Raw genomic sequence first — 72,089 nt, forward strand, 5'->3', positions numbered from 1 at the left:
GCATGACTAGGTAATTCTGATCCCCACTCTCACAGGCAGAATGGCCTCAATATAGAGTTGGTATCATTCTATTTTTATACAAACAAAAATGCGTGATGTCTCTAAGTGTCTTTTCTGGCCTCAAACTCAGCTACACCAAGGTTTCCTAACCTTTTTGTTGGGCATCGCTGGCTACAGTGGCATCAACAGGCACTACCGGTGATGGCAGCAGCCGCTATTCTGGGCTTCGTGACGTGCTACGTGCAATTTTCAAATGGCCGGAGTGGTGTTAGTTCTACATATAACCACGACGTGTATTATATTATCTGACAGCAATACATCTCTAAGGCTACGACACACACAGATTGCTGTTGTGTGCTTAAGTTAGGAGATGGGAACATACAGCAGCTGAACTAGTCTCTCAGGAGATGCCATGGATTTTAATGGATCCCTACAAGTTTCTCATGCGGGCAATGGTAGTTAACTCTCAGGCCAACATGGCACAGTTAAAAGAGTGGGGAAGGAAAAAAGCATTTGCAGAATCTTCTGAAACGAGTTATTCTTAGCAAAACTAGCTCTCTGTCTATTTGATGGACTTATGTACCTGAGGGAGGTATGTATTATATACTTATGTATTCCTGATCCTGAGAGCTACCAACCAAAATCACTGGGTAGCCAGGAGTCACAACATGCACACTGAAGAAGTACCCAGAAAGATCAGCAAGCTGGGGACATCAGTCACAGGTGAGAGATGTTTAAAACTCCTCTGGGGTTAAATATTTCAGGCCCAGGTGTCTTAGGATCTTGTGATATGCCAGTGTCATACTCTAGGATTAGCAAGAGAAAGCAATGACAATTTTAAAAGCCCTCAGAGTTTGGAGGCTCTGAATGACTTGTGTTCATCACCCTAAGGAGTCTCTGGAAGAGCAGACGACTGAACTCAGATCTCTTCAATGACAGGCATGTGTCCAAATCAACAGATCAGTTTTGCTATCTTAAGTCACCTGTTTAAAATTCTGATGTTTAGAAGAGTTCAGGTTTTAACACGCTGTCTGGGACATAGTGATGTTGTGAACCCATGGAAAAGTTGTAAACCTGCACAGGACTTTCAGTTTCATAAAACTAAACCAGCCATGGGAATGTAATGCACTACGGAAAAATGCATTATAGTTTTAGCTTGAAAACAAAAATATAACAGTTTTAGATAGAAGAAACAGTTTTAGATAGAATAAGCCAGTAAAACCTTGCCTATTTTCCACTGCTATGCCACACACATTGAGTGAACTGAGTAAAGCATTGCGTGTTAATGCTGACATCTTTAATTAGTAACTTAAACAATTTTATATAAAAATAAAATTAGATATATTTTATAAATATAAATGTTATAAATCTAAATATAAACTGTATAACTATAAATTTTATATTAAAATATATATTATAATCATATATTTTTTATATTTCTAAAGTAGAAATTGAGAATACTGCTATGGCAGAGGACGGTGAAAATCACTAACCTTAAAACTGATCTGGCACTACCCACAAAGACTCAGGTTAGCTGTATTCTCCCTTTGCTCCTGCTACCTGTTACATCCTACTGTGACCTAGATTGTAAGGCAGGTGAAGCGAGTTCTGCCTCTCTATATTGCACATATGGCCCTGATTGTAACATCTGCGTGCTACCTCTGAACAAAGACCAATTGCTTGTTGAATCTGGTTATACTAGAACTGAATATTGCCTACTCTGAATCGCATATTGTACTTGCATTGTCCAGTCTCAGGTCCCCCTGTGCTCTAGCATGTACTCAGCAGCCTGACCCAATCGATTCGCAACTCAGCATATAATTACTTCATTTTATCTTGATTTTTTTTTTTCTGACATAGTGTGCCGCTGTCTTCCCTAACATGCAGCAACACAATTGATGGTGAAATTTCTCAACCCAGTCCTTTTTGTAGCCACAGGCGTTGGTCATCTGATGGACTATGAAATCATAGCAGTGTTTCAGCTACAGTTTTCTGCTGCTTTCTTCTTACAAAATTAAAACCTTTGCCATCTGGATTGTACATTTCCCTTCTCTTCTTGACGTTTTCTTCTTCTGTCTTTCTGGAGAACTTTAAGAATAGCCTTTTTTATTTTCTTAGAAGATCTTATCACACAGTTTGGAGCTGAGTACTGTCATGCATATACAGCTGTGTAACATATTATACACCTTGACCCCATTTTTTAAACCAAAAATACGTAGCTAAATAGAAACTTGTAAATGCATATGTATAACTATTTTGCTTTGGATGCTAAATCTTGAGCCATTGTAATCTCTGGTCAACACACATATGTCAATACATTTTTTGTTAACCAACTATAGTGAATATAGTTCTCATTATCTGACGAGAATTTCAGCCACCAATTTTGACTTTGTTCTCTTCTGAACAAGTAACAGCCACAGAATGCCTGTATTGACATCATATTGCATGAAATCAAGAGGTTTAAAATGGATTTAAAATGGAAAGACTGAACACATTTGCTAGGGCAAATGGTACTGAGAAAGAATTTATTAGATTCACTTGGTATGTGGGCTGCCTGGACCTATTTTTAAGGAACACTATGAGGAGACTGTCACGTTATATTGGTTTTTTAAGTGGTTATTTCACAACAACAAGGTTTTACTCTTGAAACTGGACTGCATAATTGAGGTTATTTTCTTCTATTACTCCTCCTATTGCTTTCTAATTACCTTGCTCTATTTCCCCTTTTTCCTTCAGTTGGTCGAACCCATAAGCATCATTTATAATGACTATGCTGCTTTCACTAACTAATAAAACATTCCACTGAACTCAGGTTCATCAGCTTTATTGCCCCAAAGTTGATAATTGGTTTAGATCAGTTCAACGTAAGTGGCATAAGCAGACTCATGGCTTTGTGCAATTGCACGTCAGGTTTTCTCTTCTGTCATTAAAGAAGTGCAGAAATAAATTGCGCGTATATACTGAATGCTTCATCAGCTGCGATCTGCTTCTTGTTGTGTTGTTTCGAACAATATATTTTTTAATTTAGACTGAATAGGGAAGTAAACAAAGTCACAGTTTGCTGTGTTTGCAAGAACGCTATTAATATCCAAGCTGATATTTACATCCCTAACACAATCCATGTAATAAAGTTTCTACTAACATTATAAACACAAAAGAGGGACTCAGTGTAAATATTTAAACCACGGAGATCCTTATCGAGTCCAGGCTAGAGTATACGGAGATGGCAGCTGCTGGCAGTATTTCAAGTCTTTTAGCCAGCTTCTGACACAGGCAAGGCATGACCTAGCTCTGATGGAGAAGTCATACAGCCCATTTTTCCATCATCTGATGTCTCAGTTACTATGAGCCAGTTGAAAGGCTCGCAGCATTTTCAGACTTTCAGCTGGTTTAGCTAAGACTCTTTTAGACACAAACATCTTTCTTACAAATCTTCCTAACACATTCTTATTTTTCGGCAGCTCTCAGTTGTATTTTCATTTTTCATGGCAAGATCTTTTTGGTTGGAGTGACTGATTATTTTGGTGTAGTTTTAACAATACTTTTAGGGAAACATTTTTCAAATGGCTTATGACTCTCAATAAACAAAATGAGTCATATTAACGGATGTGGTATTGCCTGTTACCAGATGTAAGCATACTGCTATCTTGTGCTTTCCTATGCAACCTAATTGATCAGCATATGGCTGTCATCCTATTTGTTGCTCTGTTTAAGTAATGCAATCACTATGGCCACTCCAAACACACATTTGGAAGTTAAATGCAGTGGGCAAAGCTGGAAAATGTTGTAAAAGGGTAAATCATTTCAGAGGGCCTAAGAAAGTTACAAACTACATTTTAATGGAGTATTTACTGTTGTGGGGATCTCTGAAACGTCCTAACAGGAAATAAAGTAAATTGGCTACTGTCATGGATGCAAAAATACCACAAAAGGTCAATCCACTTGGACTATTTATAAAAATTGGTATGTACATACAAATCAATTTGTTTATTACCAAAGAAGAAGAGACAGCATAGAAGCAGTAATGGCCAAGAATTCTCCTTTCCTTCCCCCCCGCCTGCCTCCCTCTCCCTTGGCCTCCCAAGCCTTCTTCCCCCCCTTTCTTCTCTCCCCTTCTTCCCTGACATAAGGTTTGGGCTATTTTTTCTTCTCATTGTAGAAATATCTGGAATTATACACATAAACTCAGGTTGTCTACGAACTTGTGAAAGACAGAAACTTAACTCCCTACTAGTTCTGTGTAATTCACATGTCATTCCATGGAGTTTCTGATAAAATGAAAAAGATTATTCATAGTCATTTCAGTAAACTATTTTATCTAAAAATCCAATGTCATGTCAGTGACAATGACTACTAGGATGCACTATAGCAGGACCTACTAGCTTTTCCAGCAACTAACAGTGACTGTTGGCAAAATCTGCAGACTTTTTATAAATATTTAGTAAATAATTACTTAATGTTAACACACGCTTTTTCCATTACAAGCATTCCCATAAAGTCTACAGGTTCTGATAACTGCGAATATAATGGCTAATAATATTGGAACTAGCACCTCCTTTCTTTGTCTTAAGATAAAGTATAACTGAAGCTTTTCTGAAGTTCTATTTTTACATCATATTTCACCCAGATTAATGCATACATATGTTTTGACATATAAGTTTCTGTATGTTCTTACATCAAACAGAGCACATTTGTAAAGAAGACCAGATAAAATATGTTGATTGCTATTTTTAATTCCCAAGTATAAATACAGAATCTGTCTGAGACTCAATATAATATACTCAGGGAAAGCAAATGAGCTAGTTAGATTTAAGAGGAAAAGAAATTCACAATAGCTTATACCTGTTTAGCACTGAACATAGGATATTTATGATTCTATGATTCTATGATATTTGAAAAATGCAACTGTTTCTCAAGTACTAAGACAATTACAGAACTGAGGAATAAGTCCCACCTAGATGCTTCAATCTCTTTAGTTTTGAAATCAAAAGGACACATTTTCCCTTGAAGGCATCCCATTATGCCTTTCCGGTTTTGTGAAACTGCAAAAATACAGCTGACGTAGCTTTTATGTACCCGGTATTTGAGAATCCTGTGCTAAGAAAGGAGTGGCTTGATGCCATCTCTCTTTCTCAGGGCAGTTGCAAAGCATGCTAATGTTCTTGGTGCTGAACCAGTAACTTAAAGACTGGAACAGCCAGTGTATTACTGGAACAATTTTGACGTTCTTATGTACGCCAGAAATCACAGTGGAGAAGAAAGGAAGGATTTTGAACTTGTTTGAAAGATATCTTCTGGTTTGGCAAGAATGGATGAGGTGATTCATAAGGATTTGTACTGAAGTAATTCTGTCAAAGTGTTAAAACGCTTTAAATTACATACTAATGCCTTAAATATACTGGATAATACTGCACACGGTCATCTCACTGAAGTCAGCTGTATCCGTAGTTATCAGAATTTTCACCAAGTAAAAATAAATATCTGTCCAAGAAGCAAGGGTGTAGTGCATCGTTTGCAATGTGACATTAACTTTCATATTTTAATTAAATGAAGTGATAATGAAATGATATATGAAAAAAAATATTTTTTTTCGTGAAAGCCACACATTCATTGAGAAGATAGCACAGTGCAAACGCTAAGCTTAAACTTAATACAGGTTTTATCTTTAGATATATAGTTTACATTATTTCAGCAACCTTAATCTTGCTTCTTGCTTTGAAATCTAGTGCAGTATCTCTGTTCCAGAGAACAGAAATGGAGTCATTACGCAGAGCAGATGTTGAAGAAAAATCAACAAATTTTCCAGGGTATATTCAACTGGATGTATTTGGACAGTATTTCTGATTAAAATCTAATTGTGAACCTGCCAAATGGTTTAATCTTTTACAGTGCTGAGTACCTGGTGTGTTTTGACATTATGCATGAGCTATGCATATGTTTTCTCATCTTCAGTTTATAATGAATCTTATTAAAGCAGAACTTGTCTTCAAGAAACAGAACACTTGAATAGTATTTTACTAGTTTCTCAAATACTCTCCACTCTCCCTTCCTCACAGTACCACCAAATGAAAATACCCTCTAAAAGCCCCTTCTCCTACCTCTTCATTTATCACTTTTTCACCATTTTTTTTTAAATTAATCTCAGCTCTGGACTCATTAGATGTGATATTTAAAAGCTTTACTTTGACTTTACCACTTCTAGATCATCACACTTTCTCCACTCTATGAAAGGTATTTTCACTAAAATATCTTTGCATTTATCTTTTTCTTTTTTTTTTAACTTTCATTCTCTTTGTTTTCTCTGCTGCTTTTGATTCTGTAATGCCATCTAATGCATCTTTGTGTGTCCAAAGAAGGGCAACGAAGCTGGTGAAGGGCCTAGAGCACAAGTCTTCTGAGGAGCGGCTGAGGGAGCTGGGGTTGTTTAGTTTGGAGAAGAGGAGGCTGAGGGGAGACCTTATTGCTCTCTACAGCTACCTGAAAGGAGGTTGTAGCGAGGTGGGGGTCGGTCTCTTCTCCCAAGTAACAAGAGATAGGACAAGAGGAAATGCCCTCAAGCTGCGCCAGGGGAGGTTTAGATTGGATATTAGGAAAAAATTCTTTACTGAAAGAGTAGTCAGACACAGGAACAGGCTGCCCAGGGAAGTGGTTGAGCCTCCATCCCTGGAGGTATTTAAAAGACGGGTAGATGTGGTACTTGAGGACATGGTTGAGTGGTGGATTTGGCAGTGTTAGGTTAACGGTTGGACTCGATGATCTTAAGGGTCTTTTCCAACCTTAATGATTCTATGATTCTAATCTTTTCCTCTGATACAACGTACTTTGCTGTCTTTTTCTGCTTATCTCTGTATATATTATCACCAGTTGCCACACGACTTATGGAGCGCTGCCAGTTCCTACCCAAACTCTCTCTGACTTGTATTACTCCTGCAAGGGAACAATAAACTTTCCACACGTAGTCTTCCTAATCCTTTAGTGTCAGTCTTAAAAAATGAATTATTAAAATGGAGAAACGATTCAGGTTCAGATCCTTGTGGTATTTAAGCATCTAATTCCCACTCATTTGATCAGGGCCTATTTTTAATTTGGTACTTAATGACTTTTAAATATAAAGAATGCTTTCAATATTTATGTGACGAGGTCTATAAAAGATGTTGCAAAGTTTTTTTTTGCACACTGTGTGCAGCCTAGGCACTCCTCTGGCTGACACAGTTGCATCCCGGAGATCTTCCTTCATCGTGTTATACTGTCTTGTCCTTGCATTTTCCCTTAAGCAGCGTATCTAGGAGTTAGGGACCTAAATATCCTTGAAGCATGTGTCCCAGTGGTTCTCAGCCTTCATGCTTGTTTTGTAAATCCCTGCCCCCAGAGGGAGAGGAAAAAAAATGCAATCTAACCATCAGGAAAAGAGAGAGGAAGATGTTTTTGGAACACTGTTGGTCTATGTTTGAGTAGTCAAAAGCATGACTTCACTCTCAGGGTGACAGAAAGGGTTACAATGAGTTCATTAGTCCCATTAAATGTACTGAAATTAAGTCCTAATGTACACCTGGAATTCTTGAAAGTGCTGTTACTTGTGTAGCTGCCAGTTTTATTATTTACAGAAGGAAAAAACCTACAATTTGCTATTTGGAAACAGTAAGAACAAACAGGAACAGGTCCCAGGGGCTGTTAGGATTTTGGGGAAGAAGATGAAAGAATAGTTTGGTTTGCTGAGTCTGACAAAATTAAGGCTATAAAAGGGCTACCATTGTCCTCTTCAAAGTAAATCAGAAGTATAGATATCATGGTGAGGGAAGAATAGTTTAAAACAGAAGACAATGTTAACCAAGAGAAAATGGTCATCCCTAGATCATGAATAAATTTAGTTTGGAAATTACAGAAACATTCCTAACTATGAAAGCAGTAAGGTATTGGAGAAGCCTTTTAGCAGGAGCAATAGGGGCAAGAAACATAATTGGCTTTAAGGTAGGATTTGTTCATCTGATGAATGACGTGGTGTGACAACTCAGGTTACCAGATGACTGAATTTAGTGACAGCAGAAATACCTTTTAAAAAATGATTCATTTTGAAGTTTCCTCACATAAAATGTCACAGTGATTTGAACTTTTGATTTTTAGGAAATTAGGTTTTCTGACTGAGAACCACTATTCAATATCCACAAAATTCTAACCACGTCCATATTCATGAACCGGTGTGCTGTATCATCTAGTTACCGGCTTTAACAAGAGTCTGTGAACACAACATTTCATGGTTCAAGCACTGTATGCTAGCCCTGGAAAATAACTCAAAGTACACCGCTAAGTCCACAAAGTCTATCAAGACCACTCTTTCTCAGGTTCCATATTTTTTAAAGATAATTATGTTGTACTGTAAAGCTTCAACTATCATTTAGACTATTTTTCTGCGTGCACCTACTTTGTATTTACTGAGACAGAGACTCCATATCCTGTGTGTGCTCCTACTTCATATTTGCTGAGATAGAGACTCCATATCCAAAGAGACAGATAAATAGAATTACATAGTGATGGTAGACAAGTTTTGGAGGGAGAAATGTCTAAGTTGCTTGATTGTTGAGAGGTTAGAAAGCTGTTCTTCATCTGCCTCCTTGAGCCACTAAGGTGTCCTGGTCACGAACAGAGCTAGCATGGCTGAGTTACAATGCTTGGGGGGTTTCAGCAGGCTGGGGAAAGATGAACTGCAGAATCAGAAGCTCCATCCTTGTCAAATGTCCATTTAGGAGGTTTTATCAAAATTTCTTTATCTAAAAATAAATTTAAATAAAAGCTTATCTAAATTAGAATAAGTATTTTATTCTAAATATGTTGGTGTTGTCCAGCTTCTATGTGATCAAAACAACAGAAAAGCTTGAAAATGTGCCTCTCTGAACCGCAAATTGAATCCTTGTTCTAAAGCAAGAAGATGAAATCACACAGAACTTAAATTTGTGATACTGCTTGGAGTATATGAGCCACTTCCCCCAGATTGCACAATTACGTATTTTAGTATATGTGGTAAGACAATTTGATTGATACATGCTAGCACAAGGAAACATTGTTCTGTATCAAAATGCTGGCCACAATAACTGTTCCAGCATCAGAGAACCGTGTAGTCCGACTTTCAGTCTAATGCAGATGGGGCCAAAGGGTCATTTGAGAATTAGTCCAAATGAACCGGGCAATTTTGTGGCACTTTGAAAATAAAGTGCAGAAAACAAAGTATGATTTATATTTCAAAAAGAAAGAACATGCAACTCTTATGCTGCCTCATATTGCATTAGGAATTGATCACAGTCCGCTACTTTTTATATGGTAATTCTAGTTTTTGAAACATTTATTAGTAAAGTGAATCTTCATAAGCAGACAGTATTCCTCTTTGGTGATGTTTAGATTTTCCATTAAAAGCAATTAGTTCACTGCAAATAGGTAAACAAGTACCCTCCAGTGACTACCTAACAAAACTGAAACTACTCTAAGATACTGCATTAGAAAAAAACTTCTGGTACGGAAGGTACATTTGCAGCCAGAAATGAAAATGGATGGGGTTCGATCAGACGTATTAAAAAAAGAAAGTTTCAAGGATCACTTGATGAGTATGGATGCTCCTCCCACACCAAGCAATGCGTACCCACCTCGTTTAAATAAGTGTCTGTCTACACAGAGCGAGCCACCAGGTGACACAACCGGTGGCTTCACACGTCACAAGAACTTACTGATATAAGCATCAGATAAGGATTTAAATAGTCATATCTTTGTGTTCTTTATATATGTGTTGCTTCAGAGAGAAATCACCTGCAAACTTCTTGAATGGTAAGCGTAATATAGTTTTCATGTAGCTCAGATTCTGTCGCTCAAATTTTTGTTGGGCCTGTTTTTTCTTTTGCTTTCAGGGAGCTTTCTGCGTTAAAAATACAAGGTAGAATATTTGGAATTCATATTTAAATGTAAATTTGACATAATTTCAGCTAATTGAAGAACTGTGTAATACATATCTTAGTGAATTTTAATAAAATCTACTTTTTCCAAGCAGGAAAATGCAAGTAATATACAAATAATATGACATCCTTTCATGTTCAGTATGACTTTACATTTCTTTTTATTGGCAAAACTTTTTCACAACCTAGTTTTTCTTTTGGCCACCAGACTTTTTTTTTCCCCAGTAGATCCATATGAAAAAGCATTCTAAGTATTGCACGTTCTTTACTAGTAGATGTTGACTCTATTTCTAAGTAATGTTTGTAAAAATGAAAGATTTAATTATATTTGCTTAGACCAAAATAGACTATTATTACAGAGGGTCTGGTCATAGTTTCATATCTACTAAATATGAAATAGAAAATATATTTCAAACAAATACCCATATCTAGTCCACCTAAGAAGCATGCAGAACTTAATCTTAGTTAGTGAAACATGATGTCTGAATGACTTTGATATGACGGCCATCCTTCAGTTAGGACAGGAATGTCCAGGACTTGGGGAAATGAAGAGTCAGCAAGTCTTAAACACTAGCTAAAATATGCAATACTATGCTAAAAGTAATTTCATTAAGATATTTTGGCCTTTTTCTGCTTTCCTGAATTACATTTGTTTAAGCTGACTAATTTAAAAAGTAACTATATATTTCCACATTTCACAAATTCAGGTATGTAAGCATCATTTTCACTCAATTATATATGTAACCATTTTCAAGGTAATGTTTTCTTTCATTTTAAAATAAAAAATGTATATAGTTCATTTGCACTATATAACATATACATTTTAATAATTCTAGTTTTTAACAAGTCTTTTTTTTCCTAACCTGATAGAAATATAGTTTAATATACCAGAAGTTCTGCTTCATGATTTCAGTGCAATTGCATGGGCAACTCATTGAGAAGAAATAAAAGTGATACAGACATCTTGCAAAATAAATTATTGATATTTGAAAGAAGTGAAAACCTGAGGTGTAATCTGACATAGATAATAGGAACTGCATTTTATTTTGAAAAATTGATGGTTTGTTGCATTTATACCAGTCTGTGATGATCCATAGAAAGCATTTATTGAAGACTTCCAGTGTTGGCTGCTTCTGCGATATAGATCCAATTCTTTATTCTGAGTTACTTATACAAGAGGTTCAGGTTAACCACTGGAAAGGTAGGATCCATGTCTCTCTTAGATATTAGAAATGATCAAGTGCTTTCAGAAAATGCTTGTACATAAGAGAGTTAGAGAGTTAAGTGAATCCTCTTAGATCAAAACATGAAAGTATAGTCAGCAGAAGATAAGGGGAAAACAGACTTTGGCTGGATGATATGTACAGAAAGAAAATAACATCAGGGAAAGAGAAGAAAGAGGATTAAGCAGCCTTGAAATATAAACAGAGAAGCCAAGGAAGAAGAACAGGCAAGACAGGAGATAGTAGGAAGGATATGAGATACGGTCATAAAAATAAGTTTGAAATGCCAACATGAAGACAGCTGGAAATAATGTGCACTATTGTTTTACTAATGCTACTTTTCCATGCTTGAGGTTGCCACCCTTCATTTGCTATGCTTGCAAACTGGTGACAGGGGAAACATCCAGGAGATTTTCCATCAGTGGTTCCCCAGAACAACTATGAGCGTGAAAAAGTTTGATCATTCTGGTTTAGCGGTGAGATGCACACCACACTCTTTGAGGAAAATAGTATCAGTATGTCCCCCCTGAAAATGCTAACATGCATTTTTCCACAATTTTACCTATTTTTATGATCCTAAAGTCTAGTTCATTTCTCTCTGTTTATTTGGGTTCCCTGGCCCGCTCCCCCTCCAAGCTGAAACTTTTCTATTTCATTCTGATTTCAAGCACTTTCTGGCACAAATCATCTTTGATATAATAGTTATTTTCTACAAACATGAATAAGTATGGCTACATTCACACTCATCTAGTAATTTGTAACATATTTCCATCAGTATTTTAATCCCTTAATGATGAAAATTCTTTTGGACAGCATCTTACATTATGTCTAAAAAAGTATATCAGACATCCTACACAATAGGGAAAGTTCAAGAAAGTAAGCTTAAAATTTACTGTGTGTTTTCATTAGGAAATAATTAATGCATGGAAATATTCAACAGAATGATAATTAAAGCAGTTAGTATAGTTGTAATAAGAAATTATTCCTACTTATTTTGCCTTTCTGTTACTCTATGTGGTAAACTCAATTATATTCCTAAAGAATGTCATAAATTACTAGGACACATTCTGACAGGTTTTCCTTCATACAGTCATTTTTAAGAACTTCCATCTTTAAAGACATTTGCCAATAACAGGTAATATCTATAACCACCAGTGAGACTAGACTATACGTCTGAAAGAAAAAAAGTCATTGAAGGCTCTTTCCAGCTTTTCAGAGAAAGAGAGATTAGGAGTTTTGTGATTAAGATGTCTTTATAGAGGACAGATTTTGCTGGATAGGACATCCAGAAAAGAAAAGGATTTCTAAGTAGGCAGAGTAATGAATGAAACGCACCATCGCAATGAGGGTGCTGTTGCCTGACAGGCACGGCACCATATATACTGTGTAGGAGAAATCTGTGGATGCATGTTAGGATACCAATGGTGATGTAAACTACACAGCTGAATGAGGAAAGACCAAGTGGCACTAAGAAATAATACTTTCTGAATGTATTATTGGTCAGCAAAAAAGTGCCTAAATTATATTGCAGGTAGGATTTAGGCTTCTGAAATCTAGGAGTATCTTGCCTAAAATAAACCCTTTCCTAACCTTTACATGTACAAATATCCTGAGGCACCTGTATCTTCAACCTGATCTAGTTGAAGATGTCATTGTTCACGGCAGGGGAGTTGGACAACATGGCCTTTAAAGGTCCCTTCCAACCCAAACTATTCTATGATTCTATGTATTTCATCACTAAGATTCTCCAGTTTTTTAGAGCTGTACAACTGGAGGTGTATCTTAACAATATCCAGAACTGAAATAAACTTGTCCATAATAAGCAGTGTAATGCATATATATCACGCCTCAGTCTGATTGGACTTTAAGGACCAAAAAGCTTCTGAAGCCTGGTAATTCAGCTTTTCCTAAATTCCACAGTTAGAGGAAGCCCAGGAGTGAGGTCCCTGCTTCACAGAAGGTTGCTGGTTTTGGTCAGTGGTAGCTGAATGTAAAACCACAAAAGCAGTCCTGGAGGCAGGAACAAGAAAGTAAGTTTTCCAGTGTGGTAGGAAACCAGACTCTAGCACTTTGACCCCAACAGTCTCTGGCTGTACATTGGCACAGCTTCAACAGGAAGAGGAGAAAGAGCATCACTACCAGAAAGCAAGCTACCATCTGGTGGCCATGATTGCTTTTATTATGTAGATAGAGTATGTTTTAATCTCTTTAGTTTGAGGGAGGCGTATGATGCCTGGTATGTAAGAGGCCCTCCACTTGTTTAAAGGATAGTTGGCAAGAGATGGCTTAGCTCCCAGCTTCACAGGAGGATTACTGTCTGAAATGGGTACCTAAGTCACCCCTCATCTGTACACACTCCACTCTGAAGCATCCAACTTTTGCTACCATACACCTAAACCTTTTCTAAATCCAGCTTATATACTTGAAAGCTTTTGTCTAGGAGTTAACTTGAAGACAATAGTCGCTGCAATTAATTGCTGGGCTGTACTGGACACCTTGGGAAGTATCCTTACCAAGAATGTTCTCATGGCCTGTCACCTCCTTTACTTATTACGGTTGATATTAACCGTAAGATCAAATTATGCTTACTTTTAAAGCATAGATTGTACTCTATGGGCCTCTACTTAAATTTCTTCTTGTCCAAAGCATTAAGAGTAGGACTCAAAATCTGCAAGATATTATTTCATATCTGATTATCATTAGGAAAAAAAAAAAAAAAAAGACTCTGTGGTGTAGTGGAATGAATTATTGTTTTCTAAATCCTCTGTTTTTTAAATGAGGCGTGTAATAAACCTGTCAATAACTTAAATCCTTCTGCTGAGCATAGCAGCATGTCCCTTACCACAGCAAAATCTCAAGAAGAAAAAATGCAATGAAAGATCCATTAGACATAAGTGTAAAATATGATTTAAATTCATCTTTCTGGTTTAAAAAAACAGTACGATGTTTCTCCATGGTAAGTACAAGCATGTTTCTGAAAACTTGTAGGAGACAATGCATTCTTGCTTGTTTAGGCAGTAGCTCAGATTAATTTCTGGATGACGGTAATCAATATCTGAAGTAGCATTGTGAATTAATTTGGTTTACTGAATTAAGCTGACAGCACAAAACCCTAAATATCATTTTACACATCATAATTTGTATAACACTGTTGCCAAATAAGTTGGTTCCAAAGCAAAAAACCATACAGCACATCCTTTTCTTTACTGATATTTGCTTGAATTTACAGATCCTAGGCCTGCAAAATTAACAAAATTGCAGTACTGTATTACTAAGGCTACAGGACTGGAATGGTGCATATTTACTGTATATACAATTTAATTATTAAACAATCATATTTTTAATGAAATGCTGCTCTATGATTACCTTTAGTGAATTCTGCTTGTACTAATGGATCCACTATTCTACCATTAGCAAGAGCATGTTTGAAACAAAATGGTATAAATGTATTTTAATCCACTCTTGGGAAAAACAGCTGTAAGAAAGGTTACTCTTTGACTACTTATGTGAATTAGTTCCTTATGTCAAATGATTATGCAGAAATAAAAGCTGTGGTCAGCCCACTTAAAATTCCATTTGATTCCTCCTGGGAACGGAAAACCTTTGTATTACTTTTCATGCTCTGAACATTCTTCTAAACATTTACTAGAAGACTGAAAACTAACAGTAATTTTAAAAGAAGAGGACAGTATTATCAGATTCAAGAAAATAAGTAAAACTATGGTTGTTCAAGGATCATGACTTCTGTTGTTTCACAGCATTACTCTGACTGCAATTTAGGGGATTTTAAGAAAAAAATGAATGATAGATTTACTAAAGCTTACCAATGTTTCAGTGATACCTCTATTTCCAGGTAATGATTCTTGCAGAAAATAGCATTTATTCTCTTTATACTATATCTAGACTGTTATTTGTTGAGTTTAATTTCTCATGAAGAGGACTATGGGCAACAGAAAAGTCAAGGCCAGACAGGGAATTCAAAGGGACCTCACCACGGGAAGGCGAACAATCTCACCAACTGGAGCTGCTCCTAATGGAAGTACCAGGAAAGGGGTTTAGAAATACAGAGGACTCCTCCAGTGTCTTAATCCTAAGTCTCATAATTAGAATCTCTGCAGGCACTAATGGCTAGCTTTCTTGAGTATAGCTTTCTTGCTATAGCATAAGTAACCATATTTTTTGGTCACAGTTAATGATGACATAACAATAAAAATGTATCTTAATGCGCTGCTCTTGAACGTATGCAATACCTATGGCTACGGCAGAATGTAGGCTGAAGAAACTATTTTTGTTCCATTTTTTAGTGTTTCCTGATAATTAATAAGATCAAAGGTCTACACCACAAGCACTTAAAACCACTCAGTCTTAGGACTACTTAGTCTTATGATCTTAAGACTACATAGTTAAGGTTGTGTAACTTAAGCAACTTATTATAAATGATTCTGGAGTTACAGGCTCTAGGATCAAAACAACAAACACAGTGTTCATAGAGGGAAGTCTGGTGTTACACATGCCAGTGAAGCCTCTGAAGGAATTGGCAAGCATAGAGATACAAATGATGCCAGTGACATGCGGATTTCAGAAAGTTCTTCAACAAGGTTCCTCCTCATAATCTGTTAACAAAACTAAACTGTCATAGGACAGGCGGAAAGGATTTCCTGAATCTCTTTAAGGGTTAAAAAATATGGAATAGGAATACATCTTCGCAAAGCAGGGAGGTTCCTTAGGACCCCTTAAAGTCAGCGTTGGGATCAATTGTGCAAAGATATTCTGGTGATCTGAAAGGTGCTATTGAGTTTTTCAGAATGATGAAAAATGCAGATAATTGTGGGAGATTCCACAACATTTGGTGATACAGTAATGAAATGTCAGATGAAATTCAATGTTGAATAAACACTAGGTGGGTACACAGAGGAAACATAACTGTAACCACCCTCATATGAGTGAGTATAGCACGAGTGCCATTTATTTATACTATCACCACTCAGAAAAGGGATTGTGGTGGAGCTGCAAAAATTCTCAGGAAACTTAGCTCAGTGGCATTCAAAAAAAAAGCAAATACCTTTGTGAGCATTTAGGAGAGGAATGAAGAAAAAAATGAACAATTAGTTAGTACTATTGCTCGAGTATACCTTGACTTCAGCATGTAGGTCTTGCTATCCCATTTCAAAAGGAACATAGAAAAGATGCAGAGTAGCATGATGAGGATGTTCAGAGATACAAAATGGCACCACTAAGAAGGAAAACCATATGAACCAAGCCCCATCAGCGAGCAAAGAGCTGGAAGAACTTTGTGAAATTATGAGAACTAACAGGGATAAAAAAAATGGGGAACAACTCTTCATTTCTCAAAATAAAAACACTAGGCAGCACTAAGTGAAGCTAGCAGTAAAAGAAAGCATTTTGCACAAACGTGTAATGAAATTATGGCACTTAGTGCCACAGCACGTTGTGGCATGGCCAGTATAAAAAACGTTCAGAAAGGGCATGAGTGAAGTAATGGAGAATTGCCAGTTGATGGCTATTAAACAGGCTGGACTGGATGCGATACCTGGTTCTGGCAGTCCTTAAGCTGCCGATTGCCATAAACCACGAATATACAGGCAAAAAGTCATCCCGTATGCTTCCTATTGCTTTTCCTAAGTGTTTGCCCTGGCCGCTACCTCACCTTTGGTAGGACTGTTCTTATCACATTAAGTAAACTGTTAGTTCTCCGACTTACCAATGTTTCCGTTAAAGACTCAGCAAGAATGACTCCGTTAAAGTTGCTTTAGTAATTAACCCTTTGAAACACTTTGTGCTGCTTCTTTCTATACTCTTCTCATAGCTTTCCTACGCTGCTCCAAATTTGCCGGTAGAACAAGTTCTACAAGAAAATTTTATGACTGCAAAGTAAATGCTGAGAAGTTAATGGTAGAAAACTCAACTAACTATTTTAAAGTTGCGAGGCCGGTGTAGACCAGCCCCCTTGCCACCGCAGCAGCACAGCCCGGCCGCCCCAGGGCAGCTAGCGCGGGCCGGGCAGCTTTTCTCCTCACAGGTTGCACCATGGGCGCTGGGAAGAGTCTGACTCTGCTGCTCCTGTTTTGCCTCGCATTTATTTATTTTAATCTTTGCACATCGCAGTTCTTTCACGTACAGATGCACGCATCTCCAGGGACCCCTGTCACTGTCAGATACCCAACCAGGGAATAAAAAAAAAACCCACCGCAAGCCCAACGGGGATCGTTCAGCCCTCTCCCGCGGCTAACGCTGCCAGCGGCGGCTCCGGCCGCCGCAGCTCCCCGGCCGGCCGCGGGGACAGCCGCCGCGGTGCCCACCCAGCACTAGCGTAGGTCGGTGGCCCCTGAGGGGACCGCCCGGGACCTGCTTTTCGGCGGGGGGAGCCGCCCGGCGGGGAGCCGCTCGCCCTGCGGGGGGCAGCGGCGGGAGCGCCCCCGCCCGTTTCCCCGCCTCCTGCCGCCGCCGCTTCGGCAGGGTGGCCGGGCGCGGCCCCGGCACCGGCCGTCACTCGGTCTTTCGCCTCGCAGGTCTCCGGAGCGGGCGCTGCTCGGAGCCGGGCGGGCGGGCGCCATGAAGCGCTCTCTGCTGCGGCTCTGCCAGTCGCGGGAGAAGGCGGCCGCCTCCAGCTCCTACCAGGGCGTCGTCTGCGAGGCGGATGCCGCCTCCGTCGCCTCGCAGGATGTCTTCAAGGTGCGTGCGGAGGGGTGCGGAGGAGGTGGGGGTCCCGAGGGCTGGGTGGCGGGTGTGAGTGTGAGAGGACAGCCTCGGAGGCACCGGGGCTGGCGTGGGACAAGGTGGTACCCCAGAGTGTGCCGGGGCTCGCGTGGGGGCGTTGGGACAAGAAGGGGTGAAGGTGGAGGGTGAGGTCGGTGAGGGTGAGGTGGGGGCTCTGGAGGCAGCTGTGCGGGCTTGGCGTTGGTTACGTCCCAGAGACCCTTTCCTCCAGGAGGCCCTTTCGTCAGCAGAGCCGTGAGGGAAGAGCTATGAGAGGTGGAAGTCAGGCTGGGAGCTGCCCTGGCCATGGGGCGTGAAAGACACAGGAGACTGTGGCGTTGCGTGGCCAAGTCTGGAGCGGGGCGAGCGGGAACGCAGGAGGGGAGCAGGCGAAGGAGGATGCGGGGTGGCAGGGGCGGGTGGTGGGTGGCAGGCGGCTGCCACGGGGCTCGCATCCCCCCTGGGGCACGGCTCCCCCGAAAGAGTCTCCCTGTTAGAGGGAGGTCCAGAGGTCGTGATGGGAATGAGTAGACCATCTAGCAAAAATGTCCTGAAAGGAAAGTTTAAAATCACTGGAACTGTTATGAAGGGAAAGGGAACCAGCGGCACAACCTACAAATGCAAAATTGCTGCCGGGAAGGATATAACCTCTTCCCTTTTCCATAGAGAGCAGGATAAGAAGTGACGTATTTATGTTGCTGCTAGGGTCACCTAGACTGAACGTTAGGGAAGCCTTTTTTAATGGTAAGAATAATTCAGCAGAGGAAGAGGTTGCTTATGGGACGAATGACTTGGGTAACTTTGGAGATTTTTAAGAGTAGGTTAAACAAGTTTGACAAAGTATGTGGATGGGTTTAAAGACCTCTTGAGATCATTTCCCGACTTGTTTTCTGTATGCTAGCTGTAGTCCTGAGCAACACCTCTTGAGCATAACACAGCTTGTCACTCTGGTGGGTGATTTGCCACCACAGAGCTGTTCAGGAAAAGTGCAAAGGAGGTGCTGTTGTTTAAAACAGCTTGCTTGGCTGTTTTGAACCAACCGAAGCACTGAGAACACCTAACTGATTTCTTCCTTTCCCATTTTGTTAAGGAAACACTGGAGTATTGGCTGAAAAATCTTACTTTTGTTGATAGAAATTATCATCGTGCCACATTTCAGCCACATTTTGTCTTACATTGACAAAAAATTCCAATGTAAAGAGCGGTACAATGTAGTCTAAATCAATAGAAAGATTTGAAATTCATTACAATTAAAATTAAGTTAGAATATTAGAAGGAATAGAGGATACTGGGCTCTATAACAAGATTTTGTTAAATAGCTTTTTGATGTGTATAAAATGTATAGATATTTGTGCATGTAATTGACCTCTTATTTTTATGACAGCTGATTAATCTTAAATACCCTTTCCACAATGATACCACCTGTTTTCTATTAGCTTTTTCTAATTGCACTTTTGAAGCAGATGCTGCCCCTGTATTTGGCCCCGGTATTCTAAATCTTTAAACAGATTTGTAACATTATTCACATGAGTAACCTCACTGAGGTCAATGGGACTATTAAGCTGAAGGAAGTTAAACACGTGCTTAAGTGTATGAATGGGCTGCCCTGTAATGTATATTTGCTTAATGACAGCAAAAATTGTTGCGTCTTTGGGGCTCAGGGGATCCTGGAGAGCAAAATTTTCTTTTTCATTTGCAGCTGAGGAGGGAACAGTGATTTTAGGGGATTTCCTTTATATACCCTTTGCTTGATTACACATCTTTGGGAAGGTTTGCATTGCTTTTAATATGCATTTTTCTCTTTTTTTTTTCCTCTCAACTTTATTGAATTGTTTTTCTTTTTTATTCTCTTTTAATTTTTTAATAACTGGTTTTTAAATTCCTGTCCATTCTACTGCAATCATTTTTTTCTATCACTTTTCTTCATGTACAAATATGGGTTTTGAACTAAATATTGGGAGAACATCATAAAGTAAGAATCAGCAGGGTTTCCATAGTGGGCTTTTATTGCAAAGCACAGTACCAGGGAGGTGTCAAGGTGTCAGAGGGCTGAGCTGTCGGAGGGGGTTTTATTGTATTATGCTGTGAAGATGCTGGGTTGTTTCAGACTGAGATAGTAGCCTATGGGATGCTCTTGGGATACTGCTGAAATTAAAGAGTTTATTCGTTGCTCTGACATAAGGAACATCACAGAAACCCAACAGCTGAACTTGAAAGGCCAGGACATAATATCAGTCCTGTAGAAAGATCTAGAAAAGGAATTTATCAAGATTATTAATTTTTCTTCTCTGTTGAATTCATTTGATGTGGCCACAGCTGGAGAGAGTATAAAACAGTAAGTAATTAATTTGCTTGTTTGAGATTTTCCATGGTAGAGGGAGGATCTGGAGCTCACTACAGAGTACAAAATAATGTATTCAAGATAATTTCCATTTTTTAAAATTTTGCACTGTTTCTCATCTGGGTTTGATTTTGCAATCCATCAAATCAATCTGAGTTTCACTGTTGACTCAATCTGATCAGGATTTGTGTACTTCTGTATGAAACTAAACAGTTGGGAGAAAATTATTGAGTGGTAACACACCCACAGTAACACACTATAGCATTGCTAACATCTTGCCTATTAGGAGAATAAGGAAATGAAAAAATTTGTGTACAAAACAGGTGATTTCAGATGGAAGTGCCTGTAGGCTACGGAGCTTCATTAAGAAGAATCGTTCTGGGCTTACCAAAGTGGATGAATTAAATGCCACCCCACTGCATCATGCTGCAGAAGGAGGTCAAATAGAATTAATGCAGTTGATCATAGATGATTCTTCCTGTGAAGGTAACACATGTTTTATGAACTATTTTATTTAACAGAATAAAGAAGTTCAATAATCAAAGTGTTTCTTACCCAGCTGAAGCAGAACTGGTATGTGTCATCCACATTTATAGATTGAAATACAGTTCAAACTGTCTCCCACAGTTTGCAGTGTCTCGGGCGTGTTTTGGGTCGCCCTTGTTATGTTAGGACTGTTTACTCTCTAATGCAGTGAATCGATACATCGTATTTTGTTTGGGGCTCAGATTTACAGTCTTCAGATATGAAAAAGAAAACTGCAGTGACGTACAGTAGGCCTGACTTTTTGTCTTCCTTATTTATGTTATGTGTCTTTTGTTACATTTATAATACTGGAAATGTAAAAGACAATTTGCTTTCTCATACTTATCATTCAAGTTGTCATCACAACTTGTTTATGTAATAGTGGGGGAAAATAAACATTTGATGAGATAGGTCATCTAAAGAAATTTAGGGAAGAAGTGGTAAGTAGGAGAACACGGGGCCTCGAATGATGGAAAAACACTCTGTGTAAAAGGTGTTGTTTAGCAGTTATTAATAAGCATTGTGAACTACATAGGACTCCACTGACAGACTGTGGGCTACTGAGCAAATATACAATGGCCCTGAAAAGCTCATTTTTTCACCCAATGATGGCCAATCTAAATTTAGATTATTCTGGCTGAAACAGATTCTTTTTATTTTCAGTATATAATTTTTGTCTTAATTTTTTAGAATATTTGTTGAAGTTTATTTGCAATTTTGAAGCTCAAAATACATGTGTAGAACAGACCAGTTTTATAACTGGCGTGAATTGATTTACTTCTGTGTTCGTAAGTGAATCAGAATAGATACGGTCTTTAATCTTCTTACCATTTGCAAGCACTTATCTATTATCTCTTATTTTAGTTATTCACACTCACTTGTTCCGTGCAGCCTCTAAAGCAGTAGCTGCAAAGCCAAATAAGATAGGAAAGAGAAGAGACAAGGAAAGAGGGAAATCAAGTAACTCTTGGGGGGAGAAAAAAGGTATATAATAATGGGCAAAAAACAGACAAGTGTTTCACCCCTCCCAGCTCTCTAACCAATATTCAGCTGAATATTTAATCAATTTAACACAATGCACTGTGTGACATGCAATCTTTCCCTTTTTCTCTTCAAAGAAATGCAGTAGCACAGACCTAAACCTCCACTGAGGACTTTTTTTTTTTTTCAGTGCGATCAGAACATTTGATGGTTTTGCTTTGGTTTTGGTTTGGTTTTGTTTTCTCTCTTTTGACCTAGCGTTAAATGTGATGGATTCTTCTGGAAATACCCCACTGCACTGGGCCACGAAGAAAAACCAGGTTGAAAGTGTTAGTTTGCTCCTCAGCAGAGGAGCCAATCCAAACATTCTCAACTCCAATATGATGGCACCTTTGCATATGGCCGTGCAGTCCCTGCATAATGAAATTGTTAAGGTAAGTCTAAAATCCACATAAATATACAGAGTTAATAAGTAGCTCAACAGCAACTGCGTGCAGAACACTGAGACCTTGTTTATATATGCTATATCTCCTCAGATGCTGTTTAGTGGGCAGGATGTGTAACATTTGATGCCTGTAGAAAAGTTTGTGTCTTCTTAGCACAGCAAGTAAACAGGAACTTACTTATTTATATAAATACTGATGTTTGTGCTAGGGTAGTAGTCATTATGTTTCATGGAGAATTCCATTTGGAATTCCAATTGCATTTGGATAGAATTTTAGAATTTGTAGAGTTCTTGAATTTACTAGGTGAATACAACCTTAACACCACATCACTTGCTTTTCCCTTTAAAATTGTCTCTTTTTCTAGTTCATCCAAACAAAAGAAAGAAAAACATATTCCTGTATTCAAGACTTAAAATCCTTTAGAGATTTTCAGTGCTAAAATATTTCAATTTCCTCACATCTTTTACAAAATCTGTATTTATTATGAATTAAGAACAATAAAATCTGAAATACAATGACATTTTTAAAATGGGCTTTGTATCAAGTTCTGGGTTTGGGTTGTTTTACAGCTCTGCTCTTGACTAAATATGTTCTCTCATTTTTTCCCCACTCTGTTGTTTATTCAAGCTAATTATTCTTTGGTTTCTATCATCAAATTGCCTGAGAGTGTTTAAATGTGCCAGTTTCTCCAGTACAGAAAAATTCATTGGAATTACTGCAAGACAAGTAAATAAATATGTAGATAGGGGAATAAATATGTGGTGCAGTATGGTCATTATCATTTCCAGATCCTTTGCCTCTCAAAAAAAGCTGGAAGCAGTCATAGAGGTACTTGGTGATACTGATAGCTCAGTGTTAGCTGTTAACATAGGGACTGAAGCAGGAATTCAGGACTGGAAGCGTCCCTGTTGTCATCAAGTCCCGTCTCCCTTGGTCTTATACAATTGTCCAATAGATGCCTAATCAAGCAGCACCTACAACATTGCAACTTTCCAGGGAATACAGAATATTACACGACATTACAACAAACTTCAGTTGAAAATCCCCATCTGCAATTTGCTACAGAAAAGATTTTCTCCCAGTATTGGGAAAATTGTTAAATAAAACTTTAAGATACTCTGCAGCTATGTGCAGTGTTTATCCTAGTTACCCAGCTGTCTGCTGTAAAGAATTTTACTTTTCTTTGTCTGTTCTCGCCTGCGCTTTTCACCTGCATATTTTTACATTCTTTCTCATTTTGTCCCTCCTCTGCCTATGCATTGTGGGCTGTTCGCATGCAAAAAGAATAAGAAGTTGCAAGAGTGCTATGAGTGATAAACAACAAAAGTAACGGAATAGGCCTTTGTGGTTGTATTTGGCATATGGTTGACTGAATGTTTTCTTAAACATTTAGATTTTAGTCCAGCATAGCAGTACAGATGTTAATTTGGAAGGTGAAGCAGGGAACACACCTATAATTGTAGCATGTTACAAGGATAATCCTGAAGCACTGACACTCCTGGTAGGTATAATTATCTATCATCTTTTGACGTGATTCTTGATGCAGTGTTATTCTATTCCTGTGTTCTGTCCCTGTTCGATGGAGGAAAGTTAATCACGGACCTAATATTCAAGTTACTTTGCATAGGTTACTAACAAACGTCAATCTGTTAAGAGCATATATAAATATATCTGAGTGGCAAACAGAAAAAACTTAAACTAATTTTGAAGGTCTTCAGGACACAAAATGAAGCACATGTATGTATAGATGTATGGATATAACATGCAAAAGGCATTTGTATATAAACTTCACAATGCATAACAGCATAAAAAAATGAGACAGCTACCCAGGAGACTATACCTGTAATAGTACGTTCTTTAGTCAGAATTTTCTGTATGTCATTAAGCTATATCCAGGCATTATTTTTCAGATTGAAAATGGAGGGAAAATATGTAAACCAAACAAAACAGGATGTATGCCGATCCATGCAGCTGCATTTTCGGGTGCAAAAACATGTATGGAAATTCTTTTAAAAAAAGGTAAATAAGGTGTTCCCAAGCAGTCAATGAGATTTATTGCTTATAGTAGCATTACCGATTTACTGCTTTAATTCTCAAAGAACTGTGCAAGCAAGCGCTTATAACTGTGACTGAACTTACAAGAAGTTAATGCAATTATTCTTATGGGCAATTCATGCTGGTAACTTTTGTAGAATTGCAGCAGCAGCTTAACTGTTTTCCTAAATGTGTGCCCATACATTGTTTAATGATAGATGTGAAAGGTTCATATTTTGAGGGGGAGAATATTATTCCACAGTTAATATATTTGTTTTGAAAGCCTTGATAGTTTATGTTGTCTTTCTCGCTCAAAAAATTTCCATTTATTTTCATTTCTTAGGTGAAGAATTGGGTCACTCTGCTAAAACCCACATCAATTTTACCAATAATGGAAAGTGCAGTCCACTTCATTTGGCAGTTCAAAGTGGGGACCTTGAAATGATTAAAATGTGCATTGAATTTGGAGCCCAAATTGATCTAAAACAGGTAAAACTTCGAATGGAGTGAAATATAATTTTAATAAAATCTAGATATCTCTAAATCTCTAAGTGGTATGAAAAAAAGATGAGCAGATGATCATTGTTCATTGTCTCTTCCAATGCAAAACCTAGGGAGCAGCAAATGAAAACAAGTCTCTAGTTCAAATCAGGCAAAATGGCAGGTTTCTTCACACAAGTTACATAGGATGTTGTGGCTATGAAAAGTTTGCATGGATTCAAAATGCATTTGGGCAGACCCATACAAGAAAAATCAGTCCTCAGCTACTGAATACAATGACATCCCCTCTGGCTCAGGAAGTCCTTGAGTCATAAACAGATGGAGTCTGGGAGAGCACTCTGGAGAATGGTACGGCCTTCTTCACAAACTGTTTACTATGCACCTGCTATCGTCCGTTCTCAGAAATGCGATCTTTGATCTGACCCTTTCTCATCATTCCTTTTTATCCTCAGCCTTTGCCCTGCCTTTACAGTATCTTCGTTGTAAGCAAGCACAAATTTGTGATACGCCTGCTGCTACCATGATGCTGTGGGTGTAAGGGCCTGTGCCCAGCTTCATGATGAATAAACATTTCTGAAGATACCTATCATTAATCAAATTGTTTGCAAGGCTCAAATCAACTCATGAGAGCAAAGATAAATATGGTTTAGCCTTCTTTTATTGATTTGATCCTTTTAACACACAGCTTTTGAATGAGATGATTTATGCTGCTGATTTTGTGATGAATAAGACTGCTTGAGAATGCTTATGGTATTGTGGAAAAGCCCATTCCAATGCACTCACTGAAATGTTCCTGTTCTAAAAAGGAGAAAGTAAAAATCCTCAGGCATGTATCAAAGCTAGTTTGTCCCATCTAGCTAAATGAAATCCTGTTTTGGCAAATTTTGTTCTAATCATTTATTTATTACTTAATAATTTTATGACTGTCTAGCTTATAATAGTACAATAACATATTAGACCAAGTTATTTTTAGCGTGCAGAAAATTTCATTTAAGAACAACATCTAAGGAAGATTCCATTTAAGGAAGTCAAAAACTTTTTAAAATAATGCATTTTCTGTAATGTATAGGCACATTTGTTTGCTTATTCATTTGTACTGGTCTGCCTGTGGGTTTCTGTAGTTTTCCTTTGCTTCATCTCTTGTATTAAAGGGTGTTGTGTGTATCTGTTTATTAATTCAACTACAAAAGATTGTTAAGAGTGTAATTATCTCATATCTTAGGGACTTGGCACGGAATAATAAGAAGCTTTGTAATGATCCTTTAAAACTATCATCTCTTTAGTCTTTTCTGGTCTTTAAGATATCTTCAGAGTTCCACTACTTTAGTTAAAGACTAGTTTCATTACTTGCCTAGAAATTTAGGTATTTAGGATTTATGAATCCTGGGCTAGATCACTGGTGTGTTTAATAGGTTGGAGCTTAGGTTGTTGAGGTTTAAATATTTAAATGGTTTTTTATTTTCCCATTTACAGAATGAAAAATGCACGGCACTTCATTTTGCTGCCACTCAAGGAGCAACTGAGATTGTAAAGTTAATGATGTCATCCTATGCTGGTGAGGAATCCATTATTGATGCTGTAGATGGGAATAAGGAAACATTGCTTCACAGGTAGGAGGCTGCTCTGCCAGACTTCACTGTAAATTGTGACCCATGATATTCTTAGTTATTCTCAGCATCCAATTATAGTTTATATAGTATATTTTGGAACATACTTCCACATGGGTTGGAACTTCTCCGTGGGATGGGGGATGGTTTTAATACAATATGAAAGAGTCAGTAATTTGGTCAGAATATTGAAGATTTTGGTGCTGATATGAAAATCAAACCAGTTCTAGTTACCTTGATGCCATGTCAAGGAATGGTCACTAACACTTTGTATTGAAAATTTACTCCAGTAAAGTAGTAGGTGAACAAGTTTATGGCATTATTAACAGCTTTTGAGGCTGTGGAACAAATGCCCTCATTTAATGGGGTTATGTTCTCCAGAAAATGAATGAAAAATAATATAAACAGTTTAAAGAATTTTTTTCTTTTTTTCCCTAAAAAATTATCTTATACCTGATCAACTACAAGTAGATGTTGGTACACTTCTCTATGACTACAAAGTTGCAGATGGCACTTGTGTATGTAATAATCCTGTAGACCTCCGGTCTTTCACAGTCCGTTTGAAACCAGAGCACTAGACTGTGGAGAAGTTTGCTCAGTCTTCTGTAGCAGAAGGACGCTTAGTTAAATGTGCTGGCTACCAACTCTATGGAAGATAGTATATTTCCCCATCTATACATTTGTGCAAGAAAGATAGGTCTCACTGCATTTAAGTGTAACAATTTTACGGTGTTATTCTCCAAGGAGTTTTACAAAATGAAAGAAAGAAGTCAGAAATAGAAAGAGAAAGTCAGAGATAGTAGAGATGATTGTTCTTTGGACACAATATAAAGTGGAATGATTCAAAGATAATTGAAGAAATTAAAAGGGGAGTGTGTTGTAAAGTTAAGATAAGGTTTGGGTACACTTGGAAATGCTACCGCAACAGAACACTATTGAAGACAAAGTGATGACAGAACGCCAAAGGAAATTGTGCAGACACAGTGTACTACTTAATAGATAACTGCCTGTCATATCCATGAAAATGATTGTCCTTGGAAAAAGAATGACACTCTTTTACGCCCTGTGTCTGTGAAAAAGGAAAAAAATATTGTCGAGAATCATCAGAAAGGTAGAAAATCACCCAAATCTCTCAGAATATAAATAAACTGAATAGAAACGTTAACTTATTGAGAAGTGAAGGAGCAGTGAAGCATAGTCAGGACTTGATCCATTCCCATTCCTACTGTCATGGTTCCATCTAAATATTTTATAAAATGACTTCACTGTCTCTTCAGGCACCTTGGAATTTATTTTGAGTGTGTGTGAAGCATTCAGTATTTATGCCTGGCTGGAGGGGTCTGCTGGAGATAATGGAGGCATCTACATATTTGGAACCATGACATGATTTTTAAAATACGTCTTTTGAGTATCAGTTCTAACTATAGTACATGCTGTGTTATTACCTCTTATAATGCTAAGGGAACTGTTATCTTTGAGATACAGCACAACCTTGGAACTGTCCTGTGTTGCTCATTGAGTCAAAATATTTAATAGGGGTCTGACTTTTGAATTTAGAGTGTGTGTATTAACTGTGCTATACGTCCTGCTTTGACCATTTTTTTCATATGATTCAATGTCTTATTATAGACTAAAATCTGAGAATTTTTCATGTGTATAGACAGCTTTAAAATATTTTTATTAAATTAATAAATGTCATCATGATTTATATCAGTATATTTCTTCATATTTTTTCGAGTAGACCTGCCTGCCACAGTCAGAATACATGTTTTGCTAAGTCATTTCCATTTTAACCCCACTCCAGCATTATTACACAAAATATATACCAAGTTATTTTTGATGATCGGATCAGTGAAATGGATTTGAGGCTCTAGGTCTGCCTGGAACAAATTGAGTCTGAAGTTTACAGAATTCTATATTGACCTTGTGTGGTACGGCGAAAGATCTTACATAAGAAATGACTGGTTCTGTTAAAAATCAGTGGTAAAATGCCTGTTGAACTATCAATAAGGTCTTTGTTTTCTACAGTGAGTTGTCAATGTATTAATTGAACTGAACTTGGTTTAAAAACAAAACTCCATGACAAAAATGGAAACAATTTATTAAAATGAGTTGTGTAATAAAGGTATCTCTCTGTCTCTTTATTTTAAAAGGTATTTATTTGCAAATATTAGAAAATGCAGCAAATGGAGAAAAATGCTACCCTTTGGCTTGAAACTTCATTGTCCTTTCTAATGTTACTGTATTTTTGCATTTTTCCCCACAGGACAGCATTGTTTGATCATTATGAACTGGCAGAGTATTTGATTTCGATGGTAAATATTTAATCAAGCAACATGTTTATAGAGATTATTGCTATCTATTACTACAGGTCTGCAGAGAGAAATTCATAAAGGAGAATGTGTTCTCAGGTATAGGTTATTTAGAGAAAGATTTGTATTTCATAATTCATAATTGACAGTTACACTACAGTGGTAGTTATGCCTCCATAGTAGCATCCCACAACTACAGAGGATGAAAACTTGCAGTTTTATTTCTATTTTACTTACTCAGAAAGCTTTCATAAACATGTTTTACTAGATATGACAAACTGGTTCACTCATCCTCACTTTTAGGATAAGAAATATGAAATAAATTCTAAACATGCATTGAATTTAATCTGATTTTTCCGGAAAGAAATCCTTTCTTTGAAGTATGTACATATGATTGTTCTGGGATCATACAGCCATGTATTGAAGTTTGTGGACGATCTAGAAATATTTTTTACTCTGTGTAGTTCGGTTATTTTTCTTCACTGAATCATTATGAGGGAGAAAGAGAAGAAATGTAACCGAGGGTGCTACTGGCTATGCTCCAAGTGTCCATTTATACCAATTAAACTAAGGCTCATATAACCATTATACGCCCCACTCTGAGGAAATTTTCAGAAGTCAGCAGACTTCTTTTCCATTTTATGTATGTTTAGGTTTTTTACTTAATTTCATGACAACTATATTAAGAAAAATTCTTCTTTACATTTGGTTTTGCTTTTCTCAGAAACTCTATTATAGGGATTGGATTTAGTCAGAGCTAGATGTGCTTATTTTTAATTCAAATGTGAAATGATGAGGTTTGACTGCTTAAACTTATCTGAAAACACAACCTATCTACAGAAGTTATTATTACCTGATAAATACAGGCACAAGCTTTTCCATGTGGAGGCTTGTGTGCACAAAGTATTAGAGGGAATATCTTTAACACTGCATTTGCTAAGAACAAACATTTATTCCTTGAGTATCATTTTGTCTATTTTGGCCTCTTTCATAGAATCTGTACTGAGGGTTTGTTTGGCTTTCCATATAAAGTATGACAGTTTTGAAATTTTAGGACTATTTTCATTTGCTCTGTCTGGGAATGGATCAAAATATGCCAGTTGGGGTTAGTGGGATGCAGCATGTACAACCTGTGCTGCCTGCTTTCTTGGACCCCTGGCAAGATCACTAGGTATCCCCTATGCTGTGGTGTACACAAGGGTGAAAAAGAAACGTGGAGCAATGTTACTGCTCAAAAAGGAATAGCAAATTCCAGTTCAGAAGGGCTTTCTGGTTTTAATAAAGAACAAAATTTATTTATTTTATACATTAAATATCCACATTTCATGCACATTAACTTACAATGATTACTTCCTTTATCTTATTTTTGGTACTTTCTGTGACTGAAAATAAAAGCTGTTGTAAACAGATACAGTGTTGCAACTAGCTCTTCTAGACAGAAAAGGTAAGATTAGCTATGCTAAAAAGAATTGTCCAGGCATACAATGTATGCTATTTACATTTAAATTGCACTGACTTTTTTGTAAGTTGTAGGTCAATGTGCTACACAAAAATCAGAGAAACAAACTCTACAGATATTTCTTGCAGAGCTTTTCATTATTTTGCATTTGGCCTCAACATAACATGGCAATGAGTACATGCTCTTGTTTTTGTGAGATGTACAGCTATGGTTTGACATAACTGAAGGCTAACCGAAGCCTTAAAAAAAGGCAAAAGGCAGAAACTTAGATCACTATTCCCAACTTCTAAATGTTACAAAACTTTATAGCTTTAAAGAAATGCTACTTACAAATTGGTTTGCAAATTAAGCATTTTAAGCACAATGACTTTAAAAATAATGTCAAAGTGGCCATTGTCACATTTGGCAGTTAGGTGCACAGTATCTGGTTTGTGCATGCACATGGCGTGATTGTATTTACAAGTTATGTACACAACTATAAAAAAGAATAAAGACATGAAAATCAGAAATTTCTCGTGATTTAAGTAGTATCTTAGCAATTTCCCTGCATCTTTTAGTGTTTGGGTTTTTTTTCCTTGTGTACTGAACAATTTAGCATTGAGGTGTCTGGTACTTCTTGAGTTTACTTCATTAATTTTATTGAAACGTGCTTATTCAAAGTAAATAAGCAGTTATTTTACACATTTTTTTTCTTCTTGTTTTGAACTTCCTTTTTCCCCTTTTGCTTCTTTTGTCTTCACTAAAAGTCTTCACTAAAAGAAAAATGAAAGATTAAGTTGGTATTTTGATTGATAATTGATATTTACAAAATTTGCATAATATTTGTTTTTATATTAACATCTATTTAATTCATCTATATTAATGTATAAATGCAAAAGTAAAAGGAGTTCAGAAACTAAATTTACAAACTCTTAATTCAGCTGTATCGTAAATGTGGTAAATATATGTGGCAATATGTAAGTTACTCCTTATTGCGATAAATAATGATGAATGCTGCTGAATTCATTTTGCTGAAGGCTGAACAATGATGTTAGCTGGAGGGAAGGTGATTAAAGGCTGCATTATTAACTGGAAATTTCTGCCCTGTATTCACTGAAATGAATGAGCCACTTGGATAAAAAAGGTCTGTTTCTTTGATGAATAAGAACATTTTTAAGAGGCTGTCTGACCTTGTAGAAAGGTAACAGGGGAAAGGATCCTGCATGTGTTACTCTCAAACATTTCATCAACATACATTGGAAGCTTCCTGTTCTCTGTGGTAAAGTAATCACTGTACATTTATTAAAGGTTTCTTATTACTACATTACAGGTTTTACCATCTTAGAAAGTAAATATTGCTCGTGATTATGATTAATTCTCTCTTGAATTAGCATTGGACCCAAAGATGATTCAAGTTAATGGAAAAACCCCCATTGATTTTTTTTTCAATGATCTTTGGATATTATATGAAATAAAATAGATTTTTTTGTGTACTTTGTTCAACTCATCCAATTTGACTTGCAACTCAATATCTAGAAAAATTATATCTAAAACATCATAAAATATACATGCATCTCATTGGTTCATTTACTCGTATCTTCCTACTCGCTTGTCGGGATTTTTTAGATAGATATGTTTATGTTCATAGTATTTTGCTGATATCATCATAGTGATACTGTGACCATAGTGACCATACTGTCCTGGCAATATGCGTCTTGTGCAAAAATAGACAAAATGGCAAAACTGGGCTTTTGCCAGAATATCTCATTCCAGTCCTTGTGCTTCCCCTAAGGAGAAAGGACGTATCAAAAACCTTGAGTTTGGAGAATAAAAATGTGTCCACTGTTGATACAGCTACTTTCAAGTCAAAATTAACTTGGCTCATATAGCTTATGATGAAGAATAGAAAATTAAGATAGATCAAGCTATACAGATCAAACTACACTAATCTCTGGATGCATTACTTCTTGAACAGTAATATAACGTAGAGGTTCAGAACGGTCTTGTTCTGGTAATTGTTTGATAGGTAAGATGACATCATTCAAAAGGGCTGCAATTTTTGTATTTTTGCAGAGCTTCAATCCCAGTATTTTCAAGTTAGAATTATGTATTTTGAGTATTTAAATGAAATGGGAAGGTACCCTAAAACAACAGATCATAAGTTGTGAGTTCAGTATACCTAGAAATAGGCCACTATTATTTAGGCATCTAAATTTATATAGATAGATAACTGGGCTGTGGCTGAGAGTTTGAAAACAGTAGTTTCATATAGAGATGTAACGTGTTTATTGAATTTACTTATCTGGAGCATCTGGAGTTACTAAGAATGCCTGTAATTCTGCTATGCTTATAAAGGGCAGCACCATTTAAAAAATTCATTTCTTCATTATTCATGATAAACTTGAAATTCTTTATTTCAGGGGGCTAATATTGATAGTGTTGACATAGAAGGTCGATCCCCGCTTCTGTTGGCCACTTCCTGTGCATCATGGAAAATCGTGAATTTACTGCTCTCAAAAGGTAAAAAGGAATATACACATTATATGCTTGCTTTGAGCAGGCTTCATACGTGTTAAAACTCTTGTGTCTAACTTTCCTCTCCATTTCAATTCAGTACTTCAACATACAGTCCGGTAGCAGCTGGGCTAAACAGCTGCACAGTGCTGGTATCCCCTGAGATAAAGGAAGAGTTAGTGTGACGATTTCACCCTTTTTAATACAGAATGAACAGGCTGTAGAAAAGTGTGTATGCCATGTGTCATGCTTCTCAAGGTAGAGGTGGCACTGTATTCCCTGTATTCCTTAGCAGTTTACAAAGTAAGCAGAACTGTGGAATAAATACACCACTTATACAGAGTCAATCTTTAAATGTTAAAGCCCATATTTCAAGCGTTACCTGTGATTTTATGTAATCGCAGTCACCTTGAAAATGTTTGACCTGTATCTCTCAATTGCTACACTTTTGGTGCAAGCTTATTATTGTTACTGTATTTCCTCTTGTTAATAGTAATATAGCTGATTTTGTTAATAAGCTCTGTAATAAGTTTTGAAGCTGTAACGATTCCACCTTTAAAGGATTAGAAGAGATGATCACCTACATCTTTAAATTACCTCTTGATCTGTGGGTGCTCAGTATCTCTGAATATAAGGGCCCCACATAAATCTTAGTGCTGCAATGAAATACAAAATGTATACACACATGAGATAACGATGAAATCTGAGTGTCAGTAGGGGCATTTTTGTAAATAGAATTATATGTTATAATGTTGACTTGAAATAATACTTGTTATTTCGTAGATTTATAAACACATTTGTTCAATGTTTATTCCGTTGTCTTAAACATCATCAATTAGTGCCAGGGGCCAGCAGTTTTGAAGTTGCTGGTATTTATTTCCGTATTTATCTAGGAGCAAATGTATCATTAAAAGATCATCTTGGTCGGAATTTCTTGCATTTGACGGTATTGCAGCCTGGAGGATTACAGCATCTGAATGAGAAATTTCTGCAGGTACAGTAAGCATCAATTTGTGTCTCTCTGCTACCTTTACTAGAAAATGTAACGAAAAAAGCAACTACCATTTTGTTTTGGAATGTTTGTAAAAGTTTGTGGTACTTGTTAAGTTGCCCAGTGTCACAGAAAATAGTTTGAAGAGGTACATATCTCTCATGAAAACATTTCAAAGCCAATAATACAGTTTTTTTATTGCCAGGCAAAGGAATAACATAATCCCATAAATTATTTTGCTGTTGGGGGATTGAATAGCTCAAGAGGTAGGCAATAAAATATAGAACTTTTCACTTCTGTTTTCCCAGCTTGCATGCAGTAAAGCTAGGGAATGTGCTCATATTCAGTCAAGCTCTAGAACTTGAATAACTTACAGCATATTCTGCAGGAGCTTTCTCTGGACTGGACTGTAATGAAGTCTTGGATTTAGTTTTAAAAAGGATTTCAAACATTGATTTGTATTTGGCTCTGCTGAGGTGGAGCACTCATATTGCTAGAGCCCAAGCTTGCTTGAAAGAGTTAAATTTGCTAGCCTCCAGAGCTCCAGAAACAAGCTTTTAAATGTGAATCGAGTATAACTGATCTTACATCTGCTGAAATCTGTAAACAATTTTGATTAGTAATGCAGAATGGATTTAACCTCCCTTGTCAGCAGATGTAGAGAATCAGTTTTAAACCAGAGTGATAATTCTCAGTTCTCTGCATTGACTTTCTAATTATTGATCATACTAATAATTCAGACAAAGGAGTGGAGCAGACTGGGGAAGGAAATTTTTAGTTGCTTTAAGAAAGTCTGTACATAGGATAGTGTTAGACAAAGTATGGAGGAAAAACAGGGAATGAAGATGAGAAAGAGAAATGGGGGAAATAAAATTATACTGAATAAACCAGTGAAGTGATGGTTCTTGACAGCCAGAAGTTTTGCTACTGAATACAGACTATAGAATAGCCTTACGTTCTGTACAAGCCTTCTGCTGACAGCAATGAGTATTATGGTTGAATGGCAGCAAAGAAGAATCTCCTGTATTGTACTGTGGATGGATTGCAGTAAGGGTGGAGAGTGGCAAACTGCTGTGTTCTTCGAAGAGTAGTTGTTTGAAAAAATGGTGACCCACAAATCAGCAGACATTAAATGCTCATTGTTGCTTAATTTACTTTTCCTAAAATGTCTTTCTTATTTTTAGATACTGCTTTAAAGTATTAATGCTATTGTTACAAGCTATTAGAAACTGTGGAGCATTAGTGATATAAATGTAATTCTGTGCTTTTGGGGTCTTTTTGGGGGGTAACAGATGGAACACATTAAAAATCTTGTAGTGGATGAAGATAACGAAGGATGCACTCCATTGCATTATGCATGCAGACAAGGTGTGGCCCTCTCTGTAAATAATTTACTTAGCCTCAATGTTTCCATCTACTCTAAGAGCAGGGACAAGAAGTCACCGTTACACTTTGCTGCCAGGTTAGTAGTGCAGTCTAGGCAATGGAATCAATGCCGTTTTTTCCATCTGTGTTTTTTTGACATTAGTTTCTATGCTTATCTTTCAAAGCTATGGGCGCATCAATACATGTCAACGACTTATAAGAGATATGAAAGATACAAGACTTTTGAATGAAGGTGATAAAAAGGGAATGACTCCCCTTCATTTGGCAGCCCAGAATGGTCATGAGAAGGTAGTTCAGTTTCTTCTGAAGAGAGGGGCCCTTTTTCTGTGGTAAGTATACAGATTTCCATTCATTAAGGCAAAAAAGAACTATCACCCTACATTTTATGTCCATCTGCCGGGAAGCTAATACAATATAAATATAAATACAATATATGAAAATATTTAATATATTAATATATACAAATATAAATATACAATATAAGAGCATATCTATAAAATATTTGTAAAACTAAGCTGATTGTGCCTTGCTTCAGCCTGACACATAGAATCATGGCTAGCTGTAAAGCAAGGCTTCTAATGCTGGGGAAGCGGAAGTTTCTCTAAATCCAACCGAGAAAAGAGTATTGAACCTTTTGATGGAAAAAATATTGTTTTGGAAATATTATAATCACATCAGCTTCACTTACAGGCTTGAGTAGGGGTTCTTAGGATTGGTGGTTCACAAGCAACTTGCCTTGCACTCTTAAGTCCCAATTTCAGGTCAAAGATCCTCAGATCATTAGCAGCTCCACAAAAGCTTCCAGGCTCACACCTGTAAAGCCAGGAGCCAAAGCTACCAAAAGTTCAGAGTCCTGTTTCCAAAGTACGGTCTAGAGCTTTAACTTCCATGTCCTGTGCTTCCAAGTCCACTGCAGCTACACCTTGGAGCTAGGGGCCTAAGCATTCTGAGGAGATCCTTTAGCAAACAGACCTGTCATACGTTCATTATTTCTGACTGCGGAGGACCCACTAAATGGACTACTGTCAAACGCTTTATTTCCAGTGTCCTTAGCCGGACTAGTACACCTATTCCGTAACATGGCCATGATCTATGCCACGTCTGTTGCCAAGTATTAGTAAGAGAATATTGCAAGCTTTTGTGTCATTTTCAAGGGACATATAAGAAAATGGGCACAATCCAGATATACAGAGAAACAGAGAGAAGAAAAGAGAGAGGGAGACCCAAATACTATTATTGAGTTGAACCTTTTCCTTCCGAATGATGCATTGATAATCACATAATAGTTGACAGAAGGCATGGACATCTCTGCAGTAGTCATGCCAAAGAAAAGAGGTTGGAGTCAAAGGAAGAGGCATTTACATTTACTTTAAATTTATAAAAAGTTTTCCATTTATAATTACTAATTTTATACCGCTACATGTAAGTGATTATAAAGGCTGGACAGCCCTGCACCATGCTGCCTTCGGAGGATACACTCGCACAATGCAGATCATTTTGGATACTAACGTGAAGTGTACTGACAGAGTGGATGAAGAAGGGGTATGTGTTCACATAGCATTATTTGTTTCTTGTCTGCTATTACTCCTAGACCAAACGTCCGTGGTATGCTATTAGTAGTTTTCCACTGTGCATTACATGTGTAATACTTCATTTCCTGTGGCAGATTTAATGTCTTTGTATTTCACCACTGTTAAAGTTTATTGGTTAGGTTAATATATGATTGCTGAAATTGTTATCCAATTCTCATAAGTGGGAGACAAAAAAATGCAAATAGCCTAATAGAAAACATAAAATACTGAGTATGTTAGACATGTCCCTCTTGCCCCCTTTACATCGCAGGAGTATTTTAACAATGTAGTACAAACACTGGTAATTTAAATTTAAAGAGCTTATACAGATTTAAAAAAAACCAATATCAACTGTAGCTCATTAACATATTGTTTGAAATCCATCTGTTCTGCGCAGCAATGTCAGACAGGTACAGCTCCTATCTTGCTCTGAAGTTTGGACAAATGCAGTATCTGTTGGGTCAAGATAGAATCCATTTCCTGGATTGGAGACCTCTTTTATAAACCTACCTAACAGTTCCCATTCAGAAAACATAGGGTGGTCATTTTTAAAGAACTGTTCAGTTTCCAACACAGAAGGTGTTGCTAATTTCTCTGAGAACTGGTGTTGAAAACGTTTAGAATTATTAGATTAGGAACAAATCTTGCCTAGAAATTAATGAGAAGCCAATGCTTAGTTCTTAATTTCCCTCAGAAAAATCTGGGTGAGTTGGGAAGGTTTTCAAAAGTCAGTTTCAGTGTGACTTGATTCCTAAACCACTCATTGCTTTACTTTTATGAAAATATCAAAGAAAAAAATGTTCCTCTTATAAAACTGTGTCTCCAGATTTTCTTGCAGATTTGTTTGTATGAGCACATCTGGATATAACTGGATGCTTCTCTTCCTGATTATCAAAATGCAGGTGTTCTCTATCTGTAGGTATCTACAGATAGATCATTTCTACCTATTCGTGACTTGCAGTTTGTTACTTACAAAACTAAAAGATATTAATGAATTGGCCTTTCTTACCTACAGCTGAGTTTCCTCTCAGATTTAGCACTACTGTAGCTGTATACATAGAATAAAGAACTTGTCTATAATTTCTATCAGAATCTCTGTGACAGTATTCTACTTTTTAATGTTCCTGGTAAAAGTATTCAGGATTTGCAACTGAGAATAGCATGTGGCTCTTCAGTGTGGGAAAGGACTGAAATATGTACTTTTTTTTTTAAATGATTCTCATGGATGCATTGCTGTACTACTTTTCTGCACAGAACACAGCTTTGCACCTGGCTGCAAGAGAAGGACATGCAAAAGCAGTAAGGTTACTTCTTGACTATGGTGCAAAAATTCTGTTCAACAAAGCAGTAGCTTCTTTTTTCCATGAAGCAATACACAACAGGAGAAAAGATGTAGTGTCTGCTGTCATTTTGCACAAAAGGTAAGGTACACAGAAAATGATTTCTCAATTTATTTTTTGTGGTGTTTTCTTTTGTTTTTTTTTTTAACTGAGATTAAGTTCTGAAAACCTGTAGTTTAATAAGTAAGACTGAGTGCATATTTTAAAATTCCAGAGATTATATTGTGTTCTCGTGAGAGCAAATAACAAATGACGTAATTGTAATGGAAATCAGATATGTGGCATGTTGTTTTCCATATTAGATTGAGTATTCAGATTCTGTTAAAAAAAAAACAAGACCAACAGGTAGAAGCCATTAGAAATAAGTAATCCTTCCTCTGTCTTCCCTCTTCTTACATTCATAATTTTGGCCTTTCATATAGTGCTTCAATACCTACAGAATTTTAATCAAAATGGGAGTACAACTGATACCATTCAAGAGATTTAATTTAAAATTGTTGTTTCAAATGTTGCAAATACTTAAAAATGTGGCAGTTCAACTGTAGGTTAGAATATTTTATATTGCAATATAGAGAAGCCCCACTTCAGGAATAAAAATGTTGCACCATTGCCTAATGATCACATCTCTTGGTAAGACTTGCAGGAACGCTGCCAGTATTTTACTGCATTTATTATTATTCACCTAATCTTGTAAGCCAAGATTCCAGCTTTAGGTCAAGTTTCATATTTCTTAGAAGGTCTTAGCATAGTTGAAACATTTCTGTTTAACTGATAACAGAATTAAACATGAATCATTCTTAGAGAAGCATCCAGAATGTTACTCAGTTACTCCCCAAACAGCTGATTTTCCAATTGATGGTATGTAATCTTGTTACATATTGTGATTTGCAAGATATCATAAACAAAACTCAAATAATCTAAAATCAGTTAATTTAAAAGAGAAGCAACTAATTCATTTTCCATTCTCTCAACTCATTTTTGCAGATGGGAAGAAGCTGTTGTGACATTCTCTCACTATTCTAGTGCCAATAAGTGTCCCTTGCTGGAAATGGTTGAGTATCTTCCTGATTCATTTAAAGTAAGTTTTCTGCACATATTAAAGAAATGACTGCACAAAAAAACTTAGTTATGTTGCATCATTTGCCATTGTTTTTCTAATGCTGTCTTCACTAATACATATTATTATAAAATAGAAACAATATAAATTCACAAATTGATTTAATTGTATTTTAGTGATAGTTTCAGTTTGGCCAGTTTAATTTCTTTAGTATTAGAAAAAGTTCTTAGCTTCCTGAGGTCAATGGAGTTATAAGAATATAAAAGCAATAGAAAAAGGAATATAGAAGTGATGAAAATCAGAAGAGAATTGGGTTCAAACCCTTTGAGATATTCTCACCTTCTGAACTGTTAAATGATGCTACAGAAATGCTTTTTATTAAAATAGCAAGTGACTTGGTATTTATATATTCATAAACACTTCACATTTTATACTTGTAAACTAGCATGTAGCCTTGTAAAGTGCATAGTTTCATTATTTAACTCCTACATGTAATCTCTGGAGTTTTATGTCTTCAAAACATATACCATAAAATCTGACTGAATCATCACTTCCGTTAGATGACTGCTGTATTTGAAGGTAATTTTCTTCAGGTACAAACATTATATTCTTTCTGATGAATGTTATCTGTGTCACCTTAATTCACTTTTCTGTTCATCTGCAAAGCTGGTTTTGGACAACTGCATAATTGAGTCTTCAGAGGAAAAGACGAGCCGAGACTTCTATGTAAGTGGATGAAAAAATTTTTGAAGGAAGTACATTTTACTGCATTAGGATGGAATATGTCACAATGTGCCTGGCTATATGTTAGCAGTGGTACCTTATTTGGATAATAATGCAGTTAGAAAATCATCAGCTTGGCATTTAGCTACTAATACTGGACTAAATTCTAATCCCTCTTAAATATTTTCTATAGTTGCAATTATAGTTCTATAGTTAGTAAATTGAAGTCAGCCAATATTTGAACTTGATTTATGAATAGTTCAGTAGTTATTCACCAATAACTGTATTTGAATCTGTGCTTTTAATATATATTTGGAAAAAAACTCCTCAGTATTAGGATGACTTTTTTAAAAGTCACTTCATCAAATACTAGCAATCTTCAGCTATTAGCCTCTTCTTTTTTTCTCAGCAAAGCCACTGATTTAATTCTCTTTATTGCTTCTGTGACACTGAAATGAACACATTTTTGCCTTGAAAGTTTGGGAAGTACACAATATGTATATTTTAATATATATGTCAAGTTCATATGAATAAGATACACTTGTAGATGAATATCAGATCTTAACAGAAAACACAGGTGACTGATTTTATTTTATCCTTTGGGCTGTAAATGGCTTTGAAGTTCTGTTTCTGTAATCCTCATGCTTATGCATTTTAAAAAGTATAACATAAAACTTGAGCAATCTATAGACTTTATCTTTGCTGTGTTAATTCTTGCAATCTAGCTGGGCATCAGGTTGTGGATATTTTAAAATATCAGTGATAGAAGACATTATCTATTTATGCATATCAAAAGTAGTACAACTGTCATCAATAATTCAGCGTTTCTTTTTTGTAAATTCTTGTCCAAAATCTTAAGCAGTAGATTGCTTTCACAGTGCTAAGGAGTCATGAATGTTCTGCAGTTATGTTACCTTTGAAACCGTATTGAAAACTACCTTATCAATTATTACATTGGATTGTGTCTACAGCATTAACAGAAAGCTTGCAAATTTTCTGCTACTGTACATTTTCTTTATGTTGTGTTATCAAAGCCATGTAACTTTTAGATACAAGCTTTTCTTCAAAGTCAACATTAAAACAAATTACAGTTATGAGAATGACCTTTTTAAACTGTAATATTTTAAGAAGAAATGTGTACTTTTTATTTTACAATTCAAAGTGGCTGTTTGTTTCATCATCTTACAGTCACAGAAGTGTATCTTGATGGCATATGTTCACTGGCAGAGTAACAATCAGTATACATCACTGTTCTAATTACTTTGACACAATGTATCTTTTTTCTCTCTAAAGGATAATCTTTTTAAAATTAAGCACATTATCTCAGTCTTATATTATCAGTTTGATCACACTTAAATGCTGGTGTATGTTTATTTTTCAGATTGAATATAACTTCAGATATCTTCAGTGTCCCCTGACACTTAACAAGAAATTAAAGGATGGTGAAGACATTTTCTATGAACCACTTACCACTTTAAATGTAAGTTTTTTATTTTACTCTGACATCATTCCATGCTGTCTTGCTTTAGATAAAATCAAGAAGTTTGAATTTTTCATCATAATATTTCTTCTCCAAAGCCCATGACTCTGTGTATTTAAAGTATATTGGAACGAAGTATGGGCCAAAGTTCTTATAGTCCAAGTAATAAATAACATTTCTTTTAGGTTTAGATAAAAATTCTTAGTTTATTTAAAAAACTATGAATGTTTCAAGAGAACACGCTGTACGTGCAGGTAATACATCAAAGAAAACCGTACTCCAGTCGTTGTAGTGACCATGCACTGGAATGTAAGGCTTTGAAAAAACTGACAAAACTGATTTTTTCACATGCTAATTGCAAAATACTTTCTGTGCCTAAACCAAATTTTGCTGTTCTTTCACACTGCTAGTTTGTTCTCTCATTCTTTGTAAGAAAATGTTTACAGAACAAAATTTCTGGCTTAACTTGATTACTTTCTGAGCTTCCTGTTGGCAATTAGACTTGGTATACTGTCTAATAATAAATAAGTATTATCTCATTAAATGTAACTAGAAAAGCTTGGTCATCTCACAGGTATAGTTGGCAATAGTCTGTACAGTTTCTTAAAGCTTGAAATAGATGAACGGAGCAGCAGGAGAGAAGCTGGATGCCTCAGCAGGCAGAGAAGGCAAGATAGTAATAGCTTTGGGCCAGGATGCATAAACAAAAGAACTTTGCAATATCTTACAGACATTTTACTTTTCATTAGGCTAATATTCAAGTAAAGAAGGTGGCCTAGACAGTTTTGTAAGCACTTTACTTAGCTAGATGAGATAAGTTTGGTCCTTCTGCTTTCTTGTTTTGTAGGCCATGGTACGCCACAATCGCATGGAGCTACTCAGTCATCCTGTGTGTAAAGAATATTTGCTTATGAAATGGTACGTGTATTTTAATGTACATAAAATATAATATTGCACGTCAGGATGAAGGCTATTGTGCTTGAGAGTTGTTTACTAAGATGTACATATTTATAGTGTTGACTGAAGCAAATATCTTTTCCATATAACCTCTCATAAGCATATTCAGAATATGCTGATGATTATCATCTAAAATGTAGCTTAGCATTTAGTAATGATTCTTTGATAGTTACAGCAAAGACAACCACTATCTTTGCTTCCACTTTATTGCAAAAATTTATAATAGGATTGCCCAGTTAATAAGTAAAGGAACAGTATTTCAGAACGGCCAGTGCACTTTTGTCCACATAAAGCTTGATGAATACATTCATCGCAAAGGGATGTTTTAAGAAATGTTTATTTCCTCATCTTGAAAACATTGTTGGCTGTTACATTTGGATGCATGCTCTTCTAAATTTGTAAAGTGTTGTAACTTTAACATTCTTAATTTCAAGGATGGCCTATGGGTTTCGAGCACATCTGATGAATTTAGGCATATATTCTCTCGGTCTCATCCCACTGACTCTTCTGGTCACTCACATACAGCCAGGAAGACCTTTGAATGGAACAGAGATCTATGAAGCAAGACCATTAGAATATGAGGTACTGAATTTTCTTACTGGTTACAATATGTTTAGGATTTTCATAGCAAAAAGGTATGATTATTTAAATTTTTTCTAGAATTATTTATGATTTAGCAACTCTAAGGAGTAGAATTGATGTATATTTTTAAACATTCAGCAGCAACTTCTGTAGATAATTTTCAGTTCTCATTTCTTATTTTTAACCTTTTCTGAAAGTTTTACTTCTGGTACATAGTTACTTCAGTTTCTTTCCTGAAGTGAATATTTCTTTAATATTGAAGAAATAAATTAAATAATAAATTAATGTGTATTTAATTATGAAAAGACAGAAAACAGTGGATTCTTTAGCTTTCTATGTCCTTTTAATTTTCAACCAAAATAACTGGATATTGCACATTTAAAATTTGGCATAGAAAGAGTAGTCAATAACAAAGTGCTTTTGGATATTCAAATACATCTTTCTTTGCCCATATTATGTATTACTTTCCCTTTCAGGCACTAGGCTCATAAACTATAAGGCTAAGACAGAACAATTTTTGCCAGTCTGTATATAGGTATCTCATGTACAACAGTAGTGAAAAACCTAACAGCAGAATTCAGTCACATATGGATGGAAAACTCTGGGAAAGGTTTTTAAGTGTATTGGATGTTTCCTATAATCCCTGTAAATAAATTTAAAAGAAGAAAAAAAGAAAAAATTGTGCTGTGCTAAAATGTGAATGATATACCCCCATTTTCGAATTATCATATCTCAAAATGAAAAACTTGATTAGGTAGCAAAGTACATATGCATCACACTGACTTTTGAATATTTGTCTCTCAGTCACAGCTGTGATAGGTGTGAGGCTACTCTAGTAATTTATGAATATTGATCTCATTCATGGTATGCATTGGATGGAAATGATGCTTTAGTTGGGGCCATAAGGAAAGCAAGCAAGGATGAACCCTGTCTCAGGATAAGCCTGTCCTCTGTAGATACTTTGGGGTTGTTAAGAGACAAAGCTCAAGATTTTTTTCAGAGGCTGGAACTGGAATAATTAGGACATCATAGTGAACTGACGAAGTTAGACTTGCCAGGTCCACGGCTACAGGAGAATGAGACTTTAGAAAAGAAGGACATCGGTGCAACTGGTTGATGTCCTTTTTGTAAGTGTTTCCTTCCCGCCGTTAAAACTAAGCAGTATTCTGTCTTTTAAGAAGGCTGTGTTGTCCCTAACCTGAACATTGTACTAGACTTCCAGAGAAGGAACTGCAAGTTCTGCTGTTTATTGAACTTGTGAGTACAACTCATACATGGTGTTACGCTCCTGTGTCCATGTGAAGGGCAGGAGAGTCACAGAGCTCTGTCTCCACAACGTGAAGTCATATATTCTGAGAAGACATACCTGTGTCATTAGCCCTAAAACAGTAACATACTGGTGTTAAGGGAGACAAGTTTTGTTGTGTGGTGAACTTTTCAAAGGATCCATTTCAAGTAAGTGATTTTATCACTAAAACCAAGGATTTTGGCAAGAAAAAAAAAAGAGGCAAGAAAATATTTTACAGTTCTTTTGGGAGACAAAAGACATAAAACTGAAATAGGAACTCAAAAAGGATACGCTAGTAGAAATATGAAATAAAATTAACTCAAGGGATATAAAAGGTTCATGAGGATATATGAAAAAGTCTGGAGAATCACATACCCAGCCCAGTACATGCGGGATTCTCAAAGATTCAGAAGCCAGAACTAGGAGAACTGGAAGAATTCATGCTCCACTAACTAATCTTCCTGGTGGAAGACAGCAGAATGGCAGGAGCTGCATACAGCAGACAGAGGAATGACTCAGGCTGACCCACGTCCTTGAATCATCAGAGCATGGGTGGAAGAAGCATAGTTAGAAGAGGGAGTCCTCTCCTTCAATGAGGAATGATGCCAGCTGATGGAGAAGCAGTGCAATGAACAGGAGCCGTGAAGGTGCTGCCTGAAAGACTAGAGCAACAGCAGTATATATGAAATGTCGTGCACTGGAGGAGACAGTGTCCTAATGACCCAGTAACGGGAATGGAGTGGGGAATGCCAGCTCTGTAGGGAGCACAGTGTTACAGAACATGGTGCTATACTCTTAACCCAGGTTAAAGAGGGACATGCTGATGTGTATTGCAGCACGACTGAAAAGTGAGTGCCATGAATTTGTGGTCTGCCTATGAGTTAATGAACCCCTCAGGTGGGGAATTAGCTCTACAAGTTGAAAGATTAAATTCACTGTTGTTATCTATGCCAAAAGAAGGCTTTTCACAATAAAGTTGTCTTTGCCTATACTGGTTGTAAAGGGAGACATCAAAGGGAGCAGCCACATAAGGATGCCAGGACTTCCCATTTGTCCAAAGACTTCTATTGCCATTCTGGATACTGCAATATGATAGTGAAGTTATGGACAACAGAATTTGTCTGTGTGTTCACCCAGTGGCAAAACATACTGAAAATATGGCATAAACACTGCACTTCCAGTTCCCAAACTCAAGTAGTAGTAATAAGGAAGCTGCACAGCAATTATTTATCATGGGAATGCTCAAACTTTCATACGTGGTTTGAATTGCTTAAACACAAGATCCATGACATGGATTTCACAATAAATATTTGTAAAACACAATTTAGATAGTAATAAGTTTATTTGAAGCAAGCTAACAAAGTTTCTTGGCAATATAATGTATAAGTAGTAGGTAGAGCTGAAATGAATGTTCATTTAATAATTTCTAATTTGTTTTGTGCTCTGATTTTTGTTTCAGAATTCATACTTCACAAGGGTGTGTATGTGTTTAGTTTTAATTATGAGTTTACTGGGAATCTGCAAAGAAATATTTCAGCTCATTCAGCAGGTAAATACATAGAGAAATAACATTAATCAGACAGTGTGCTTGCATAGCAGTTTGTGTGATATTGAAGTAAATCTGATTTTTCCCTAATTAAAAGGGACATACCAATTTATATAAGATTAAAAGTGAGAAGAGGATTTAAATAGTGTCTTGAATTCAGTCCTCTAATGATGCATGGCTTGTAAATATGTATATGTCTCTCTTAAATCCTAGAAATTGAAATATTTGTTGGATTACTCCAATCTTCTGGACTGGACAATTTATACTACAAGCATAATTTTTGTGTCTTCTTTATTTATTAATACACCAGCTCATTTGCAGTGGGAATGTGGAGCAATTGCTGTTTACTTGTCTTGGATGAACTTCTTGCTTTACCTTCAACGGTAAAAGTTGTTTACATGCTTTACAATAAAATACTTTTAATATTTTCAGATATTTTATATATCCTAAACCGTGACTGATCAAGCATGATAGCCCTATTTTTTATTTTTATTTTTCTCAAGCTATACAAGTTTCCACATTAGGACCATAGGAATTTTTTAACCTAATGAACTATAAGGTAGTTTTCAGTGTTTTTCATGTAGAGGATCACAGCCTGTGTTATGGCAACTAAAGAAATAGGATGTATTTTAATGTTAAGTAAGCAAAGCCACCGCATATGTCTTTTTAAAAACATGTTTCATTATACTGCACAGGCGTTCACTTAAAAAAAAAAAAGGATATGAATTACAAGAGGCAAAAGGAAGTCTGTTTTTATAAGTAATACCTGGGAGAAGGTAAATTCTATCATTTTACAGATTAAATGACACGCCCCACTTTTCTACACCGTAGCGTCCTGTAAAAAAATTATAGGATGAAATTATTTCTTTAGTTGACATTAGGTCTATTTATTGCCATTAATGATCTTAATGCTGTCACCGGTACAATAGTGTCCAAGAGTTATGGACCACAGGAGAGCTGGGTGGAGGGAAAAATAGTGCCGGTGTAGTGCTTAAGACTAATAAATTAAACATGTTTGTGCCTGAGCAGGACTGCCTTGCACAAAGATGAGGTGTGGCTGATCAGCAAAAAAGTTGTGATTTGGAGCTGTTCAGAAAATAAGGATGACAGTATGTGATAACACTGCATATATGCTCTTCTGATTCTTATTGTATATATGCACTAACCACCCCCATGAGGTTTGGCAGACAGAAAAACACTGTATTTGCTGATTAATTTCAGGATCAGTTTACCATTGTTGGGATGTTTAAGGAAAAGGTTTGTAAACAGAGTTAATGTCATAAAGAGAGAGTATCTTTATAGCACTGCCTCTGCCAGCAAGCCTTTTCCTCCATGTGTCGGACCTTAGATGACTAATAAATGAGCGTGTCCTCTCTGCTGTGTGCTGTGGGCAAAATGGGGGCTTAATCTAAACAGTAACAAGTAAATTCATGATTGTCCAACCTTCCTTCTTCTGCTAGATGAAATGCTTCCCTGGCCTCAATATTTTTCATTTGTATAGCAGTAGAACTTTACACATAATTTTTCTAACTCGTTCAGGCCGCCTCTTCTCAAAGCAACCTGTAGCTCCATTGACTTCAATGAAGTTTTGCCTGATAAATGCCTAATAAATAGAAGATCAGGTTTGCTTTACTTTCAGCTTGATCTTTTTCAGCCTTGCACATAATATTTCAGGGGGAAAATCCTGTGGAGGGATTTTCTCAGTTGCTACTGTTGTAGCATAAACCAGTCATCTGGTCCCTGAATCTGGCAGAGGACATAAATTCCCATGTTCAGGTTTGGAGGGAAAAGTAGTTTAATCTGCTTTATGACAATTCATGTTCTGAGATCTAGTTTTTGTTTATGCCAAGAATGGGAGAGGCTTGCTGGATGTTGTTGGAAACACAGGTGTCTTAAAATTGTGCTACTCTTTCTCTTCTGAGCAATGTGGGGTTTTTGTTTGCTTGTTTTCCATACTTCGTAGTGTCATAAAAAGCAAAATCTTTTTAAATCAGGCATGTGGCTGCTAGATGGATCATGGTGCCAGTTGTCCTTTGTTCTGGTTGCTAATTTGCTTCGACAAGCAGCAAAAAATGAGATAATTTCCTAATGTTATAATTTAGAGTGCAATAGTTGTACAATATTGTACTGTCTGTGGTTATGGAGAGAGTAAAAGTCGTCCATGAAAAATAATATCTTGAAGTACTGCTCTAGTGCATTAAAATATAAGATTATGTAGTTTAGGCCTGCTGTAAATAAGACCACTTGCATTCTTCTGGATGTGAAAGTACAACACATTCGTACCATCTCAGAATGTCTCAGAGAGGCAAAATGTCTCTTTTCCCAATGAAAATCAGGATTACTTATTGCCTTACATAAATAAATGTAAGGGACTCTAACTTCAGTATTTAATTTTACATATCTTTCCTGTTTACTTATTGCCTAGATTTGAAAACTATGGCATCTATGTTGTGATGTTCTGGGAAATTTTGAGGACTTTGATTCGGATTGCTGTCGTTTTCTTTTTCCTGATATTGGCCTTTGGACTAAGTTTCTTTGTCCTTTTGGGTTCACAGGTTAGTTGAATGGCATAGTTAATTTTATCATTATAAATATTATTTTTGACTAAAGAATCTCAAGAGATTATTTACAAATTTCATTGGTTCGGGTTTTTTCTTGATTTTGGTATTTTTCTTTTTACAGCAAACGTATAGCACACCTCTTCTTTCTGTAATGAAGACATTTGCAATGATGCTGGGAGACATTAATTACCATGATGCATTCCTTGATCCACTACTAAGCAATGAATTGCCATATCCATTCCTGAGTTACACAGTTCTCATTATATTTACCTTACTTATTCCAATCCTTCTTATGAACTTGCTAGTAAGTGAATGACTTATTAATATGCAAAAGTGGTTAAGCACAGGTTTATACACAGTTTTAGCATACAGAATTACTTTAGTGCTGATTCATGACATTTGTTCATTATTTAACGAACGGATATTTTCAGTAACATATTAAAAAGTTGCCTTTCCTTGGACTCGTTTTTCCTCCAGTTCACTGTTCTGAGTATTTTCCTACAGTTAACTCTTGCAGGGTTATCTTGTATGTCTTTAGGTAGTAACTGTGATGGAATTTGAATTGGAGCTGCAAGGTATTACTATGAGGTCTTGATAAAGAAAATTGGGGAGCAATGATTTTAAGAAGTACTTTGATAAATGCATGCCTTCTAGACTAGACATAGTCTTAATGGTTCAACCCCTTGCTGTATCATAACCTAGTACTAACAATATTTTTTTAAAAAAGCCAAAACCTAGATCTTCGTTGCACACAAAACAGCGGTGTAACAGTAGTGTTAAAACTAACTAATGAGCCTGACCTGAACAAAAAGAATCAGAAAACCTGGTAATGGTGAGAAAGGGAGAAAATATGTAATACATCTTCAGCCATGTTCCACTGATTTTAGGAAATCAGGTTTTTATATGAGCTGAGCAATAAAAATCAAACAATTCAGGTTTTTTAAGTTATTTATTGCTGCCATGATCCTATTCAATCAAGAGGTCAACATTTTTTTTAACATAACAACAGTAATGAAGAATCAAAAAAAGGGGATGTTATTCTTGACAAATCTTTGACGTAGCTCTTTAGTACCTTACTGGTAGACAGATAGTTGGCATTAAAAAAGCTTACTACATTACTTGATATGGATTTTCCAAATATGCACAAAAGGGGTATGTTTCCAAATTCAAGTGAAACAAAATAAATTTTACTTTAGAGTAATTTTGGATTTAAATGTGAATAAGAAATACAATTGAAATCACAGACTATGAAAAAATAGATAATGAAATCTTTCTTGGTATTTTCAGATTGGTTTGGCTGTTGGGGACATAGCTGAAGTACAAAAATATGCTGCACTCAAGAGGATTGCAATGCAGGTAAGTAGCATACCATAGAAGCACCAACTATAGGAAGTAGATATCATTGTTAGAACACCATTCAAGTAATTAGCTGATTTATCATCAACATCCCTAACTAACATCTTAGCATCTCTGTAAAGCAACTTGGTGAACACGGGTATCATATTCTGAATCTCAGTCACGTGAGTCATTGTCAAGGAAATGTGTAAGCAAATGCATTTTTAAGGAACTTTTGAACAGTCACTTCAATGAATTCTGAGTTATTCCAAGAATAGAATCTCAAAATGAGTAAATGCAATGTGTGAAATCGGAGAGTTGCCTTTTAAGGAGAGAATTGATGCAATGGAAAGAAGGTTAAGGTACACAGAAATCAAAAGGACAACAAACTCATTGCAGTATACTGAAGGCTCCTGCTGGTCTGTGTACTGAGGAGATACTATGCAATAACTAAGGAACTTAATGTCACATTTCTAAACGTTTTTACTTACCTTAAGATGTATAAAGACACCTAACAGAATTTCTGTTGAAATCAGAAGAGTTTAGTAACCTATATGCTTTTGAAAACAATAGACATCTTAGATATCTGTTTTCAAAGTAGCTTTTGCAAATGTAGTCCTTATGGCGTACATACCGGGGCTAGGGCAATAGCACAACTTCCTAAAATTTTCATTTTAAGAAATGATAAATTTAGCATACAGTTTTCAAAACCTTTTTTTCCTTGTGAACTGTACATCAAGCTTGACTTTCACAACTGGAAATGCGCACAGTATACACCTGTCAAATAAAGAATAAAGATTACTTCTCACAAATGTGTTCTTAGAAACTGTCTGTGCACATGCTTCCTTGAAGTTCTGCTCCAAGTCTGTGTTGTGAGAGGAGCTGACCATTCGTAACATTGATGCAGGGATTGGCTTTGCCTATGTTCCCTGCTGGCTCTGCTTTTTCTAAAAAGTTTCAGAGCCTACCTAGTGGCTGAGCATAAAGAAAAGAGGTGTGCACAGACAGAATACCCAAAAACGAGAACAGCTCAGAAATAACTTCTGGCAGTCCTGTACTTTTAATTGTGTGCTGTACTTGCTTAGTTCAAGTGTATTTGAAGAATTCTCTTTTAGAGTAACATTTCCTCCCAGGAGATATTTCTTTTGCTAGAGATACAAATGACTAAAGCAGAGGTATAAGGGCAGTTCTTGTAGCAGTTAGTGCTTTTCACCTGTTTAGGTATTTCTTTGCCAACGGAATGCTCAGGAAGGATGCAACTTCAGACAGTACTATGAAATCTTTATTAAGCATGTAACCTTATACTGTACATCCTGTTCTTTTAGATACATATGCTCAGCATTTCAGTAGCAATTTGAGAATGACTGGAAAGGTGGCATCACCTGAAAAGGCACTTATTCGTATATAACATACGTGTTTCTACCCAAGGGAAAACTTCCCACAGGCATTCCACTGCCATCTTAATCTATACTGACTCTGTCATAATCTACTAAAAGGATACAGCACAATTAAAGAGAGAAAGATCACTCTCTTTCCTATTATTATTTGGTCTTAAAACCTGTGGCTACAATAGATATTCTTGACATCTAGAATTAGTGAGACTTGACATCTAGTAATAGTGATTTAAATATAATGACATCATGGTTATTTTCACATGATAACATGTCTTTATTTTAAGAGAATATGTCTTATTCTAAATACAAAACTACGTTCAGGTTAATCTTCACACCAACTTAGAGAAGAAACTACCGTTTTGGTTCTTAAGTCGGGTGGACCAGGAATCAATCACTGTATATCCCAACAGGCCGAGATACTGTGGATTTATGGTAAGATGGTGAATCTTAGACTGAAGAATTCTTAGTAAAATGTGATATGATCAACTTCTTTTGTACACAGATTGCTAGGAACATTGCATTAATAAAACTCAATCGTTAACTGACATCAGTGGAATCGTGATTCGACCTAGACTGTCTTCAGTGAAAATGATAAATCAGTTTAAGTGCAAACTAACTTACTCAGATATAATTAGTGTTTGAATTCTCAGTGATCTCTGACTTTACTAAGAGAGACAAGCTACAGAAGTTATTCGGACAGAAAACAGAATTAGTCTCTTTTGGCATTGATTTGTTTACTTGTCATTTCAGCTGTTGTTGGTAGGCTGCATTTTCTGATTAAACAAATTTTGCAAAACAAACATTTAATATACAAAAAATAACTTCATAACAGAAACTCTTTTCAACTTTAACACTTTGTGGAGACTGTTACCATTCACTTATTTGGGATTTTTAATCTATTGCCAGAATATAATATCTGATTTCGGTTTGGTTCCATGTTTTATTTAGAGCGTGTTCCAGTATTGCTTTGGGTGTGAGGACTCTACCACAGATGCACAGAGCACTGATACAACATTAGAACTGGAAGTTCTGAAGCAGAAATACAGGTATTCGTTGTGTTATTTTACTGCTGTAAAAATAAGTAGAATGAAAAAGTGTTCTAAAGCTCCATACTGTACCTAAAAAATAAAATTCGATGTATCTAGTGTCCTTAAGTAAGCTCCCTCACTATGGTAACTTAGTATTTTATATTTTGTAATGTATTTACCTTCAAAATACTTCTGTGGTAAAGAAATATTTTTATCCCATGGTAGAGAAAGAGGACAGGCTTGTTTGCTCATTAAAGTAAACTCAAGTAATGAGGAAAATGCATTTTCATTTCAGAATGAGAGGTTTGTGTATGGAGGTTTTCAAGGGTTATTTTAAACTCACAATTGATGTAATTCCAATTGGTTTGCAAATATACACAATCTGTAATTGACTTTCCACTGGTCTGATGGTGAAACTGTTTCAGATTGTTTCCCCAAAAATGGATTGGTGTCCTGGTTCTCCTTTGAACAAATCATGTATCCCAAAGCCTCGGAAGGAATTCTCTGTACTTACTTTTCTTACTCATCTTACCAATATATCCGTAAGAATGGTTTCAGAAAAGCCTTCTGTGAATGTACAGCTAGGAAAATCTATTCTTTCTCACTATATCTCACTCTCCCCTGCTCTTTTTTCCTCTCTTTTTTTTCTTTCTCCTTTTTATTTTAATCTACTAAATTTTTGTCTTCCTGCATAGATTCTGATTAAGTATTTTTTTGCATGAAGGACTCAGCAAGAGTTGAAAGGGTGAGAACACACCCTACAGATGGAAACCATGGAATTTAACAAGTCTCTCTTCAAATCCATATATTAGGAACCAGCATAGAACATACTTTTCTTTTTTTTCCTCCCTACAGAGAGGGAAGAAAGCTATCATTTTATAAAATTATGAAATTATCTGGAATAGAATAACTTGTCACCATTTCGCTATGGAAACTTATATTTACTGCTCGGAAAATATTGGCTGAAAACTTTGTTTTACTATGTTGCCAGTATGTTTTTATTGTCAGAGTTCAAAATAAAGTTCAGTTCCTACTGAAGCTAGTGGCAATCAGTGCTGAGTGTATATATTTTTGGTTTTTGATTTGGGGTGGGATTTTTTTTTGCTTTGTTAGCTAATTGCCGCTTTATTTTAATTCTTGGGGAAAAAAAAGTCAACTATGTCTAAAGAAGTCCCAAACTGTTCTTCACAGAGAACCTTTTCAGTCACAATGTATATTTCATGCTGTAATTTTTTAAGTCTAGGCATTCTGAAAAGTGAATATTCAAAAAGCCTGCTTGGTAGTTTTATGAAGACAGTTTCTAGACACATTTGCCATTTCTTTCATTTTTTCTTAAAAGGTAACAGATATTGTGTTCTGTATGCATGATGCTAACTGATGTTAACTCTTTGCATCAATTGCATTTTGGATAGCACTTTAAAAGAGATCAGTAAGTGCCTCATCAGTATATGTTATATGCTGTTAAAGTAGTTTTGAAGTTCACTAAATGTTTGTGGATGCTTAATTGCCGTTGCAAATCTGAGCCTTTTTTCTTGCCTGACTACTTCAGTCAATAGGAAAATCTTTTGATAGAACTGTTCAGAATTTTATTTTGAGAGTGAAGTTGCTCTTACCTTAAGTATATAGTAAGTTACTTTTCTCAAGAACCAGGAATTTGTCCTTTAATCCTATTTCCTGAAACCTGGAGAAGTACCACAGCTTGAAAAATTAAATGTACTTCAGATAATATTCTTTGTTAGCGGAAGGGTGAAATTGAGGACTGTCAGGTCTTTTACATCTGTAATTTTAATGACTAAAATGTCCTTTGAAACCAAATTACAAAGCCTGCTGTATGCATATTTTTTTCTTTTCTGTTTTTTTTAGGCTTAAAGATATATCAACACTGTTGGAAAAGCAACATGACCTCATTAAATTGATTATCCAAAAAATGGAGATAGTGTCAGAGGCTGAGGATGAAGACAGCAATGATTTATTTCAACACAAGTTTAGGAAAAGGCAGTTAGAGCACAAGAATAGTAAATGGGATACAGTGTTAAAAGCTGTTAAAACAAATGTGCCTAATCCAAGCACAGAAAAGAACAATAGCTTATTCTAGACCTGGCTATGATATCATGTTGTATTATCATTTTGTTTTACTTTAGGGTCACTTCTCTTATTGTCTGTGCATAATGTTAATGTGACACATCATGTATTCAAGTATAAAAAAGGCCAGATCTGAAAAAGGGATGCAGGTGCTCAAAACAGTATTTAAGGAGGCTGAAGATGTCTACATCTAAAACTGTGATCCTAAAAGTGGCTGGCTAATCAGGAAAGTGCCTAACTCACCAGATTCCAACCTCACTGTCCTGACAGTTCCCAAGGCTTCTGTCTAGATCCGTTCCTGGATTTGGCCCTAATTCTCTTAGGTCTGTACTTAATTATGTTATTTTCTGTTACAAATATTTTTAGAATTTCCAACTTTTTAGAAATTCAAACTCTAATCATTTAGTATTCAAATGTTTTGAAAGAGCCAATGGGCTTTATGTAGCTTAAAGAAAAAGTAAGAAACTAACCTGACAGATTGCATTGGAAGTTTGCTGAGTAAGGACTGCAGGATCAGGCCTGAAAGGTAAGAAATAAAAAGATCATGAAAATGTAATGTAAGGAAAGGACTGTTGTCTTTTGTAGATAACTATGTGCAATTCTCAGAGAGATCATTTGTACTAGCATGCTTATAGCAGCGATAGAATGACATGTTAAATATTAGTCATTTACAACTTGCTGTCCTGTTACTGCTAATGTGATTTTGGCCTTCCTGATAACCTGAAAACTGACCTTGCTACTTTAATCTGCACTTTGGTTTTATTATTTATTTACTGGATATTCAGTGCATTATGTAATATACAGTAAGATACCAAATGTGGAAATAAACATGCATTAAACTGTGTTTAAGTACCTGAGTATATTTGTTTCAAAAGCAGTGCTAATAAACTAATTATGACTATATGTGGTTGTAATGCTCTGTGGTCTGCTTTTGAATTCAGACATTTTCTTTAAGAACTTAATAGACGTTAATTCTTCATGTAAAGAACAATTATGATTCCTGTTTATTTAAAAGGTAGCCACCAGAAGGTAATTCATACTGTACAGAACTTGTCCAATCTTCAGAAAACACAGGAAGATGCACTGTGGATTGGTGAGACTTGTGCCTTAAAATTGCCGTGGATGACGGGCTGTTCAGTAGGGAAAATGCTTTCTCACCCAACTGCTTTATGCCAGCTTTGAGATTTTAAATCCTTGCCTGCTAAAACAGAGATAGGAGGAGGTTATCACTGGTTTTGCCTATTCTACTACACTTGCTAAGGTGAACAGTTGCTTAATATCAAATGGCGGATGGCATCTGTAGAGATTCAGGGAGCATTTGGAGTTTGTTTCTCTTCACTAGCAAGAGTCATTGATACCTTTGAATCCTGTGGCATAAATCCACGCCAGTTGTAACTGAAGATGTTTGCTGTTAAAGCTGAAGTTCTGTTCTGAATTTGCCTCCCAGAATCTGCATAGGCATTTTGCATTTAAGTGGGCCTGTACTAGTTTAGTTAAGTAATAATTTGAGGCAGAAAATAAGCACTTGGCTACTGCATTCAAACAGGACATTGGGGGCATGGACATACGCATTGCTGTGTGACTGTGTCCACAAGCGTGCTCCTGGGTGCCCCAGAGGCGCCATCCTTAAGTCTGCCTCTGGATCCCATTCTAGCTGTGCTGTTGACATCTGCCGTGTACCATCACTCTCGCACACCCAGGTGGAGAGAAATGCGGTGCATAGATAGTGGAGCATAACCGTGTCTCCAGTTTTCTCTTGACGAGGAGAGGATGAGGAAGGTGTGCTGGTCTGCCCTGCAGGCTGCGGGAGGAGCAGCTGTGGGTTCTGCTTCAGGACCCAGTCTAGTGTGACACAGAGAAACAGGGAGAGAGAACCGGTAAGCAGAGTCAGAATCCAGGAAGTAAAATTGAAGGTAACTGTAGTTATTGAAGTTGTATTGTGGTCTCTAAACTCAAATCTATTCCTACGAATAAGCTGTTTGGATTTTCTGAGCTACTGTGCATCTGCAGCTCCCTCTGTCAGTGGAAACAGGAATTTCCACGTTCTCAGGATAAGGCCAAACTTGAAAAATGTAAACTTTTAATTCTTGAAGCCAGAAAAGTAATTTTAAGTTCCTGACAATCTGTACCATTAACACTAGATGGCAGTGAGTGATAACATTTTTGAAGAAGTAAATTGGGCCTAAATGCATAGTTTAGGTGAAGAGGAACAGCAGTATGGTTACAGCAGAAGCAAAGTAGTCAGCATTTATAGTTTTAAAGTTTAAGCCTTTCAAGCCTCTTTAAACAGAACTCTGAGACATTTATACACAGCATCCTCTCAGGAGAGGGATTTAATCTTTTCTGAGCTTTTAACTTAGAATTTGAGAAATGTTTTCCTTTTTTTTCCCGCCCCCCAGACTTTGCTTCTTTCACTCATTTAGCAGCTGTCATTATGGTGGAAAATATGGATAACCATATCCACCCTTCCCACATACACATCCAAAGCTGACCCTATCGCCATTGCATAGTTTGCCTGCATGGAGGACCATTTGATGGTGGGTGTTGAGAAATTTCCAGATCGCTAAGTGGTTTTGTTTTATTTTATTTTCTGTGACTTAGCTGTAGCAGGTTCACAGCCTGTTAAAATTCTTAGCAACAGCTCTTCCACAAGTCAGTGACTAGGCAGCTTGGACATCCAACGTGGAGCTAAACCCAGTATTGGCACATTATTAGGAAGCCAATGCACGTCATGGCATACAGAAGTGATTTTTGGTAATGCAGATGCTTCTGACAAACTCCATAGTATGTCATAATACCATTTATAAAGGTAAACTCATCCATACAATTAACTAAATTCTTCACACTTCTATAATGTAAAAGTGGTTATTAAAGTTCATCTGTCATATTTTCAACTCTCTGGATTTAAGGAAAGATTACCAAATATACATTATTTACTGGGTAGTTTGCACACAAAGAGGTAGTTGAATAGGTATTAGGATCTATGATACATTGGTTTAGGTAGTTGCTTCTGGGTTTGGTATGCATCCTCAGGCTACCGAGGCCATCGGGACAGATTGGCAGAGAAATGGTCAGTTCCACTGTGGTGACAGTAGGACTATACAAACCAAGGGTGGTAGAGAAGTTCATGGTGGTTGGGATACGGAGAGTGCCTGCAGAGCAGGACTCTCCTGCTCCTACGCAGAACCAAAATTGGCCAGTTCCTGGAAGAATACATAGAAAGTCAAAAAAGATGTTTCCTGCAGTTTAAGGTAAAGACACAGGGTTAGAGCCTGGCTTTTAAGCTTCATGAAGGAGCAGTTCTCAGCAGATATGGAAATAGCAGTGGAGAGAAAACAGTTAAACCACCTGTCTGCTAATTAATATGCAAACAAACCCCAATTTTGGTCAACAGTTTTTATACGGAAAGGCAGACTGAAGGTGTTTTATAGTAGCTAATATCATAGCATTGAATTAGTTATTTAACTGTCTGCGGAAATCATCAGACCAATTATTTAATTGCCATGTGATAGAAATATATAATAGAGTCTAAGTACAAAAAGTATAGAGCTTAAGAAACTTAATACATGTAGTATCAGTTGGAATACAAATCACGATTATGTTGGAAAAGAACTGTGTAGACTGAGGTGAAGATACTGCGCCATTTTGGCAATCTCTAGAAGCAATCCAGTTAGATACATCCAGGTATGTTAACTGGCAGTGTCATCATGTGAATTTTTAAATTCACACATAGGAATAAACATGGATAAATTCAACTGAAGTTGATTCTTTTGCTGTGAATGTGGTATCTGGAAACCATGATGGGTATATCTGTATCCAGCGTCTTCCCCCCACTGCATCTGCTGCCACTTCCAACTGTCTTCAGTGCCCACCAGGCCTCTGCAAAGCTACAAGAACAAAAATGCTAAACACAGCTGGGTAAGTAAGTCCTTCAAGCACATCAAAAATGAAGAAATTCAAATTTAGAAGGAAAAGACAGAGTTGGATTCATGTGTTCAGCTTGGGTAGGATACTCAGTGAAGGCACCACCACCTTTATTTTGTTGTCCTGAGAGCAAGGTACCTATAGGTAACAGTTTTTTATACATATTTATATTTATATAGAAGTTGTATTTTAGATAAAAGCTGGGAAGCAGAGAGTTCTTGTCATCTATAACCCTATTTTTTCCAGTGGGATCTTGCTCTCACATATCCATGGTGATGACAGGAATACAGTATTTGAGATCCTTAATATGACCGCTCCACTGCAGGAAGGAAACAGCTTTGCTTGTGGGAAATGTCAGCATCTCCTCTGGTCTATGCCACTGCTGTAGTTACAGGTGGAATCTACGTACACAGTTCCTTCTGTAAAAATAAATAACTAAAGAAAAATTCTGCATTCACGTGTTCAAGACAGATCTTGCTGGGAGTGTGATGAAGAGGAACCAAAGAATTATTTGTTCTGGTCAAAAAACAGCAGTGTTATCATTCAGCACAGGCTCATTTCTCACATTTGCTAAGACACATGGGATGTGCATCACTTAGAGAAGAAAAAGATAAAATGTGAGAATGCTGTTCATTCATCCTCCTGTTGGCCCAAAGCTGTTTTGGTTCCCATCGTGGTCAGCCTCTACCAAAAGCAGAGCAGTAATAAACTGCATCCATTGCTCTCCAGCCCAGGAACTTGTAATGCAGTTGCTAATTGTTGATATGAAATTTAACTTCTGGTGTAGAAAGAGAAATGTGCTGAGGTTTGCCTGTGGCCTTGACAGTCTGCAAGGGCATTTTATGTACTGTGAGGCCTCCCTTTGTTTATTGTCAAGTTAAGAACTCTGCTAGTGGTTTAGTCTGGTGTCTGGCCAGGAGGTGGCTTTATCTGGCCTTGCCCACAGGACATCAGCATTTCTAAAATGCTCTTGGACAAAATGGATACCTAAAAGCAAATTTGTCCTCAGAGCGATACTGCTCTATTCAGCAGAGGCACCAGCTTGGCTTGATGGAGTTGCCGAAAGGTTGGACACTGCACAAGCATACAGCTTTTAAGAAGTTGCCTCTCTGTTTCATGTAGACAGAAAGCAAACTAGCTCGCTGTCTGGAGGAAACAGAGGCAACTTCTTCAAGCTAAACAAAAATGTAGGTTACTGTATGCATGCGTTTATAGCTGACCATCTGATTGTAATATTACACCACATACTTATAATGAAAGTCTTTATTTTTACCGACATATGTACATATTACATATCATATGTATTTTATTTACTATGTGTGTCATATATACAATATATGATTACAAATATTATATATAAAAAATAGATGGCAGGTATTTCATACTTATGAGAGTGGCAATCAGTACACGGGGTCATGGTGTGCCCCCGTCCCCAGGCCGAGGCAGTCAGTGGGCAGAGGGGCACCTCTCCCCTGAACTCTGTGGGACAGGCTGGAGTCTGGCACTCCCAGGGCCCACCTGGGAGAGATGCCTCCTCTCGTTGGGTTTTAGCCGGGTTGTTGTCAATATGCAGCAAAAGACAAGACGACAGCTTGAATCTCAGACAGCACCAGTAAGTTTATAGGATGCTCTGAGCATGATTACCTCATTTGGTTTTGAAAAGACCTAGGATTAGCATTTCAAATCCATATCTGGTCTAAGTTTGGGCACTGACTATTTCTCCCTTAAGAAAGCTAGCCGATAGTCATGTAAAATGTGTACTGCTTTGTGAACAAGTGTAACAGACAGAGGAAAAGGTAGTTCTGCATTACTTCAGCCTTTAACTTCAACCCAATAAACTATCATAATTAATAGAGCTGGACTGATTTCATTTCACTACAATTTGTTCCCTTGCTAGTTACAGTAAGACTTTCTTTCTGAGCGTGTAAAAAAAACCTCAGTTATTTCATGTTTCTTCATTAGTATATAAAACTAGCCAAAAGATTTCACCACTCTCTTCATTCCTTCATCTGACTCAAATAAATGATATTTTGCTTTGAAAAGGTCTCTGTTACTCTGTAACATAAGCAAATAAGTACTGGGGGGTGTAAAAATACATGCTACAATTACATCAGGTGAGACAGGGACAGACGACCACAATCAGAAGCCTGCACCTTCAGCCTCCTGCCCACCAGACAGGCAGGGTCTTGTGGAAGGACTGACGGCGATCCAAAAGTCAGGCTGTTACAACGAAGGAAAAACAGCTGGAGAAGTGAAAGAAAGTGTTTCCCACAAAAACTTGTTACAGGAAGGTAAGGCCGAAATATGTGTTGTTAAACACTATAAAAGGATCTTAGAAAGTGAAGGTGGCTGCCTGAATACGGCTCTGCTGCCTCCAAGCCACAGCATCAGCTGTGGCCTGAAGTTGGGAAGCCTCCCACGACCTGGTGGTTCCCAGTGTCTATTCCTCCCTTATACCAAACCCAACTGTTGCTTTCCCATCTGCCTTCGCAGCAGCTGAGGTGGCTCTATGATGTCTTCTCTGCCTGAGATCAGGTGTGTGATGGATGTCACCACAGGGAGAGGTCAGGCACAGAGTGGCACAGAGGTTGCCACCCCTTGGTACCCCTTCCAGGACAGGGCACAGCTGAGGCTTCCCCCGAGGTGCACAAGCTGGGTTTCTCTGGAAAGCATGAGCAAGTGAACATGCACTGTTAAAATAACTATTTTCTTAACTGTATAATCTATACACGTGGACAAAGAGGCCAAGAAAGATGAATGTGGAGTAGTGAATGCAAGATGAGGAGGAGGAGGTGCAAATATAAAGCATATCTGACCCAACCTGGGGGCTGTAGGCAATTATGGCCAAACGTAAAAGGAGGGGAGACAATGTGAAAGGTGCTATAGAGAAGCTAGCTTAGACGGCACTTGTGATCTCTGGGTTTGGGACAGCAAAGTTATCAATGCCATAAAGCTTCTTAAGTTTGATTAGTGACAGAAAAGGCAAAGGGTGCGGGGGGAATTAAGGATGGAGCCAATAGTCCACAAGGACTGTGAGTCACCAGGGAGCTTTGTTTGTTTTCCAGCGCAGTCATAAAAGCATCGTCCGCTTCTCTGAATAAACACCACAGTGCACAAATTATTCCTGAGGAACTCATAAAACATGTATTAATGACTCTAGAGATAAACAATAGAATCCTAGCTCCAGCATGAATATTTTCTGATATAAAAGCCTGCTTTTTAATGCCTACAATCCAACTTTACAAAATAGCCTTTAAATAAAGACCAAATGATTGGTAAAGAGCTTACTCTTGAATTATGAAATCAAGTAATAATACATTTCTAGGCCTGTGGATTTCTTTCCTCTTAGGCTTTAGAAATAAAACGTCTACCTAGAGAGAAATAAGAGAGGCTGAAGAAAATAAAAATAAACATCTCTTAAGCTTGGATATTTGGTTTATTTTATAGTGTATCTAAATAGTTAGGGTCATGAAAGGTGAAATGCATCAGTGAGACTAAAGCAAAATTAAACTAGGGTTGGTCGTTCTTAGATTCGGCACCCGCAATCCTTTTATGTCATCCCAACTCCTGGTCTGCCCTAATGTATGCATTTAAACAGTGCTGCATTAGATGACAGCAGATAAAAAGAGGGAATAAATACTCCTGGTTATTCTGGCCCCAGTGATAAATCCTATTGCTTTCCATGAGATCTTAGTTTCTCTCCGGTGATCATTCCTCCGGGCATCTCAGCTGCAGGGGCTAATTCTTATTCAGTTGCACTGAACGCCACACGGCTGCGATGGGACTCGAGCCCTCACCCAGCCCAGACAACCTGCTCCGAGCCCTGCCCCATGCTCTCCAGGTCCAGCTGTTCACCTGCACCCCCACAGAGTGGGACATATTGCTGCTCTGCTGTTTTACTCAAATGGAACAAGATAACCTGAGGGTAGTTTATTTCAGATGATACTTCATTTTTTAGTTATTAGGGGTGTTTTTTGCAGTGAATCTTCCCTACTTCCCTGGCACATTTACCCTTCACATTGCTTAGGAGTTTAGAAAATGCTTGAAGGGCCTGCTGACTGCAGCCCTGGTCCCTGCCTGGGGACACATATCGGTAGTTGCACCTTACTTCAGGTATGGCATTCCCAGCCTGATAAAACTTTGGAAGTGCCTGAGATGTTCATGCAAACCTTCCAGCAAATTATGCCAGATTTCAGAGCATGTGTGGGATGTCTGAACACATCCAGAGGAGAACTGCGAGCGATGTTTTCCCATGTTACACAATCTCCCATCAAGCACATTCTTAGATGAAGGAGCAGCAAACCTGTACTTCTTTCAAAGTATGAGCAGAGTATATGGTCCCTTGGTGTTCAAAATACAGCAAGTTCCTGTTTACTGCCAGGACCTCCATGCTAGCACAGCACTTGTTTCTCAGTTTCTATCAGCAAGATCATTTTCCCAGGGAAGCAAGATACAAGGCATCCTAGCTGTGGCAGCATTAGTGTTGTCATTAGTGGCATCCATCTTATGTTAACACCCTCCTGTCCATAATTTCTGTTGGTTGGGCTTTTTCTGGGGGCAGCTGTGAGATTTGCTCAGTTTTTGTCAGTGGTAACAGAGCACAAGCTATTGCCAGGGCACCTGTGGTGGCACATGGGCATTGCGGTTCTCCCCGAGCAGTTCCCTGGCGCGCAGCAGCAGTGAGCAGGTCGTCCAGCGCGAACAGAAGACCTGGGGCTGTGAAGCACAACCGGTGCTGCAGAGGGGACCCCTGACTTCCCCAGCTCCATTTGTGGGGTGCGCTCGGCAAAGCAGCAGCTGGGAAAACCAAACAACAGGTGCTGCATCGTGAGTTATATATTCCAGGACAAAAATAACCTCCAAAAGTGGTGATGGCCCAAGTGGCTGCCCCGATCCCCTGGGAAATTTCTAGCCTGCTGCAGAAACTGAACTTTTACCTACTGTTTGGCTTTCGCTGGTTCAGTGGCCTGTGGTCTTCCTGCAATACACCCTTGGGATGTTTATAAGGAGAAGAATATGTATTACTGTGGTATTGTTATCAAAATAAGAAGATTTTTCAAGATCACCTTATACACCAGAACCAGCAAAGCAAAGCAAAGTGGTGACTGCCAAGAAACGTGTAGCAGGTGGCACAAGTACTGTAACGTGTGTGGTCTTTCCCAAATTGAAGCCATATGATGTTTCCTGAGAGGCTTTCAGAGTCTCAGAGCCTTGTGGATGCCCTTTCTGTAATGTCGCGTGTTGGCACTTGGCAGCGTTTGTAGCACAGCTCGCAGCCACGGGAGTGGATTGATGTTGTAGCTGCCCTCAAACCTGCCAGTGACTCTTCATCCCCTCCTCATATTTTGCTGTTAGGCTAATTAATAACTGCATAGAAGCAACACCATTATAACAACCATGGCAGCAAGTCCCACAGATCATTGAAAGCAAAGGAAAGATCCAGTTTTACTTCAGAGAGCTTGAAGTCAGCTTCCAGGTGTGGCTCGATGTAGGCAGCAACTTGAAGACAATTCAGGCATCATCAATACGATGGGTAGACTAAAGGAAAGCAAGTCCTGATCAAGGACGGAAGGATAGAAAACAGTAGCCTCTTCTTCATAACTCCTAAATTAATTCAGTTGTCAGTGCAGACTAAGATCTGCCTTAATTTCTTTCTCTGCTGTTCTGACTCTGACCAAGGCTCCAGGCTGCCAACAGGTCCCCCGTCTCTGCACGGAGCAGTGACACCCAACACAGAGCCTTGCTGTGTTCACAGGGAGCTTCGGATGTTAATATTCACCCACAGAAGGTTAAAGCAGGCTGCAGGGAAGCCAATTTACCCTTCCTGCAGGCGTAGCAGGGCAGGGTAAGCAGCCAGCTGATCATGGTCACCGAGTTAGTGACTGGACTGTCAGCCCTCCTCCTACCCTTGCTGCATCAGGCCGTAACACACTGGAGGGTCTTCGCCAACTGTAGAAACCAACCCGTAATAAATTGCCCTCTCTTTTGTAAAGTTAGCCTAACCACCGATCTGGCTGCTGAGGTGATGCCTGACTGGGCAAAACCTAAGCTGTCCATATCGAGCTCCCCCACCCATGCTGTTTTTGTGTGGCAATCTTCAGGGGCAGTGAAAACCAACTTGAATATTTCTCTGTCACCGTGGCTCACAACCATGGCTGGTTTTGATTTCCTAGCAGCGACTGTCTTTTTTTTTACTTTTTTTCTCCTTTTCCTATTAATAAAAAAAAAAAGTTTGCTCTCTTTATGTAAGGCTGTAAGGATTTATTTAAGGATTTTTTCCTTAAAAAAAATAAAATCATGCTGAAAAAAATACACCTTTCCATTTCTTTAGCACCCATGAGGCTGAGAGAGCTTTGTAGACACTACTTCATGGCATCTTCATGAGGCCACTGCTTTTAAGTGCTTGATACAAGCAAGGAAACATCAGCATGTGCTCATTGGATTAGTTTAATTTTTTTTTTTATAGAAGGAGTTTTTTCATCAGAAAACACTGAGTCATCAAAATACAAATCGCTCACAAGAAAATGAACATCTAAAAAAATTGAGAAATTGTGAAAACACCCTATTTTTTATTTGTTTGAAGTCAGAAGGGGCTAAACATTAGGTTTACTTGATTTTCATTTTGAAATTCGAGTGTTTTGTAAAAAAAGAAGAGAAGATAAATACTGAAAATATATCATGATGATAATATAACACAGTATATATAAATACAACACAATTTTAGTTATAGAGTTTTTAACCATCAGCTTTTTATTTTGGGTTGAGATTTTTAATTTGTTGTCTTGATCTGCCCTGTGATCTCTATTTTTAAAACCTGCAACATGTCATAGGGAGGTATATTGAGCCCACCCAGCTATAGTTGCAGACTTATCTGGGTGCTCCCAAGTTGTCCATTGGCGTGGGTGACTGCATCTCAACCCCCTGGAGCTGAAAACCCAAACATCACCATCCAGCTCCTCAGGGCAGAGCTGTGCCTGAGAAGGGGAAGGTGGAGTTGCTCAGTTTATAATCTCCTGCTAAAACAGATGAGCGAAGATCTGAAGATAGGACACAAGCCCAGCTCTCCAGAGTGCCATCTTAAGCCTTTGCTCCTCCAGCCAATGTTTTAGCATGATTGTATCAGGGAAACCAGACAGAGAAAACTCTGTTTTGTTCTTCCTGCCAGCTCTCAGTTAACCTCCGAGCCCTTTGGATTAGCAATATCGTGAAAATGTGTGTCCTCTACATTGTTTGCTGACTTCCAAGTTGCTCTATAATGCTCCTTTCTGGGAAAGAGAGCAGTGAGGACTGACTTTAGGGGAATCGCTGTTTGATGGATGTGGGAGGTTTTCGTGTTTGGAAAGAAGAGTTCCAATTTTTTTCTGATTACTTTTTTGTACACATGCCCAGAGACGTGGCTATGGGCCCACTTAGAGCTAATTAATAAATACATTTGGGGCTTTGGGTGTTTTTAAGGGAAATTTAACCCACTCTATCATCCACTACAGAGGGCGTAGCGCCGAGAGGCTCGTTAGTCACACACCTTTTTGCAGCAAAGGCAACATGGAGGAGGTGGAGCTTTCCCTTTTCATTACCAGCTCCAAGCACTGCCCCTGACGTTAATGTTAGATTCAGAGGAGAGTGCCTGCATTAGCAAATCCACTGTTAGGAGCCCATCGGTGGCTGTGCCTTGCGTGCCTTCCCCGCTTCCCTCCAGGGCTTCTCTGGCCGCCCTCTGAGCGATGCTCGCTCGCCGCTGGACGTCGGCCCCGCTCTCCCCTCTCCCCTCCCCGCCCTGCAGGCGATCGCCCCGAGGTGTGACACCCTGCCCTCTCCTGCCTTCATCAGAGAGCCTGGGGAGCTATTAAAACGCTGTTATAAATCATAGTTATTAGCCAAGTGACTCATCTTACAGCACTGAGAAGGAATCTCCCATCTCCCGAGTGCTCGGTGTCTCACACAGAGAGAGCTGGGGTGTTGATGAGCCTTTATGGTATCCTTATCTTGTATTTCCAACAGCAAAATCCGACCTGTGTTTTACTCGTGCTGTTTATATATCTAATCAAAGGGGGTCAGGAAACGTTAAAGACAGCACCAGGGCTGCCTGAGAAACATAATATTTGTCAGAGAGCATTAACTCAGCCTCTCTCTTTCAGGGAATGATAGATGAAGTGTGCCTGAAACTCTGTTTAGATTATGTGAAGTAATGCACTGGTGGTTACATTCATCCTAAGCAAATCATTTTCACTCACTTGAGCTGCCTTACAAAATTTTCCAATAACACTTTAAGCAGCCTAAAACAAAATGAAGTCTTCACGGGTCGCTCACGTGGGAGTTCCTCTCGGAGCCTGCTTGCACACAGACAGGTTCAGAGGGTTCTGTACCTAAAATAGAGGTGGGCCCCAGGCCAAAACCTGGATCAGCATCGGGAGAAAAGTTTGGGAGGTGCCAGGGCTGGTGCCCATGTCCACTGTGCAGTATTTAAGCTCGTTCAAGCAACAGAGAGCCTGACACCAAAGAAACCACAGCAGCCCTTTACGAAATGGTAGGGTGACCTTCACAGAAGCTCTGCAAAGCTTCTGTGTCCCCGCGGTCACCCAGGAAAGGACAGCTGCCCGGGGGGATCAGAGGAGGGCACCTCTGCTCCTGCTGGGAGCTGCTCCCTTGCCCGGCCAGCATTGTGCCCAGGCAGTGGTCAGCATGGGGGACATCTCTCAGGCCCCTCAATTTGGGGGTCATGAGGGTTGTGGGCCTGCCGGTCCCCCAGCTCCACAAGTTCTTGGGAAAGAGGAATGAGCCATATGCTGAGCCTTTTCTTCCCCAGGCGAGCGCAGCACAGTAATAACACAGGGAGCCCGGGCCAGGCCACGGGCCAGCAAAAGGGGCTCTGGACCGACCTGAGCCAGCCTCAAGACCTGTTCCTGCCGCTCCACGAAGTGTAAGTGAAAGGGTTGCTCTAACAGAGAAGACTTCAACTTCAGCGTATCTCTACTGAAGCCCAGGGAATCTTACCAGAGATAATCATGGCTTGCTCAATTTAATAATTATACAGGGATATATTTCATCTGCACTCAGTGCCAATTCTAAGCTGAAGTGAACATATTTGCTTAAGTTTAATGTTTTTTTAGGGAGGAGTACTATAATTTTCAGGGGAAGAATGCAATTAGATGAAGCCTAACAATGTTTCTGCTAGGCAGCATATTTTTAAAGGGTTTTGCCTTTATCTTTTTTTAAAAGGAACCTTTGTTGACATCAGCTTCTGCTTTCACACGCGGTGTGGCCTCAGCAATTAGGAGTTCTGGGGATTAAGTAAAAAGTCACGTTTAAAACTTTTCAGAAAATACTTTGAACAAGAGGGGGAAACCACTTAAGTCAGCTGCTTCTGTGCGTGTCTTTTTGTGCTATGAAATATGACTTCAAAGAAAACCCTTCTATTTCCATTTCAAGGTCTTTTTGTAAGGCAAGGAAGATAGGCAACCGGCACTGGAATGCTGCCTCTGGGAGATTTATTGGAAGTCTTGAAGGGCTCAGTAGACTGGGAAGGTAATTTTTGTATCCTACTGCACTCAAGACTGATTTAATTTTGTGTCAGTTCTGGAACTGCAACCAGCATATGAGCTGTGAGTTTATAAATTGCTCCTCTGAGTGCCTGACCTTGCAGGGGAGGGGAAACAAGAAGGAGTTAGAAGATAAAGAGATCTTGCACAGCCGATCAGATGCATTTCACTGGGTTAGTGGACCTCTTGCTTGCTCCTCATTTCACCTTCAAGCACTCTCGCTTTGAGAGGATGCCCGTCTCCTTGCCAGCCTTCATTCCACAAGGGTGTCACCGTCCATCAGGGTACGTCTGAAATTTGGATCAGATATTTTTGAACAGAGGACACAGCTACTGCAATAACCTATGTGTATAACAATTATTATTAGGAATATTTTTTTATTTTGTTACTATAATACATATAAATATTGAACTGAAGTAGAAGTTCAAAGAAAATATTTAAGGGCAGAAAATTTCATTCAAATAGCAGGAAAAATATATTAATCAGTTCATTAGATTTGGGAATATTCTCTAAAGGGGAATGCCAGAAGTCCCATCATATGATTCACTTAAAAACAGATTAAACAAAGTTCTTGGGAATGCATTTCAAAAAGCAGTTTTATTCTGGCAAACATTAAAGAGAAAATGAGCTAATAACACTGTAGGATTTTTCATTGTTCAGTTCCAGCTCAAAAATCTATGATTCAAGTCCTGAAATGTGTATAATCTATGAAGTCCCATTAGAATCTCAGTTTCATTTCCAAAGAAAATTACATTAGAATAAATTGCACTTTCCTGACATTAAATCATTGCTATACATAAGATATGAAGTATAGGGTGACTGCCCTTAAAAGTCATTTCAATTACCTGAGATTAATTTAAATTTAAACACTGTAGTTGCAACAAGTTTCAATTTTTCTACAATTGATCTTCTCTGCAACAAGCACAGAGCAATTAAGTAAAACCACACATATCAAAATAACATTGTCTAACTGTAAAGGCAATTATCACCATGACGCAGCAGATCCTCCATGGGATGGATGTATAATATAGGATAAGGACTGTCAGACAGCAGCCCCTGAGCTGTGGCGGGCTAACTGGTCACATGCTGCTGAATCCTACCCTGGTTTCCATCTTATATTTTTGCTAAAAGAAAGCTAAATTATATTACAAACGCTGCCTGAATATCAACTTACCGTGTAAGCACTCATTGCTGCAGCAGGAGTACTATGCAATCAATAGTGGAAAGCGAAGTGATCCATGAACTATGCTGGTGAGACAGAAAAACTGAAATCCCCCTGCTAAATATCAAACCCACAAAGCCCTACTGTATTATATACATTTCATTAATAAATGTCATGTGTGATTAACACTGATGGAGCTTTTAGGGGAAATATATTTTGTGGCTTTATATTTGCTGCATTGTCCATTTCAGTGGTAACTTCCCAGCTTTTTCTTTTGGAGGAGTTATCTCAAGGCCAGGTGGGAGAGGTACCGGGTTTTACATCCTGATTCCCCCTTATCTTTTTCATTCACCACTGCAAGCCAGAGGCATGGAAGGACTGGCACAGAGTGTTCCAAGGAGAAATGTCTCCAACATTGAGATATTTCACTGAAATGGAAATTGCCTTAGAGAAGGAACAGAAAATACAGTAAACCCCATGTATTCCACATCTTTATGGGATCACCAGACACCGTACATTTATGACTATAGAAACATGCTGGCCTGCCATCCTCTCCTTCCTCTTTCCATTCTCTGTTTTGTTTGATTTTCATCATTGCTTATTGTTCCCTCACCTTTGGGGTTTTGGGGTGTGGGGAGGGAGGGTTATTCTTTGCAACTGATCTATTACAGCACTACCATGACAGTCCGTTGTTGTCCAGAGCACTGTGAAATGTTCTCGGTGCGCAAATCCCATGTGACATAGCCTATCAGATATCATCTTGGAATCCTTTGAATGTATTTACTTTATTCCCACTGGCACTGGGGAGTCCACATATCATGACGCGTGCTGTAAAAAATCTCTGAAACAGGGGTTGGTTGACTTCAGCTATAAGTAGCAGTGGAAATCTCAAATGGAAATTATACATTGTTTTACCTCAAATGAGGCTGAGTGCCATGTTTGCTCACATTAGTGCTATGATCATACTCTCTGCACTTGATTGTGGTGACATTTTCTATTTCATGTTTAGTAGACTACAGAAGATAGTAGAAATCAAGTGACCAGCACTTATTCTCCTTTAAATGGGAGACTGATCTTTCAAGTTTTCAGTAGGACTAATTGAACCCCTAAATGAAAAAAAGCAAATGACGCTAGCAAGAAACCATAAGGAAAGTTTTTGTTATGTGCATGTCTGTGTTTGCAAAACATCCATATTCTAACTAGGAACTGCAAAGATAGAGGCTAGTGAAAAGTCTGGAAGGACTAGTCTAAAGGAGATGACAGAAAGACTAAAGCTTTATTGTTATAGTTGAATTATCAACACTATTTAGCTTGGCTGGAGACGAGTTTCCTTCCTGGCACACAAGCTAAACAGAGCTGGTCACCTCTCCATAGAGGACTAAAAGCCAGCCCCATCTGGGATCCAGGCTTCTGTTTTCATGACAAGTATTGAATTCCAGGTGCTGACTTTGCAGGTGTCTTCTCATTTGAGAGGGTTGAACTGTCAGGCTCAAGAAAATATAATTCCAGGAGGAATACCAGAGAAAAAACCAAGCGATCACCCAGTGCACATTTTGCATTTCATACTCCATCCCATTTTGCACCATCCAAAAGGAATCAAGAGATGGAAAAGAGCTCTGAAAGTCCATGTCTGTCCAGGCAGGGGAGATACCTCTGCTAGGGCATTTCTGAAGGCAGTTGTAAGTCACCTTCAGAGGACACCATAGGGCTGGACTGGGAGCACACATGATTCTGGTGGGATGGACCTATGTCACCAGGGCTTCAGGTGTTGACTGACACTGAGAAACTCCCAAAAACCACAGCCTTGTGCCTTCGCAAGAAAGCTGAGGGGCAGAGAGGGAAGACAAATATTCACTGTCAAGTTCACCCTCCTGCCCAACAGAGTTTATCAAGAGATGAGAAAATCGCCGACTGGTTTTTGAAGTTATTGCATTGCAACAGCTGCTTTAAGGACCTTTCTGTTGACGCTGGGTGTTGGGATACTTCCTTTTGGCCAGATTATTAATGACATGCCCTAAATGAAAGCGTCAGGCATAACTTTAGCTTGGAAAAATGTTGTCTTTGCTAGATACGCAGAACCCTGAAGTATTGCAGAAAAGTCTCTGCAGTCAGCAGCCAAATACAATCTCCAGGTTGTCTCTGCAGCGCCTGTCAGTGCATTACACTAACGGCTCCTTTCTGCCTGCCCATACACAGACTTATTCCACAAAAGTGTGATATTTTTCTGCTGTCTACCTGCAGTGGCTACAGCTGGCGCATTATCAAAGTAGTAGCTGCTGCATACCCAGCTCTGAAAATATGTGTCACTAGTGAAAAAGTCTGTTGCATCTGGAATATTAGTGGGACTATCCACGTGAAAGCTAAAAATACAAGAGCTTTGGACATGTCCAGTCAAACCAGCATTGTGTGACTGCATTACAGAGTTGTCATTTTTGGTTCTGTTACTCTGGAATACCTTCCATGCCTGGAGACACAGCAGCTGCGGTGTTACTTCTAATAACTTTCCTGTTGTTGTGTTAACATCTGAATTAATACTTCCATTAATATTTAGACTTGTCATACTCTAGACAACATGCTGAGCTAACATGTTTTTGTATGTAGCAAGATTAAAAATCATGGTGCTTAAACTGAGATATAGCTTGATGTTAACTAAACGTCATCTCCTATCACATTTTTTTGGCTGAACAGAAGCGCAGCAAACGACCTTTAGTAGGAGTGGCTCTGACTGATATCACTAGGCATTGGCTGGCACTGATTTTACTCACCTTGCATATGTGCTCTTTATTTTCAGATATGTTTGCAGGAGATGTACACCTCTTAGGGGTATTGTCTGTTTATAATCGGTAGCTGCACTGAGAACTGATGTATGCTCTGAAAGCTCACTGAGGCTTATGTGGAGGTAAACATACTAAAATAAAAACACTTTGGGGGCCACAGATTGGAAGATCTTTTTCATTTTTATTCTTTACTTTTCCCAATGTGATCCATGTGTTGTGTCTCCTGCATAAGCAATTTGCAATGTGGAGTTCTGCACATAAAGAAAAAGAAACTTATGGAAGAACCACCCAACTTGTCCTGTTGTTATTACAGGTTTCCCAATTCACTCGGTACTTAGCATTTCCCTTCTGCCCCCCAATCTAGTTTATCAGGTGTAACCTGGGCTGTTTGACAATAAAAGTTTGTCCTGGCAAAAAAAAAAAAAAAGAAACATGCTATTAAGTTCTTGAAAAATCTTTCATTTGGCTCTGTGGTATTAGTATTTCAATATTCACATATACATTCTTCTTCCCAGAATGAGCAAAAATGCTACGTGACATTCTGGTTGCTTTTCCCTCTTGGCAGTCCTTCTCATTACAAGGAACTTTCCCAAGTGGTTCTGATAAGTATTAAGTATTTTTGTTAAAATTAATCATGTCAGCTACCTAAAGCACAAAAAAGCAAACTTAAATAAATATTTTAGGTGAAGGAGGGGAAGCATTCTGAAAATCCTCTGTGTATTTTCCTGGGAGCTGATCTTTTATGATTTGTCTGTGAGCAAGCTGAAAGACTTTTAGCTGTTCCTAACTGGATCT

The 72,089-nt window shown here is 37.8% G+C and overlaps 1 protein-coding gene across 1 annotated transcript; it reads left to right on the plus strand.

Moving 5' to 3' along the window:
* Window positions 1-17,635: 17,635 nt before the first annotated feature.
* On the plus strand, window positions 17,636-54,798 carry TRPA1 (transient receptor potential cation channel subfamily A member 1). The gene is made up of 27 exons (XM_087735244.1): window positions 17,636-17,851; window positions 20,540-20,702; window positions 21,981-22,156; window positions 23,562-23,669; window positions 24,079-24,187; window positions 24,546-24,691; window positions 26,177-26,313; window positions 28,577-28,625; window positions 32,481-32,580; window positions 33,468-33,568; window positions 34,858-35,027; window positions 35,116-35,280; window positions 36,379-36,493; window positions 37,777-37,943; window positions 38,847-38,940; window positions 39,586-39,645; window positions 41,024-41,122; window positions 41,970-42,040; window positions 42,514-42,661; window positions 45,409-45,498; window positions 45,709-45,878; window positions 47,921-48,050; window positions 48,178-48,360; window positions 49,344-49,412; window positions 51,107-51,217; window positions 51,734-51,831; window positions 53,677-54,798. The coding sequence occupies exons 1-27, from the start codon at window positions 17,732-17,734 to the stop codon at window positions 53,906-53,908; spliced, it is 3,381 nt and encodes a 1,126-aa protein (XP_087591370.1). The 5' UTR covers window positions 17,636-17,731; the 3' UTR covers window positions 53,909-54,798.
* The last annotated feature ends 17,291 nt before the right edge of the window (window positions 54,799-72,089 follow it).

This window comes from Nipponia nippon, unplaced genomic scaffold (genome assembly GCF_047370975.1).
Source record: "Nipponia nippon isolate SJK-2023a ecotype South Korea unplaced genomic scaffold, ASM4737097v1 scaffold_1, whole genome shotgun sequence".
Classification (NCBI taxonomy): domain Eukaryota; kingdom Metazoa; phylum Chordata; class Aves; order Pelecaniformes; family Threskiornithidae; genus Nipponia; species Nipponia nippon.

Coding starts and splice junctions, on each gene's coding strand:
- TRPA1 (XM_087735244.1), top strand. CDS start 17,732: ATGAAGCGCTCTCTGCTGCGGCTCTGCCAGTCGCGGGAGAAGGCGGCC. Junction 20,703..21,980: donor AGATGATTCTTCCTGTGAAG/GTAACACATGTT, acceptor CTTTTGACCTAG/CGTTAAATGTGATGGATTCT. Junction 32,581..33,467: donor GAATTTACTGCTCTCAAAAG/GTAAAAAGGAAT, acceptor GTATTTATCTAG/GAGCAAATGTATCATTAAAA.